Source organism: Pelobates fuscus, chromosome 1 (assembly GCF_036172605.1).
Source record: "Pelobates fuscus isolate aPelFus1 chromosome 1, aPelFus1.pri, whole genome shotgun sequence".
NCBI classification, from domain to species: Eukaryota; Metazoa; Chordata; class Amphibia; order Anura; family Pelobatidae; genus Pelobates; species Pelobates fuscus.
The window spans coordinates 217,535,758-217,607,846 of NC_086317.1; the positions used below are offsets into that span (position 1 = coordinate 217,535,758).

General features: G+C 45.7%; 1 protein-coding gene across 1 annotated transcript; it reads right to left on the reverse strand.

Moving 5' to 3' along the window:
• Positions 1–23,637: 23,637 nt before the first annotated feature.
• Positions 23,638–45,315, reverse strand: ADPRS (ADP-ribosylserine hydrolase). The gene is made up of 6 exons (XM_063454710.1): positions 45,121–45,315; positions 43,076–43,172; positions 37,947–38,154; positions 33,267–33,451; positions 25,268–25,368; positions 23,638–25,078 (listed from the first exon to the last, which is right to left on the reverse strand). Exons 1-6 carry the CDS (start codon positions 45,272–45,274, stop codon positions 24,771–24,773), a joined length of 1,053 nt encoding a protein of 350 aa, XP_063310780.1. The 5' UTR covers positions 45,275–45,315; the 3' UTR covers positions 23,638–24,770.
• Between the last annotated feature and the right edge of the window lie 26,774 nt (positions 45,316–72,089).

The following is a 72,089-nucleotide window of genomic DNA, read 5'->3' on the forward strand; positions in this document are numbered from 1 at the left end:
CACAGAGACACTCACACACAGACACTCACTCACTAACAAACACACACACTGACACAGTCACTGACAGACACACACACACACACACACACATTGACAGTCAAACACTCACTGACACAGACTCAGACATCCAGCCTCCTTACCTCCCTGGGGTCCAGTGTGGGGCAGCTCCTCACTCTTCAAGCGCTGTTTAGTATGCCGGGGCCGGAATGATGTCATATTCCGGCTCCCGGCATCACAGAAGGCGCGCAAGGGAGGAGTAGGAAGCTGCAAGAAGAGCCTTCCTCGCCGCTCACACTACCGCCTGCCTGCCTCCTCTTCTCCGCCGGCTTTCAATAGCAGAAAAGGTACCTGCCATTAGGGTAAGCAGGTGCCTGCTCTGCCATAACGGAAAACAAACAGACAGCTTCGGGGGTGCCCTGGAAGATCGGCCCGGCACTATGGGGAGTGGGGGGGGGGCTCACCCAGCGCTGGGGCTCAGGACAGGGGGAGCGCACCAGGAAATATCCTGGTGGGCGCCCCCCGCAGGGCCGCCCCTGATTCATTGAATTTCTATGAGGAGGTGCTGATTGGCCAAAACAGCCTCCTTGCCGATTTCATAGAAAGCATTGGATTGGCTAAAAAATTGGAAATTCTGATTATGTCACCAAGGAGGCAGATCGGCGGCGGGGACAGCAGTTTTGTAATTTTCTAAGGGGGATAAGGGGGGACAAGCCAACTTAATGGTGGATTAAACACTCTAGGGTCAGGAATAAATTTTTGTGTTCTTGGCCCTAAAGTGTTCCTTTAAGCAAGTGGAATGTAACAGGGAAAATATGCAAGTCTAAGAACCCAGAGGTCCCTCTAGTGGCTGTCTGGTAGACAGTCACTAGATGAGGGCTTAACCCTGCAAGGTAATTATTTATAAAAACTGCAGTAATTACACTTGCAGGGTTACGTGTGATGGGAGTTGGCACCCAGACCACTTCAATGGGCTGAAGTGGACTGGGTTCCTACAGTGTCCCTTTAAGCCCACCAATACATCACAGTACCCTAATATTGAGGGTCTACACTCATTTTAACATGGGAGTTTAACATGTTAAGTGCAGTTATTAATACTTAAACTGCTTCCATTGACTCTCCTCCATTTATGCTTTTCTGTGGTCACCTCTAAAGGAGCACGTAAGGGAAACCAGAGGAAAGCATCAATTGAGGAGAGTCTCACCTCTTTATATAATCTATTGTGTTGGGATAGTTTTCACCCACATTTGCTTAGACGAGGTATACCAGTATACATGTTGCAAAGACAAAGGCTTTCTTAATAAATAGCTTTAAAAGGCTTTCAAAAGAGCATGGGAAATGATCCATGATTCCTTGTTGGAAACCAAGAGATGATAAGAGCTCACGTACCATACAACAGGGCTTGACAAATTTGCTTGGAATCTAAGAGCCAGCAAAAAAAGTTAGGAGCCAGGTTTTTCAATGTCAAAAATACAATTCATAAAGGGACACTATAGTCCCCAGAACCACTTCAGCTTAATGTAGTTGTTCTCATTTTTATAACCTGTACCTACACACTTTTCAATGTAAACCCTGCCTTTTCAGAGAAAAGGCAGTATTTACATTGTTGCCTAGTAACACTTCTAGTGACAGTCACTCAGATCGCCTCTAGAGTGTATGCCGGGTCAATGCTGCACAGTGCGCAGTACTTACATTTAGCGTCTCCACGCCCTAGATGGAGGCGCTGAACGTTCCCCATAGAGACGAAAAAAAGAGATACTCATCGTATAGCAGACCGCTTCCATGCCCAGTCGTTTGTTCAGATGAAGCTGTGATTCCGCATTTGCCGCAAGTCCGCTGTTTTCCTGCCAGCATCAAAGACATTTTTTCCCGAGTGCACCGGGCAGTTCCTGTCTTCTTGGAGGAATCACAGCTTCATCTGAACAAACGACTGGGCATGGAAGCGGTCTGCTATACGATGAGTATCTCTTTTTTTCGTGTAAGAGCATTTATGTAGGGGGGGATTTTATACCAAAATAAATTGTGTTACGGTTTTACACTATATACCGTTTCTGTTTTCCCTTCTATCCAAGGTATTCCCGTATATCTGGACCCCTACTCTCCACTACACATTAGGATTTTGGTGCAGGATTTACATTTCTTTTTATCGTACTTTGGATTTCTGATAGTGGCATTTTTCCACATTTGACTCTGGACTATTATTTGTTGGATTTTAAATTTTATTTTATTTTATTTTTATTTTTATATATTTTTTATTTTTTATATTCTTATTTATTTTTAGTTTTATATATGGTTTACAGTGTTATACAATTTTTTTTCCACTGTTTCTTATTTTAAGACCCTCTTTACAAATAGGGGGATTATCTATAAAGCGCTGAAATTTCATATATGCATTTTTATTAGAAATTGGGATTTTCTTTTGTTTTAGCAGCTTATCTATTTCTGGTATCAGTATCAATTTATATACTGTTTAGATATTTTTTGGTTATTACGCTAGCCATTTAACCATTTAGTACTAGCGCTCTCTTTTTCTTGTATACCATATGGTGTCTGTTGAAATAAACTCAAAAAAGCAAATGTCCATATAGTTTAAAAAAAAGTCCATTTCAATAAGATAAGGGCAGGTTTACAACTCATTGATTGGCATAAACATTGACGATAAATGGAATATTTTCAAGCAAATATTACAAATTTACACTTCTCACTATGCACCATTGGGCAATTAAATAAACAAGCTGTAACCAATGTGCCAGAATTGCAAGGTAAATAAAAAAAATAAAAATAAGAAAAGGGCATTTAAAGCAATTAAATCAGACAAAACATTAAATATAGGATTAAAGGACGCTACTAAAGAATTCAAAAAGGCAATTAGATGGGCAAAAAATAAAAAAATAAAAATAAAATTTAACTACATAAATTAAAAAAACAAAAACTGAAAGTGTAGGTAAACTGAAAACAGAGATGGGTGTGTTATTTGATGAAGTCCATGAAAAGGCAGAAAAATTGTGATTAAATGACTCAAGACAAAGTGCTACAGCAGCCAAAGAAAGTTAATGTAAACAAAGCCATAGGGTCTGGTGGTATTGACCCACGAGAATTTAAGGAGCAAGTGTAGAAATAAGTAAACCTTCGTTCTTAATCTGTCAGAATTCGTTTATTTCAGGAATTGTACTGGAGGATCTGAAAATTATAGACCTGTCAGCTTAAATTCTGTGGCTGGGAATGTATTTTAAGGGTTATTAAGGATACTTTTCAGGAATTCATTGTGAAGAACATTATTATTATGTTATTAGCAATAACCAATGTGATTTTATGAAACACAGTTAATGTCAAAATAACTTCATTGCATTCTACGAAGAAGTAGAAGTATAGATCAAGGTGTTGCAGAAGATGTGATCTACTTGGATTTTGCCAAGACATTTAATACGGTTCCACATAATAAGTTAGTGTTCAAACAAAAAGAAATTGGTATAGATGAATATTCTTGTTCTTGGGTAGAACATTTGCTAAAAGAGAGTACAAAAGGTTTCACTAATTGGGAATTTGTAAGCTGGACAAAAGCGGTAAAGTGGCCCTCTAGGTTCTGTTCTGGGGCCACTTCTATGCAACATATTTATAAATTATCTTGAAATGGGCATTGAAAGTCTTTTTTCGTCGTTTGCAGATGACACAAAACTCTGTAAAGTAATGCAATGTGAGCAGGCTATTACTTTGCTGCAGAATGAGTTAGATAGACTGGGGTACTGAGCACTCAAATAGCAGATGCAATGTATTGTAGATAAATGCAAAGTTATGCACTTTGTGGGTAAAGAATGTACAAGCTAAACAGTAGTAAATTAGGGATAACATACAAGAAGGATTTGGGAATTGTTATTGTGACGGTAGTAGTTTATATCACCGTCCAGTAATTCCTTTTTCCCCATAAAAGAATATTCCCAATAATCCACAGGAATGAATATCTCTGGTAACACGAAATAATCCACACATGAGCCAAAGCTTAATGCTGGAACAAGACTTTACTGGAAGTAACAACAACAGGTATTCAAGCTACAGTTTATTTTATGCCCTGCTCCCATGCAGGGGAGGGACACACACGTTATCTACAGTAGCCAATAAAACAGAGGTTACAGCCCACACAAAATCCTCCCCTCTGCCTGTGATTCAATTATCTTATGCAATAGAAGATGCAATTATCACAGGCAGGAAAAATACAGTTTTTACAGCATATTCATAACTTCTAACTACATCACATTCACATAACAATTATATATTCACAATCAATCCATTCAGGGGAACAACATATCAAAAAATTGCATGAATCAGACCAGGGGTTCAGAAGTTAGTAAAGTATCTTTTGGGGCCTGGCTGGCAGCATGGCTATCTGGCCCAAACCGGTTTTACAGAGCCCTCTATCCTGGAGACAATGGGAAAAATAATCCAATTATATCCAGGGATAGAGGCAGACTCCATTGAGCACATGTTACCAGTAAAACACAAAAGGATACAAAAATACATAACTCCTATCATACTGAATTGAACGGGCCAAATCTCCCAGGGTAAATAGTCACAGGGCAAGAGGCCTCTCCAGGCACAAGTGGCGAAGGGCACTTCGTCACAGTAATAAATCCATGAATAAAGTAGCAGGGCGGGAAGGTACCGAATGAATGGAGGGTGATTCTTCACAGTTATAGACAACAAACAAGGTAACAATGTGCAATGTCAAACAGCAGTTCCTAAGCCAGTAAGGTATTGTTATGTATAAATAGGGAAATTTGTTGCAATGCATTAACTTGGCTCCCCCCAAGTTCAAAGGATAATCTAGGCATGGACCCTGTGCTCACTGTGCCTAGAAGGGTATCAGCTACACCTCACTGACGAGGCCTAAAGAAGGCCAAAACGATCGTCTGGTGTTGCTGCATCTCTCATGCAGAGAGAACTTGCTGGCATTTCGGTTCTGGACTGTTCGTATGGGTGGTATTAGTCTAATTTGTTTCAGATATGTTCTCTCTGTAATGGCACAAGCGAGCAAAAATTATTTTGAGACCTGAGTGGGGATTTACCGAAGGGCAAGCTACTGAGTTTCTCTAAGCTTTTGTCTGTTCTCAGAGTTCTCATATTCTTTGTTTTTTGTTGAAAATATAATCTTGCCTCTTTATAAATCACAACAAATTAAATATGCTGTGCAATTTTGGGCAGCTGTTCAAAATAAGGATATTATAGCACTAGAAAAGGTATTATCATGTGTAACGGTTCCTTTAAATGGTTCACTTCCCAATCTGTCACTTTAATAGTTTAATTGAAGTTCATGGATCCACGTATTTAAACCTTCAACTTCAATGTCTCAGTGTACAATTAATGTGTCTCTGTCCGTGTGCAGTTGACACCTATTTACTCTGCTACAAGTACCTTTTTACCAAGTCCCAGTGACTCTTCCAATTCCCCTCAAAGTTAATTCCCAGTCAGGGCCGCCATCAGGGCATGACAACCATAACAGTTGTCATGGGCCCGGCGGTCCTGGGGGGCCCCGAGCCCCACATACTGCTACAGTAAATAATGGCTGAGCTGGGGAGTTAAACAATCTCCCCAGCCAGCCTGCACTCAGCAAGGGGCCCGCACAGCCGTCCGCGGGCCCCTGCTGCTAAAAATGTTCTCCCTCCGTGCAGGGCATACTGAGGGGCAGCTAAGGGGCCTCCCAAAGACCCCACTAGGCTGCCCCTCAGTGTGCCTGTCTCCAAACACAGCCTCACTGAGCTGCCTGTAACACTGCTCAGGGCAGCTCCGTGAGGCTTGTTTTGCAGGAAGTGACATCACCAGTCACAGTGAGCTATGCGGAGCTGCCCTGAGCAGACTTACAAGAGGACCACCAGAGAGGTAAGGTTTGGGAGGGTTTTGGGAGCCACTACCCCCCCTTGCTCCCACTGCATCCCCTACCCCCCTTGCTCCCACTGCACCCCCTACCCCCACTGCACCCCCTACCCCCCCTTGCTCCCACTGCATCACCTACCCCCCCTTGCTCCCACTGCATCCCCTACCCCCCCTGCTCCCACTGCATCCCCTACCCCCCTTGCTCCCACTGCATCCCCTACCCCCTGCTCCCACTGCATCCCCTACCCCCCTGCTCCCACTGCATCCCCTACCCCCCTGCTCCCACTGCATCCCCTACCCCCCTGCTCCCACTGCATCCCCTACCCCCCTGCTCCCACTGCATCCCCTACCCCCCTGCTCCAACTGCATCCCCTACCCCCTGCTCCCACTGCATCCCCTACCCCCCTGCTCCCACTGCATCCCCCTACCCCCCTGCTCCCATTGCATCCCCTAGCCCCCTGCTCCCACTGCATCCACTACCCCCACTGCTCCCTCTGCAGCCCCCACCCCCCTGCTCCCACTGCATCCCCACCCCCCTGCTCCCACTGCATCCCCTACGCCCCTGATCCCACTGCAGTCCATACCCCTTGCAGCTCCTACCCACTGCAGCCCATACCCCCTACAGCCCCTACCTCCCACCTCCCTCTGCAGCTCCTAACCCTTGCGACCACTGCAGCCCATAACCCCTACAGCCCCTACCTCTCTGCTCCCTCTGCAGCCCCTGCTCCCTCTGCAGCCCCTACCCCCTACTCCCTCTGCAGCCCATACCCCCTACAGCCCCTGCTCCCTCTGCAGCCCCTGCTCCCTCTGCAGCCCCTGCTCCCTCTGCAGCCCCTACCCCCTCTGCAGCCCCTACCCCCTGCTCCCTCTGCAGCCCCTACCCCCTGCTCCCTCTGCAGCCCCTAGCCCCTGCTCCCTCTGCAGCCCCTAGCCCATACCCCCTACAGCTTCTACCTCCCTGCTCCCTCTGCAACCCCTACCTAATTCAGCCCCTACCTCCCTGCTCCATCTGTAGCACCTACCCCTGCTCCCACTGCAGCCCCTACCTCCCTGCTCCCACTGAATCCCCTACCCAACTGCTCCCACTGCAGCTCCTATTACCCTTTGCACCCACTACATCCTGTCCCTCCTCTGCACCCACTACAGCCTCTATTCCCCCCTGTACCCTCTGCAGCCCCTTCCACTCACACCCTTTACAGCCCCTTCCTTTCGGCACCCTCTGCAGTCCCTTCCCCTTTGCACACACAAACATAAAGGGACACTATATAGTTACCAGAACAACTACAGCTTAATTTATATTATACAGCTTAATGTAGTTGTTCTGGTGAGTATAGTCTACCACTGCAGGGTTTTTGCTGCAAAGACTGCCTTTTCAGAGAAAATGCAGTGTTTACATTGCTGCCTAGGAACACCTAGGCGCTTCCTGTGTCAGTGTTGCAAAATGTGCAGCACTGACATTCAACATCTCCATGCTCTGCATGTCGACGCTGAACGCTTGTCATAGAGAAGCACATATATATATATAGAGAGAGCGATTTTCGCACTACACTCACTACACACACTACATTCACTATACACATTGTGCTCTACACACACACACACACACACACACTACATTCACTATACACATTTTGCACTACACACACACACTACATTCACTAAACACACTCTGCACTACATTCACTATACACTCTCTGCACTCACTACAAACACTACATTCACTAAACACACTCTGCACTACACACGCACTACATTCACTAAACACACTTTGTACTACACACACGCACTACATTCACTAAACACACTTTGTACTACACACACACACTACATTCACTAAACACACTTTGCACTACACACACACACACACACTACATTCACTATACACACGTTTCACTCACTACAAACACACTACATTCACTACAAACACACTACATTCACTATACACACTACATCCACTACAAAAACACACACTCTGCATGCACTATACACACACCTACATTCACTACACACACACTCTGCATCTAATGCATGCATACAAACATTACATACATTACACAAAACGTACAATCTGCATCCACTATACACACTGCATCCATGACACACATACTGCATCCACTATACACACTGCATCCATGACACACATACCGCCTCCACTATACACATTCTACATCCACTATACATACCGCATCCACTATACACACACACACACACTTCATCCTTGTGGGCGGACTCGGGGCTGGCCCCGGGGGCCCAGATCTTGAGCTGTGTCAGGGGCCCTAAAATTTCTGATGGCAGCCCTGTTCCCAGTTAAAATTATTTGCTTATTACTGACCCGGATTGGACTACTCTTAGACTCTCCTTACTTTGCTTATTAATTGTTGCCAAACTGGATTGGATTTGACCCTTCTCTTAGATATTCCTATGGACTGATTTACTGTTGCCGAACTGAACTGGATTTTACTCTTCTCCTGGATATTCCTATGGACTGATTTACTGTTGCCAAATCAGATTGGACTTTAACAAACCTTCTGGATTTTCCCTACAATGTTTAAACTAACCGTATTATCACCTAAACGTCGCTCTTAATCCTGGTGATTATCATTTATTCTCCAAGACCAATCTGTCGTACTGGTGAGTAGTCTGTATTTTTAATTTGTTTGACAATTATATTGTTTAAAATATTACATCATGTATAAATAGGGGCATTAATTATCTGACTGAAAATATAATTTTGACTCTTTATAAATCACTGGTACAACCACAAAATGAGTATGCTGTGCAATTTTGGGCACCTGTTCCAAAGAAAGATATTACGGGACTAGAAAAAGTGGAGGGGTAGGCTACAAAATTAATAAAATGATTTGAACATTTTAGTTATGAAGAAAGATTAACAAATTAAAATCTTTTTGGTTTTAAAAAACGGCATCTCAGAGGGGATATGATAGCATTATACAAATAAAGTAGGGGCCAATACAAACCATTGTCTGGAAATGTATGCTTAGGACACAAGGTCATGCATTTAGACTGGAAGAAAAGAGATTTAGTGTTAGGCGAAAGAGAACAGTGAGAACAACAAGGGTGTGGAATTCTCCCTTCAAACAAATGGCCCCATGGTGGGGCATCTATTAAATAGCGGGATGGGGGCCCTAAAAGACAATTGGGGGGAACCTCCACCCATGAGAGGTGGGTGGGGTCCCTAAATAAAAATGGGGGGTAGACACCTATTTTCCTCCCCCCAAGCCCCTACACCCATGAGAGGTAGGGGGGGGGCCCTAAAAGACAATAGGGGGGGAACCTATTGTGTCCCTCCGGCCCCCACCCATGAGCGGCGGGTGGGGGCCCTAAATGAAAATAGGGGGACCTATTCTCCCCCACCCATGTGCGACGGGTGGGGGCCCTAAATGACAATGGGGAGGGACCTATCATCCTCCTCCCCCGGCCCCCACCCATGGGCGAAGGGTGAGGGGTAAATGTAAAACTACCCCCCCAGGTGAGCCTCTAGTCACCTCCCTACCCAAAAATATTTTAAATAAAGCCCTACCTTCCCCCCTCACCCTAAAAATAGTGAGTGGAGAGACAATAAAACTAAATACCTGTATATAAATAAATAAGAAAATACTTACCATTTGACCTAAAAAAGGCCAAATAAAAATCCATAATACCCGTCGAACTTATAAAATAAAAAAATAAGCAGAAAAAAATAATCCATCTTCACCCAGCAAGAGCACCGTGCAGACTGAGCTTCGCAGGGCAGGGAAAGGCTTATAAAGCCTTCCCACGCCCTGCAATTTGACTCTGAGCGCTCTGGTTGGTTGGTTTAAGCCAACCAATAAGAGTGCTCTGAAAGGTAGTGAGCCTTACCTGATTGGTTATCTGTAACCAACCAATCAGATCGTTCTGAGTCAAACTGCACGGCGTGGTAAGGCTTTATAAGCCTTTCCCCACCCTGCGGAGCTCAGTCTGCACAGTGCCTTGCTGGGTAAAGATGGATTATTATTTTTTAGTGTCAGGATTTTTTTTTTTTATTATGGATTTTTATTTGGCCTTTATTGGGGCTGAAAAAATAAGGTTCTAGAAAAAAAAAAGAAGACATAGAATGGTAACCATTTTTTAAAATTTATTTACCGTGTTGTTGTCTCCCCCCTCACTGTTTTTAGGGTAAGGGGGGGTAGGAAGGGCTTTAAATATTTTTTTGGTTGAGGGGAGGTGACTAGGGGCTTGAGGGCTCTTGGTCTTTCAGCCCTTTTAATAGATAGCTCCCTGATACCGTGGAAGTTAGGGAGCTATCTACTAAGCGGCTGCAAGATGCAGCCGCAGCACGGATCGGAATTTCATTCATTTGAATGAAATTTTGAACCGACCTAAAGGTACAGAATGTCATCCTAACATGAATGAACAAACTGTTCTCAGTTTGTCTTCTGTTTTAAAGAAAACTAGAGCAGATAGGAAGAAATAAACAGATCCCGAGAGAGGGAGAGAAGAGGAAGCAATAGTGGAAAGGTAAGTTCGGCATGACAGTGCCGCTTTAATAGCTAACTTGAACATCGACCAGATGATTACAAAAAAAGCAGGAGTACTACTGTACTACCGCCTCTGTGTTTAGCTTTTGAGGTATAAAGGACAACATTGTGCAATAGTAAAATAAATGTACAATTACTTGTAATTATGTCAAGGTGTGCATATTCACCATTCATTAGCAAGCACATATATTGTACATACCTAATAATACCATTTGTCATTCTAGAACAGGGGTGGGGAACCTTTTATCTGCCAAGGCCATTTGGATATTTAAAACATAATTTGCGGGTCATACAAAATGATCAACTTACAAATTAGCCTGTATTTGGTCAAACATTTAATTAACTCACTCCTAATGTAATAGCTGGAACTGCTGATGTTGCTACTCGTAGTGTGTGTGTGAGAGCGGTGTAGTGAGTTTGTGTGTGGGGGGCGGGGGGTGCAGTGTGTGAGAGGGTGCACAGTGTGTTTGTGCAAGGGGTTCTGTGTGTGAGGGGTGTAGCGTGTGTGTAAAAGTTACAGAATGTGTGTGTGTGAAGGATTGTAGTGTTTGTTAGGGGTGATGCGTGTATGTGTGAGGGGGGTGCAGTGTGTTTGTGTGAGGGGTTGTGTGTGTGTGTGACAGATGCTGTGCATGTGAGGGGGTGCAGTATGTGTGTGAGGGGTCTTTATTTGGGGGGAGGTGGGAAATCAGGGAGAAAATGTATCATTTGTTTTACTTAAAAAGAGGAAAATAACTCTTTATACACAACTCCCCAGTCCTCGTCCTCGTCCTCCCCCCCCCATCATTCTTACCTCTAGCCTGGAAGGAGAGGATATATCACTGCAATCCCTTGTGGTCCAGTGGTTTTGCGTGCACTTTAGCCTGCAGCTCCTCCGGCTGCACCCTGACTTCACTATAGTCTTCCCGCGAATACAGCGCGGTCTGAGCATTGTCATGGTAACGTGCGGCAACACTCCGACCTGCATGCTCGCGGAAAGGGTCACAGCCTCCAAGGGCCTCCTCCAGTCCAGCAGGCTCCAGGGTCCTAGCACCTTCCCTCTCCCTTTACAAACTACCCGGATACCGGTGAGGGAGATCTTTGATCTCCCCACCAGCCCAAAAAAGGCAGACAGCAGGGCGGACTCTCCACGGTCCAAATTATTTTGGACCGACGTTCCCCACCCCTGGTGTAAAAGATGAACCTTTGTTGGGGAAGCTTTAACATACCCCCCATGATTATGAAGCTTGTTTTGGACAAATAGCCATATAGAGAGAGTGGAAATTTTCAGCTGAAACACCTGCCTTTTAGTTATGACGTGCAAATAGTGGAATAATCAGAAACTGAGAGCTCCATTATGTTCTCATATTAAATACAACATATGGAAAGGCAACAAAGTATACCGCTGGTTTTGATTTAACCCTTTAGAGTTCTTTAAAGCCTTCTAGCAAAAAAAATTCTATTAGGATGCTGTTCTACATTAAAACACTGACTGAGGGGGGGGCGGGGCCGGACCGCCGACGGGATCAGACGCGTCTGTCTGAGCTCCCGCTTTGGGGTCGGAAAACGGCGCAAACTGAAGGCAAAATCTACCCGCAACAACACCCACCCCGATCCCCAGACCCTGAGGAACGTGGGGATACTCTTAAAGCAGCCTTCTGTAACCCGACTACGACCCGAGACGTGAGGAGCTTGAGCCGGGACGAGACGGCCGCTCTCCCGGGTCTCCGGCCGGGGTCTGGCGTCCCCCCCCCCCCTCTGGACTGGGGGGGTCATCCCGGTCTGCACACACACGCAGCGGCTCATGTCAGGCCACGACACGCAGGGCCAAGAAGCTACTGCCCTGCTACAAGGAACTCTCCGACGGAATCCCCCAAAATGGCCGCCGAATGCCAGCCACATGCGCGCCCCACAGCAGAAGCGTTTTGGAAAGAGCTGGAAGAGAGACTAAACAACTCACAAACTCAGGCTACAATTGCACCCATGGCTCTATCCTGCAGTTCCCATCCAGGCGGCTCGCTCATCCGAACCAGGCGCACTAAAAAATGGCGCCTCAAACGACACGCTCCCCCGCCGGAGAGAACACGGGTGAGGAGACGCACACCAGCAACTACAATCCAGCACAAGGCACAGCACATCCAACCCACAGACCGGCGCCATCGCAGACTTGCCTACCCACGTCAGCAAGGCTCTACCACACACCGTCCCGGCAAAGCAGCTAACCATGAGAGCTGGGAAGAGCCAGCACTCACACCCGCGAAGGACCCACAGTATACCTGGGAACAGGACAGTCCGCCCACACCTCAGCAGGCAGACAGCGATATACATGCAACACGCAGCCCTTAAAACTAAACAAGCTCACAACGTAATATATGACTGCCAATTATTTCTCATGAGCATTGACTTAGCATTTTAGTTTAGAGTGGATGAGTTATATTTAGGCTTTAAGCTAGGCTTTTTCCTGCATCCAGATAGCGCAAAAATACTTGTGTATGCATAACATTGTGTCTAACTACCTAACAGTGCAAGCCTTTACATATACCCTAGACGAGTTAGTTAACCTATGTCTATGCTGGGGGCTCAACAAAGTATGAATTGTAAAATCAGGATAGTGCTAGATTATTTAATCTGAACTTGACTCATGCAACACTTGAACGCTTATCGTTAAGTCTAGAAGTGAGCTTATTAACTAATAAAACTATGATTGTATCTCCATAAACACTATACATGACCTTGATTACATCTATTGTCTCACGTAATATACCTACATACAAGCTATTAGTACTAGAACGAACCACCCATGTTAATATAAAATTGTGCAAGTACTACCATGTACCCCACTGTTATAATTGTCATTGCAAAGTTTGTGGAATGCCGTTGGGGTACCACATACGCGTTGTTATATCTTTATGCACAACAAAAATAAAGAATTAAAAAAAAAAAAAAAAACACTGACTGAGACCTTTGTGAATTAAAACATTGCATAACGTTTGGTGCTAGTTCAATAAACAAATCAATGGTCACTGTTTGGAGATTTGATTGTCCTCATACAAGTTGTATGATTGTAACATTTATTTGTGTGTAGTCCATGAGGAAGTTCCTGATTGTATGTACCTGTATGTATTAACTGCTACTGGATGCGGACCTTGCCAAGATTATTTTTAATAATGGACAGGCTAACAAACAAATTTGGAGGGACAAAAATACAAAAGGCAGGCCTTAATATTTCCAGTACTGTGCTACTAGGCAGGTCTTTAAGTTACATGTCACCTGAAGTCTGGAGGATCCAAAACACATTCCATAAAGTGAATTTTCACTAGCCAATTGCTTGTGTGGTAGTGGAGATTCTGAGTCTTGCAAAAAGCATCACTCTCCTACTCCTTGGAGGTCGGTCTCGGTGTGAGCCGCAACATCTCAGAGGGCCACGCTCAGCACCGACGCAACTCACAGATGTCAAAGCCTGTACGGCTACATGCAACACAGACCATATATTACTATTGTGACTCATTCCACCGAGAAGCACCTTATCTGCTGCACTGTTTATCTACATTACATTGTTTCATTTCATTGTTTTTCATTGTATTGTACTGTTCTATTTTTATGTTGTTTTTCCTGTTCCCCTGAATACAGGGCTGACACGCCCCCCCCCCCCCCCCCCTTTTTCTTTTTTTCACTTAAATGCGACACGGAGCGTCACGAAACAACACCGCATATGCTAAAACATCATCTGTCTACTGATGTATAACATGTAAAACTGTTTGTACTCGGCCCCTGCGCAAGCCACTGTATATTGATATGCCGCACTCCGTGCCGACCCAAAAATAAAGAATTTAAACATTTAAAAAAAAAAAAAGCCTCACTCTCCTAGCAAGAAGTAAAAATTGGGTCTGAGGGACTAAAACACAAGGGGGGTGGGGGAATAAGACACATGGAGGGACTGGAAAAATAAGTTGCGGCGTGGCTTGGACGTCGACCGGGATGGCGGCTTAAACTGAGAGCTCCGCTCCACCGATATCCACAAAGCCCTACTAATCCGCTTTAATCAGCCCTAATGGGACGGAATCGACGGGGGGAAACTACCAGAACCCCCAGGGGACCCCAACTTACTCAGCAGGGCCCGATGGACAGATTCCTCCACAGCCCCGCAGACACACGCAGTGAGGCCTCGGGATCCAATATGGCGCCCGCTCCCTCCACGCCTGAAGCTTCTCAGGCCTCTACCCTGGATGGCATCGGAGAGGAACTCCGCACTATAGCAGCATCTATGGCCACGAAGGCCGACCTCCTGGTGCTCACGACCACTATCCAGGACGCCCTACGGGCCGAAATGGCCGGGATCCGAGCTGAGGTAACTGCGCAGGGACTCAGGGTACAGGAGCTGTAACACTCACACGAGGCCCACAGCACCAGATTGGCGTCTACTGACACAGCAATAGCCAGACAGGGTGACATGCTCCTACAACTCCGAAGGTCAGTTGAAGACCTGGACAACCGGGGGCGACGCTGCAATATAAGGGTGCGCGGCATGCCGGAGGTAGAAGGTGAGGAAGACATCGAAGGCACCCTAACAGCCCTCTTTCACCTTATTACACCCGGTGATAACCCACTAGACATCCGCTACGATAGGGCACACAGAGCCCTGAGGCCACGCTCCATAGAGGAAGGCCCACGGGATATCATATGTTGCCTGCACTCCTTTTCCACGAAAAATGCCATAATGAACGCTGCGAGAGCCAGACCCGCATGGGAATTTCGGGGGGCACACATAACACTATACAATGATCTGTCACCGGTAACGCTGGAAGCCAGGAGAGCCCTGAGACCCGTTACTTCGCTCCTCAGGGAACACAAAGTACCCTATAAATGGGGCTTCCCTTTTGCCCTTTCAGCACGACACCAGAATGGCTGGGTCTCAATCCGCTGGCCGGAGGATGTACCCAGATTCCTGGAAGACATGGGATTGCCACTAGTACAGGTCCCGGACTGGATCTTGGGACCACTAGATGCGGGTCAGAGACCCCAACGGGCACCTCGCCGTTGCAGGGGGAGGTCGCCTCAGGGACCTCAGCTTCACCGCCAGGGTATGTAACTACTGTTATAGATATAGCGCACTGAGGGCACGGACCCGCCTGGATGGGCCTACCCCCCCCCCCCTCTATGACCGACCTCTCGGCCTTGGCCCAGCAGGATTTCCCCTTATGGGCCCTTTGGCCGCCTGGACAGGCCTACATCGCCTTTAACCACTATAGACACAACAGTTGGGAGGAGGCCCCATTGATACTGAGAGAACCATGCTCCTACCCGCATCTGTATTCCCGCTTTTTCAGGTACGCTGAGAGACACCACCAACCCACAATGGAACCACGTCGACAAGAGGCATCAGCCCGGCGCAGCCTTCTTCCCACGGCAGAGTATTGTACTGCAACGCGGACTCACCTCATCTGCCGTTGGGATTACCATCTTTCCCTATGGTGACACTGTGCGGGGACCACGGCAAGCTTCTTGGGTGGGGGGAATAGGGGGGGCAGGAGGATTTGACACTTATCCCAGATTGTCCCGGACTGCTTCAGCCCTCCCTGCACCTCCCATGGATGAGTCTCAAGGGCCTAAGCTACTCACTGCTCACTTCATCAGGACACTGGAACCTGAGACTCTCTCCGGACTGATAAGTATCTTCCATTATCATATACCATCGAGACCACCTACTATGTTATTCTGCACACTGTATTTTACCTGCACAATTGTGTATTATGATGGGGGGCACTCTGGGATTGTACTCAGGGGATATTGGAGAGACAGGGTAAAAAATGTTGCAGGACGAGAGAAAACCGACAGAGACGTAGGGCAGAGCTGGGGTAGACCTGGGGATGTAAATAGGGACTGGAGACGACATAGATATGCAAGACTTATATAGTGCTTAGATGCTCCCCCCTCCCCCCCACACATGCAAAAAAGATGGGAGAGCGACCGAGACCGGATATTGAGCTACACCCACAGCTACTGCAGGGAGGTTCCCCCACCCGAGAGCCACCCAGGAAACAAAGTTGGGAACTAACCCTTACTCGAATTGAGCTATACTGAACAGGCAAGAGACTTAGGGGCCAACTACTCTGATTGGGCACATATAGATCTCTGGGGCACTGTATCGGGGCCTGACGGCTAATATAGGGGGGAAAAAGGATATGCTCCACGGGGACTGGCAGGGAGACGGGGGTGGGAGGGTCGCCCTAGTGGGCTCTGCGTGGAGGAGCGACGAAATTTGCTAAGACCTTTAATTGTTACCAATGTTTGCCATCAACTTATGGTTTTCGATATGTTTGCTTGTTTTTATCATTGCTTGCTTCTACACAGGTTCCATCCCATGGGACTACACACACCTGGGCTGGGATTCGGTTGGAGCGGCACAACCCCTTGTTTACCGTATACTGACATTTACACTGAACCTCTCCCGGTTCCGACTACGACTCTACACTCGCGTGATTTTCTCGGCGGAGCCACAGGCCTGCTTACCCGCTGATCTGGTTATCGGGGTAACACCTGGTCACTCCGACAGAGACGCAAGTAATCCTCCTCTCTAGGAGGCTTCGGAGTACTCACCTTATTCTCCACCCCGCTGGGAATATCACCCAAGGGGGCGGCCTACACGGCACACTCCCCCATTTTAACTAAGAGCGTCACTCGCACTTCCGAACACACTCTCTGAGCCTACCCACGGAAACACATACACCCCCAACCGCACTCATACCTCCTCCCACGGCCACGGTACACGTTCTAACTTGCAACAGATACTGCGGACGATACTCACACTGACATTTGACCATAGCAGGATCCGGACGGGACGTCCCCTACATACGCACGAACCACACGGTGCACCACCTCTGGTACAGAGTTGATCTGTCTGGCCCATGAGGCAGGCTCGGATCCCGTCTCCACACGGTACACCCTTCGCTGCCTCACACCCTTAACCACGTCCAATGGCATACAACCGCGCTCCTCTGTCCGTCTTGACTCTCAATTGCAGAGGACTGAACTATCCGGAACGCCGCTCACATCTATTGAGGGACCTTCACAGCAGACGCATAAAAATAGCAATGCTCCAAGAAACCCATTTCCAAGAAGGTGCTGCCCCCAAACTCCGGAATACCCGCTTCCCGCTGAGTTACTGCAACAACCATCCGTCGGCACGGCGAGCGGGGGTAGCAATCCTGATCGCCGCGGACCTGGGGTTTCGTGAACTAGACCGGGTGACCGATGATCAGGGTCGCTTTCTCTTTTTGAAAGGCATGATCGCAGATAGGATGTACATACTAGTGTCCGTATACGTCTCCAACTCAAATCAGGCACTATTCCTACGGGGGATGTTGAACAAACTGAGAGGATTTTCGGAGGGAGCTCTGATAGTTGGAGGAAACTTCAACGCCCCACTGGACCCCCTCCTGGACTCCTCCACAGGCCACAGCTGCATCCCCCAATACCGCATCCGATCTATCCGATCTATCCGCAAAGCATTGGGTGAACTGTCACTGGTGGACTGTTGGAGGGCACAAAGCTGTTGACTAAGGTGTTGGCTACCAGGCTCCAACGGATCTTACCATTCCCTGTTCACGCTGACCAAACGGGATTTGTCCCGGGCTGGGAGGCCCGAGACAGCACGCTACGCCTTTTTTCCATACAACATCATGCTCGGAAATTTCAGAAACACCTTCTGCTGCTATCCACAGATGCAGAGAAAGCATTTGACCGGGTCAACTGGGAATACATGTTCCAAACGCTCCGGTGGATGGGCTTTGGGCAGAGAGTTATGACTTGGATTACAGCTCTGTACAGCACACCGAAAGCAGCAATCCGTGTTAACGGAGCACTAACCACAAGCTTTGGAATTGCGAACGGAACCAGACTGGGATGTCCTCTATCGCCACTCCTATTTGCGTTGTCCCTAGAACCATTATTACAGGCCATCCGGGACAGCCGTGACATCGGGCTATATGTGGCAGGATACTGAGCATAAGGTAGCCGCGTACGCAGACGACCTCCTGTTCTTTATCTCCCAGCCCCAGACCACCCTACCATGCTTATTGTCCGAGATCGATAGATTTGGTCGACTTTCCGGGTTTAAACTAAACCTAACGAAGTGTGACACGTTGAATGTCACCATTCCTGAAATACGAAGTCCTCGGCCCGCTCTTCCCGTTCCGGTGGTGCACAGGGGCTATGAAATACCTCGGCATATGGATCACCACGAACCCCCAGGACATCTACCAACGTAATTTTGAGCCATTATTACGTAACATTGCGATAGACCTGACGCGGTGGTCCTACCCACACATCACCTGGCATGGCCGCATCGCAGTCCTTAAAATGAATATCCTCCCAAGAGTTCGATACCTGTTTCAGACCATACCAACGGCCCTACCGGCACCATTCTTCTCGACCCTGAAATCAGCAGTCATAAAATATGTCTGGAGAGGGGACCAATCCAGGCTGCGACACGACATATTATGTATGCCTAGACACAGGGGAGGCCTAGCCTTGCCAGATTTTAGGAAATACCACCAAGCTGCGACACTACAACGAGTCCTGGAGTGGCATGAATTGGACACCACCAAACAATGGGTCACACTAGATCGGGAGGGAGACACGGCGAAGTTAAAAGCTGCAGTTTGGGTGTGGCGAACAAGTAGCAGAAGACATGAGGGCGGACCTGTAGCGCAGACGCTACTCTCCTGGGAAAACATCAGGGAACTGCCACAGGTTTCCCCATCCACCTGCCCCCTACTCCCGATCCCGCACAACCCCAATATCGGAGGTGGATTGCCGACGGACGCCTGGGAATTCCTAGGCAAAGCAGAATATATACCGATATACAAGGTTACACGGGATGGCAATCTGAAAACTCTAGAGGCACTGATGGAGGCGCGACCACGATCTTCGATGGCAACCTTTAGATATATGCAATTACGACACTACTACAACTCGCTCCCCCACCGGGAAAAATTACACCTGACGCGGTTCGAGACCCTCTGTCTTCGCGGCTCATCACTCGGAAATACCATCTCACACCTCTATCAATACTTACTAACCGATCCGACCTCGGAAAACGACACCTTCAAGCACCGCTGGGAACGAGCTATGGGCACGACATTCACCTCCACGCAATGGGACAAAGCCCTGATATGGCAACACAAAAGCTCATCTAGCTCCCACTATCAAGAGGTGAACTATAAGCTACTTTCCATGTGGTATAGAACCCCAGCAATGCTCCACCACATATTCCCCGATGCCACACCAACGTGCTGGAGGTGCCAGGTTGACAGAGGACATGCACATCTGGTGGGAATGTTCGCATATCGTCCCATATTGGGACCAAACCAAAACCGACATTCAACAGATTTTGGGGGACGATATAGTCTGGTCGCCAGAATTAATTTTATTACATATCTCTGCACACTCATTGTCCGCCTATAAAAAAAATCCATCCTACGTCATCTATTAAACGCTGCGAAAGCACTCGTGCCGGTATATTGGAAGAAAGTAGATATCCCCACACGGGAGGAATGGATCCACAGGGCAGCTGAAGCCCTGCTAGCTGACCAAGCGAGCAGAGGTACGAAATGTGCGGAACTTTGGGCTCCGTGGTTTACTTTCCGCGCGCGGCGATAGGGGAGTGCCAGGGTGGAGACGGGACTGAGTGACAATACTGACCTCGTGGACTGCATACCACATGAGACACGCCCAACATTAGTCGCCTAGAAGTAACAGGCACGGGCAACACATCCCACACCCCACACTCGCTACATTAAGAGGCAAAAAGAAACTCCTGAACAGGACGCATAGACCAATCTACAGGAATGCTTGAGATACTTACTCGGATGGCGGATGATCTCCACATCAGACTGTGGGAATGCCTTACGCACCCGTACTAGGTAGATAACATACTGCATACCTACACACCATACAAGGGGTTTCTAGACCTCATTACCCCTACAGACCTACAGAGATAGAGCAGACGGATCACGACTGTCCCACTACAGGTAACATTCTGAGGACGACTTGGGGAACGACTTGGGGTCCAACCTAGTACTTACCCCGACCTGACAATAAAGAGCATGTGGCTAACCACTGGACCGACAGCATGCGAGACGTATGCAGAACAGATAACCCAAAGTCTAGTCTATGAGCGTGTACGGTGGCAGTGGGACCCCTCCTCCCCCCCCCCATCCCCTCTCACACACACACAACACCCTCTTTCCCCCCCCCCCCCGGACATCTCATACTCCGAACTACTCCCCACCCAAACTAAAAATAACGGACCATATAATTGCACCTCTTACCCACTAATACAGGCACGATGGTCTATGGCAACACTATTCTGATCTGAGAACGGGACCCTGACAATACACTGCATAATAGTAACGGGAATAAGTCTAACGCTAGAGAAGGGCGCTGACACGCCTCAATCACTCAGAAACTGCCTCCACAAACCATGGGACCCCCAATCCCTCTCTCTCTCTCCTCCCCCACCACCACCAGTTTCGTGCACCACTGGGGTCAAACCACGACACACACACGCTACCCCGAAGGAAGCACCACACAACCCCACACACTACCTGCCACACCCATCATAGGACACTTATAATGGATACGAGTATAGCATCTGTAATTACGCTCTTCAAAGCTTTACACATCCTACCACGACCACGGTCTTATGAATACTAATGGATGTATGTGTCTGTACGGATTCACACAATATTTACACACAGCTCCAACTTGTATGAAACGCATACGATCTTTGTTTACTATCACCAGCTGTAAACTGATACTGAATGGTACTAATGATTGTATACTAATAAGCCCAGCTTACGTATTTGCACTGTGTTTATGTTACTACTGTTTTATATGATTATATTGAGATGGGCCTGCGCGCCCAAAATTTGCTCCAATATCTTGACAAACTCCAAATAAAAAGATTAACAAAAAAAAGAAAAATAAGTCGCAGGAAGGGACTGGGAGAATAAGACGCATGGAAAGACGGGGGGAGGGAGAATAAGACAGGTGGAGGGGCTGGGGGAGAAATTGAGGCACATGGGAGGCTGGGGTAATGAGACACGTGAGGGAGTTGACATGCATGGAAGGGTTGCGGGGGGCACATAGCAGCATAGAGAGGCTGGGGGAAAGAGACCCAAAAATGGGGCTATGAAGAGAAAGAGACACAGAAGGGGCTGGGGGCCACAGAGTGGCTGTGGAAGGGTCAAAAGAGGTAGACTGGGGCTTGGGTTATAGAGACACACCCACAGAGTGGCAAAAGAGAAAGATAGAGGCTTTAACTAAACCCATTAGATTTTAGTTGTGTTAACTAAAATCTACTGGAGATTTAGTCAACTAAAACTAAACCAATACAGATTACAAAAATTTGACTAAAACTAAAATGGATTTAATTTAAAAGACTATGACTAAAACTAAATTGAGATTTGCCGCCAAAATTAACATTTTTTTTATATTAATTGTGGCAAAACCAACTTCGCCACTGTGAACTGGAGAAGCCTGGTTGCTAGCCTCCTGCCCTGCGACTATGGCCCCTGGACATATTGTACTGTAAAAACTATATTTGGGCATGTAATAATGTATATTACGGCTACTGGGCCTTTAAGGGCCATCCGTGGATCTATTGGGACTTTTGGGATATGTGAAATGTCTGTGTGTTATGTGTAAAATGTGACTTTATGTATTCTAAAGTGTTTCATGTCGTTTTGCAACCATGTGGTTAATGGAGTCTGCCTCTAGTCCTGGATAATTGGATTACTTCTCCAATTATCTCCAGGGCAGAAGGGAGGAAGCCGGGATGCATTGTGGGGGATGTTTTACTTCTGTTTGAGCCAGATTGTGCCATGCTGCAAGCCAGGGCCCAAAAGATACTTTTACTAACTTTTGAACCCCTGGTCTGATTCATGCAATTTTTGAGTATGTTGTTCCCCCGAATGGATTGATTGTGAATATGTATTTTTATGCGAATGTGATGTATATTTTGGGAGTTATGAATGTTGTGTAAAAACTGTATTTTCCCTACCTAGGATAATTGTATTTTCCTGTGTGTACAGATAATTAGTTTACAGGTAGAGGGGAGGGCTATGTGTGGGATGTAACTATTTTGTGATTGGTTAATGTACGTTACTGTGTGTGTCCCTCCCCTTCATGGGAGCACCTAATAAAAAGGGCTGCAAGCTAGCAGCCAGGGAGTTCCTGTTTAACCCTCAAAATGAAGTGTCGTCTCGTTCTTGGGGGGAATTGGATTGTAAGCTGACTGCCAGGAGTGTAAGCGGATTGTATGCTTTTCTTGTTCAGCTGTTCCAGTTCGGAGTGTTCGTGTGGTTCCAGTCGGGAGAACGGTGTTTGCAGTAGCTGCCTGTGCATCTGGAAAGGGGGATATCGCCCAAACTGGGTTTTATCCTCTTGTAAGTGAAACGGTCCGTTACATTAATCATTACAAGGCATTTTCTCCTTTCTATTTCTCCTGAAAAAAATAGCAATTTCTAGTACTAATAGCGAATTAGTGGTATAAAGCCTGGCAGATAAAGATATTTAGACTAGGCCTATCAAGAGTAAGTTCTCTCTCCCATATCAAGCAGACTGGAAATGTATCCATAGTGTAGAAAGATCTAATGATAGACAGCTAGTACATTTAGTTAGAGGTGTCTTTAGTTCTCAATACCAATTAAAAAAGACAGTCATCACAGAAAGGTCATTTGAACTCAATTCACTTCTGTAATTTTCTAGATATAAAAAGGAAAAAAATCAAGCATTTGTTTGAAAACAGTCAATTTTTATTAAATCATATTTTAGACAGAAACAGCACAGAACATAAGATCATCGTTTTACCCATAGTCTAAAGTGCGAATGCAGCCATTTGTTTTACTGTTACCACTAGAAAAAGGCTACAATGTTCCAGTTTTCTTAATTCAAGAGAAATATATACTTAATGTGATTGTTATGAGCATATAAAACTCTAAAATTATTTTAATTTCTTTATAAAAAAAAAAACAATCAAATCCCTGCCTTAACATGCTGGTAAATGATAGAATGCCTGAACCCTAATTCTACCAACCCCTTAATCTCCTTTAAAAAAAAAAATGGTAAAATAAAGTTGACAGAGCCGCAAGCAGAGAGAGGACTGGGCATAAAGGGTGTTACCAAAATGTAACATCAGATATGTTTTGTGTAAAACTAAAAAAGTTAAAATAAAAAGGTGGTCCACTGTACATTAAAGGGACACTAAAAAGTCACCTGAACAACTTCAGCCTAATGAAGTTGTTCAGGTGAGAACTATAGCTCCCTCCAGCCTCTCTCATGCAAACACTGTATTTTCTGAGAAAATACAGTGTTTACATTGAAAGCTAGGAACACCTCCAATTGCAGTCACTCAGAGTGAACCAGTCACTCAGAGTGAACATAATATGCCTCCATCAACTCAGATCTGCTGTCAGCAGGGCACAGGGCAGCACTGTGCACAACATCCTGTGATTCAGTATCTCCTCCCTCTGCATGCAGGCACTAAACTTTCCTCATAGAGATTCATTGATTCAATTAATCTCTATGAGGAGATGCTGATTGGCCAGGGCTGTGTTTGGCTTGTGCTGGCTTTGCCCCTGATCTGCCTCTTTGTCAGTCTCAGCCAATCCTTTGGGGAAGCATTGTGATTGGATCAGGCTACCACATGTCAGCAGACTGCTTGTTTTTCGGAGTCTAACAGAATGCAGATTTACAGCTTCAGGCTTGAATATAGTAAGATTTGTATTATTTTTATGGAGGCATAAGGGGCCCAGGGGGGCTAGATGGTGGTTTTAACACTATAGGGTCAGGAATACGTTTGTGTTCCTGACCCTATAGTGATCCTTTAACCCCTTAGGGACCAAACTTCTGGAATAAAAGGGAATCATGACATGTCATGTGTCCTTAAGAGGTTAAGGAAGTTTAATGGAATGCCTTGTAAAGCTCAAATTTCAGAGCAAATCAAACCTTGATTTGAATCAGGAAAAAAAAACAGAAATTAGGGTCAGGAGACTTCAACACTTTGCTCAAGACACTACTCCAAATAGCTAAGCTGACCAATGTGTGAGAAGTTGAATTGAAAGAAGTGTAACACAGGGATATTGCCATCAAGAGTGGGGTTCTACAAGCAAGGTTAATGTCTTCATTTTGTTATTGTTGTGGAGCCCAATAAATGCTCATTCATAAACAAATATCATTTAAATGGTGATGACTTACTTAAAGCATTACTGTATTATTGTCAAAGGCCCATATACATCTGATGTGTTGTTAACAATCGGCAGTCACTGCAATCTATAGTAGAATTTGGACAAGTCGCCACTCTGCAAAAGGCAGGAATGAACACTCCAAAGTGTGACAACGTTATACTTAAGATCCTGAACTCTGCATTCGTGTGCTGTACAGCTGATGTAGCTTTTCTCCCCACAATTCAGCATCTTGATATGCCTCACTGCAGAGCTTCCAGCTGAGTGGAACCTGTTCCTCCCCATAGTATGCTCCAGCAATAGCCCCAGCCATGGTAGCTATAGTGTCTGTATCCCCTCCTAGTGAGATGCAAAAGGCAATAGTGCGTTGTAGGTTGTTATATTCTTGGGGTAGTTCCTCCACAGGATCCATGCATCTCAGGAATGAATAGATAGCAGTGGGGACAGACTCCAGGGCAGCAATTCCATTACCTTTGGGAGAAGAGAATGTATTTTATGTTTTGTGCTAACATTAACATATTTACAGTGTAATTTGTTTGTCAAGATATTGGGATGCCAATTATACCTTATGATAGATTTAGTTTCAGTTTTTCTGTAAACCTTCACATTGCCGGATGCATAACAAGGGAATATACTCTTAGAAAACAACCTAAAACTCACCCAGTTCTTCAACCACATTATCCTGTGACACATTTCCTTTCTCTAAAAACTCCTTAATTTTCTTTAATTTATTACAGAAGGGGAACTCTCCGAGCTCCAGCCTGTGAAAGAAGAAAAAAGGGGGGTAGGGGAGAGCAGAAGATGAGAGATAGATCGGTGACATAATTATTATGTATAAAGCACCAACAAATTTCATAGTGCTGTACAATAGGTGAACCAACAGACATGTATTTGCAACAAGACAAGTTGGATGCACAGGAACAGAGGGTGTTGAGGACCCTGCTCAAATGAGCTTACATTCTAAAGGGAGTGAGGTAAAATGGTAAGAGGTTGGTTTATTGGATGGCACTGATGCAGGAGAGGCAGAAGAAGTTTTGAAGCATCAGAGGTGCGAATACGAAAAGAGAATAAAAACATTTCTTCGGCAAAGAGAGGTGTATTAGTGAGGATAGGAAGGTATGAGCAGCGTTATGTAGACATTTGCAAGCAAACACCAGAATTTTAAAACATGTCGATGCCCAATGGACCATAAACATCGCAGCCCATTGTAATGGTTATGATGCTGCCTCCCAGTTCAGTGTGGCAAACCATTTTAGTAGCCCAATACAAACTTGGGGTTCCCAAAATATAAATGCCATTCACATTTTGACACCATTCATTGGTTGAGAGCATCAACCAATTACTTCACAATATAATTATACCCAATATAAGGGATAGTGACCGGGGCATGCTCGTCCCAACAAATACAGTAGGCAACAATGAACATAATCATAGAAGACTGGAAAAGGAATCATAAATCATAGAAGACTGGAAAAGCGTCATGTGTAAACAAAACCAAGTAGTAAAAGCTCCACTATTAATTAATCCCTTAAGACCGCAGCCAAATGTACAAGTTGTGATAAAAAAAAAAAAATGTAAACAAACCACAGAATTTTACTATGTCTGTTCAACAATAATTTACCTCTTTCATTCTAAGTGCACCCACACTTCTATATCATTTTGTTCAGGGGAAACGGCTTTCATTTCATATCAAACATTCATATATGGAACTATTTTATATGAATAAAATCTAAAAAAATTAAGAAATCTTGTTATTTTTCAATTGCAGCATGGCAATTTAACTGTTAAATGTCAGAATACTGTTCGGTTTTCCTGCAATAAAACATACATATTTGTATTCAGAAATGTCTCACGATTAAAACAATACCCCCCATGTATATGTTTTATGGGGTTTTGGAAAGTTACAGGGTCAAATATACGGCTTGTCCATTATTTTATTTTCTACATAGAAATTTGACAGATTGTTTTGAGTGGCCTAGGTTGCCTTTGAGACCGTATGGCAGCCCAGAAATGAAAATTACCCCCATCATGGCATACCATTTGAAAAAGTAGACATCCCAGGGTATTCAAAATGGGGTATGGCCAGTCTTTTGTAGTAGCCACTTGGACACAAACCCTAGCCAAATTTAGCATTCATTTTTTTGTTTGCATTTTTCATATAAAAACTGTACTTTCACTGATAATATTATTGTTAGTATATACTTTACTGCCCTGAAACACTCCTAGTTCTGTTCAGTGATGTCTCATGAGCGCCAAGATACCGCCTATGTATAGGTTTTATGGGGTTTTGGAGAGTTACAGGGTCATATATACGGCTTATCCATTTATGCTTTTTCACCTTGAAATTTGTCAGATTAGTTTGCAGTGTCCAAGCTGCCTTTGAGACCGTATGGCGGCCACAAAATGAAATTTACCCCCATCATGGCATACCATTTGAAAAAGTAGACATCCCAGGGTATTCAAAATGGGGTATGCCCGGTCTTTTTAGTAGCCACTTGAGCACAAACCCTAGCCAAAGTTAGTGTTTGTGTTTTTTTTTTGTTTTTTTTTAATTCTTTATTTTTGCGGGTATTTGTGGACATCGCGTTACAATGCGTGCATTAATGACAATCAGCAGATGATACAAGTGATAGCAATAAACAGCAACACATGCAAAGTATTCACCCATATTTTTATATGTAAAATATTGTCTAGCGTGGATTCCTCCTGTCTAGGCATTCAGTTAGCTCAAACATGGGTCGGAGGGAGCTGGAAATTAGCTTGTGCTCCCTACTTGTCATCTCGTACAGCTATGTCTGGGGTTGGTGGAGCTTAGGCGCGTGGGCATGGAGTAATGGGCAGTGTTGTGTAATGTGCCCTGATGTTGCCCGTGCGCTTATATGAGGAAGGGGCATGATTAATTAAAGCAAAGTAAGGTGAGGGGGGGTGATTGGCTGGTCTTTGCGTCTGGTTAACGGCTTACGGAGCCAGGTACATGTAACATATGTACATATGTATAATGGAGTCGAAGGCGATGGGGGGGGGTATAGGTTGCCCGTCCCAGATAGTACAATGTGAACTAAGTGCAACAGAAAAACTCATGCAGCATAAAACATAAAATGTAAAGCATAAAACATATAACATAATACAGAGCCTTGCGTGGCAGCATTATCCGCAGGCGTTGTCGGTTTCAGGTAGGGAGAGTGTCTGATCGTGCTCTGATTCCTCGAGGCACGAATGGGGCTAATGGTGGCTACAGTCCATGAGGGGCTGGTGTCCGCCGGGGTCGCAGTTACCGGCAGGCCTAGGGCTCGGAGGAAGGTCGTTGCTTCTGTCTTGTGCGTTAGAATGTGTTGCTTGCCGTCTTTCTCTGCCATCAGCCGTTGCTGCCCCCACTTGTACTTGATGGATTTTTCCCGTAATTGTTGAGTGATCTGTCCCAGTGACCTCCTCCATGTCAGGGTGTGTCTGGATATGTCCCTGAAAAAGGTGAGGTGTGCTCCCTCAAAGGGGACCGTGCGAGCGTCTTTGGTGGCACCCATGAGTGCCCCCCGGTCGGATTCCCGGTTAAATTTAATAAGTACGTCCCTGGGAGCCTCCTGTGGCGCTTTGGGTGCTTTGGGGAGCCGAAAAACGGAATCTATGCCCATCTGCTTTATTTGTTTGGGCAGCAGCAGCGTAGCCAAAAGCAGTCTGCAGTAGTGTGGTAGTTCAGCGTCGGTGACTGTTTCTGGCACACCTCGGGTGCGCACATTCCTTGCTTTTGCCCTGTCCTCCATGTGGGCTAGTTGAGTGGATAGGGCACTGCAATGCCTTTGCAGCGCTCCCAATGCTGCGTCAGTGGCAGTTTGGGCGACCCCTGCACCCTTGAGACCCTCTTCCACCGTTACCACCCAGCTTGTAAGTGTCGAGACCTCCTCCTTAACTTGCACCATATCGGCGTGAAACATCGCTTGTATTTCTTTGGCTAACGCCTTAATGTCGGCTTTCGTGGCGGGAGCTGAGTCTCCGGGTTCCGAGGGTGCCCCTGGCTTGACAGGTACTCTCGGTGGAGGTAAATATGCCGTCGGGTTCTCGTCCTCTGAGGAAGATGAGGTGTAGGCCTCTGTCGGCGCCATCTTGCCGAGGTCAGGCCTCGTGGCCGTGCGCATAAAGTCTCCTATATCTCTGGATCCCGAGCCCGGATCGGTCTTATACTTTTTTGCCTTCTTGCCCATGTTGTTAGGCACTGGTAGGGCGTCGGGTAGCCGGTTGATTTTGCCTTTAACACTGATTTTTGGCGTTTGTATGAGCCGTTACAGCGGAGCTACTGCTGCGTCTCTCTCGCTCGGGTGCTGGCTCCGCCCCGAGTGTTTGTGTTTTTTTGTTGTTGCATTTTTCACATAAAATCTGTACTTTCACTGATAATATTATTGTTAGTATATAGTTTACTGCCCTGAAACACTCCTAGTTCTGTTCAGTGATGTCTCAAAAACGCCGGTTTTATGGGGTTTTGGAAAGTTACAGGGTCAAATATACGCCTGTCCGTTTTTGGTTTTAAACATTGAAAATTGGCAAACGATTTTCTGGGCCTATCTTGCCTTTGAGAGAGCATGGCAGCCTGGGTAATAACATTTCCACTATTATGGCATACCATTTTCAAAAGTAGGCAACCCAGAGTATTTCAAATGGTGCATTTTAAGATGTTTGGTCTAACCACTTTATCAGAAATGAAGGGCCCACATAGCGGTAATAGATTTATTTGTGCTTTTTTCCCACACATGAACTCACTTTTCACAGGACATTTCCTATTCCTGGTATGAGTTATTGCAACAAAGCCTCACTATTTTTTTTTTTTTTTTACATGGTCTCCTGAATATAACAGTACCCCCATGTACCAGATTTTCTGTTTTTGGGGTGGTAGTCACGGGGACAAAATATTAGATTTCAAAGTTGGAAATTTGGCAAAGTGATATTCTGGGCCTATGTGGCTATTCAGAGAGCATGGTAGCCTGGGTAATAACATTTCCACCGTTATGGCATACCATTTTCAAAAGTAGGCAACCCCAGAGTACAACAAAATGCAGACCTTGAGATGTTTGGTCTAGCCATTTTAACAGAAATGCTGGGCCCATGCAGCGAGATCTACTTTTAGTTGTCTTTTTAATCACATAAATTGGATTTTCACTAGAAATGTCATAATCCTGGTATTCGTTAGTGCACTAAAACCTCAGTATTTTGATTTAACACGGTCTTCTGAATAGAACACATGTACAATGTTTCAAGGTTTTTATTATATCAAAGGAATAGAACAGTACCCCCACATACACTTTGATTTGGAGGCAGAGAGAGGCAGAGAGATTTTTGATCTCACATAGAGAGTTACTGTGTGAAAAGCTGAGAAGTTAAGAAAAAACCCTTTCAGTGCTAATCGCAGCATTAACCCTGTGATTAGTTTTTTGCTTTTTTTTTGTGAAGGCACATTTCAAATACTACAATTGTAGTATTTTGAGTTGTTTGGTGTAGCCACTTTAGAATGGCTAGCGTAAAAAGGGACAGGGCAAGGTCAGGGGAATCCAGAAGTTAGAGTAGTCGGTAAAGCAAGCCAATGGGTCGGTACAGGCAGCTAACAAAGCGTAGTAAGGACAAGCCGAGGTCAGTAATCCAGGGAAATCAAGCAAACAAGCTGCCAAACTTCCATACAGAGTGATTTAGAAGTTCAGCTCTGTATGGTAGACTTTGAAACAGTCTGTTAGGCAGAGGCCGGGTTGAGATGGGCAGGTTGGGCAATAATAGAGTCCTATCGGACTCCTTTCTTGTAGCAAACACGGCACTTTTTGGGGGAATTTCTTTTACTGGCGGTGGCAGGGATTCGGAAAGGGAAGTGTTTGCCACAAAGTCTTTGGAGATCTTCTGATCCCAAAGTGGGATTGGGGGGCTGGGTAAATAATAAATGGGACAAAAGGCTGAGTGAAGTCTAGGAAAGGGCAGGGCTTACCTATGACCTCTTTTTTATAGAGGACAAAGGCATTGAAAATTGCAATCTGGGTCACGTAGATTGCAATTTTCTTGTACCAGGTCCTAGATTTCCGGTTCACTAGATAGGGCTGTATGCATTGGCAGCCAAGTCTACTCCCCCCCATAAACTTGCTGTAGTCTACAATGCACTTCGGCTTTTCCAGACGCTCAGTGCTACCTCTCACAGACACTGGCACTGTACTTTCGTCGTGCATTGTAGACAGCATGTATACATCCTTCCTATCTGTGAAACGAAGGGCAAGTAACTCATCCTGGCGGAGGGCTGAAGAGGAACCTCTACTACTTCTGCCTCTTGCCAGAGTTTGGGGGAAACCCCTGCGATTCTTCCTCACTGTGCCACAGGCTAGGGTTTCAAAGTAATATAAATTTTTAAATAACGGTACACTGGTATAATAATTGTCAACCCATAGCCTATATCCCTTATTTAACAAGGGAAGGATTAGATCCCAAACAATCTTTCCACTTGTACCCACAGAATCAGGGCATCCTGGTGGGTCAAGATGGCTATCCTTCCCCTGGTAAATGCGAAACGCCCATGCGTAACCAGTACAAGATTCGCATAATTTATAAAATTTAACGCCATATCGGGACCGCTTAGAGGGAATATATTGCTTAAATAGCAGTCGACCTTTGAATTTCATAGGGGACTCGTCAATTGAAATATCTTTATCGGGGATATAATTTTCAGAAAATCTGTCTGACAGGAGTTGGATAAAGGGCCGAATTTTATAGAGCCTGTCAAACAGTGGGTCATTTCTAGGGGGACACAGTGAGTTGTCATTAAAATGAAGGAATCGCAGCAGTCGCAGATAGCAATCCCTCTGCATAACCGCAGGGAAAAGAGGGGTAGCCAGGATGCGTTGCTTGCTCCAGTAGGACCTGATACTGGGCTTTTTAACTATACCCATCACTAGGGTTAAAGCCCAAAACCGCTTCATCTCTGCGACATCCGTGGGTCTCCACATATTGCTGCGATTATGATGGGCCCACGGATGTGAAGAGAGATACTGCATAGCAAACAAATTTGTTTGCTGAGCCATGAGCTCAAATACATCATCAGACATAAAGAGCTCAAAAAAACGAATTGGCTCGCAGTCGTCCACTGTTACAGTGATGCCAGGTGTAACAGTGAATGGCGGTATTTCTGGTGCCATCATGTTTGAAGGCACCCAGTCTCCCTCTGGCATTGGGAATTCTGAGCGTCCTCTTGTGAGTGGTGGTGGGGCACCATCACTTGAGGTCTCACTCAGAGGCTCAATGTCAGAGGCAGTGATAGTGTCACTGTCTTGCAGAGTGTCACTATCACTGCCTGCCAGAATGGCATACGCGTCCTCGGCTGAGTAGCGACGTGCCATTCTAGGGGGGGAAATTAATTAGGTGAAAGGGGCTAACTAAGGGGTTAATTAATTACCTGCCTAACACGCACTACCAACCCTCAAAAATAAAATAAATGTACTGAATACAGTATAGGCAGCTGCGATCAGTACTGAAAGGGTTATTTTTAAGTTTTGAAAAAAATAATCCTAAAAAAAAAAAAAGTCAGCCTGATCAGAGAGCCCTCTGATCACAGATATAGTACCGTACAGTAGATATACTGTACAGTACAGTGATCACGGCAGCGGGGAAAGGGTAATGGAGATTTGGGTTGCTGCAGCTGACACAAAGGGTAAAAAAAAATGAGAAATTATTTTTTTTTACCCCCAAAAAATTAATAAATATAGTACAAAAGTACTAAATGCCCTAATCAGGTTGATTACAGTAATATGCTGTGATCAGCACTGAAAGGGTTAAATAAAATAAACATTTTAAAACTTTTATAAAGTAATAAAAAAACTTTTTTTTCCTTTTTACAGAAGCTGTAAAACAACGATGTCTCTGCCTATCTCTCTCAGATCGAAGTGAGGTGAGGAGAGGGGCAGAGACAATGTGTCAGCCAGTGATCTGAGGTCATTGGCTGACACATAGTAATAGTGATCACAGTGACTGGCTGTCACTGTGATCACCTCCTGCAGATTGGGTAATTGACCACAGGGGGGAGTGCCTGGGTGGTACAAGCACTCCCCCTACCAATCTACAGGGGGATCATGGCGCCTGTTACATGTATCAGCCATTAGGCTGACACATGTAACACTGATCGCAGTGACAGGCTGTCACTGCGATCAGAGCGCTCTGAGTTTAGAAAGTGCAGATCGCGGTCACTGACCCCAGGGGGACTGCCTGGGGGGCCAGGTAAGTCCCCTGACCACGATCTGCACAGCAGAAAGCCGCCGGCCACGTGTGTCAGCCGACTTGAAAATCGGCTGACACACGGAAAATACTGATCGCAGTGACAGCCTGTCACTGCAATCAGAGACTGCAGATCGCGGTCACCGGCCACAGGGGGGGGTTGCCCGGGGGGGCCAGGCTTCCCCCCCGACCGTGTTCTGCAGCGGGAGATTAGCGCCGCCCACGTGGGCGGCCATTATAGCGAGGGCGTACTATTACGCCCGCCGGCGTTTAGAGCCGGCTCCTGCAGGGCGTAATAGTACGCCCTCCGGATTTAAAGGGTTAAACTGGGGAATGGTTGGTTCTCTGGGACATTGTTAATCCCTTGGGTTTCATTTTTGTTTAAAATCTATTTTCAGCCCATATGTGAATTAATACTGATAACAAATGTACTCACGCTCTGGCATCAGAACAGGATTTTTCATCTGATTCTACCTCCTGCATGTGATCCAGAAGATGCTGCAGAAAAGTGTCCTTACTCTGCTCCCCCTGCAACGCATAATGCACAGCTAGGGCCTGTAAGATGCCTCCATTGTAGCCCAGAGATGAGGCATGAGTCAGCTGGCCACTGAGTTTAGCATACTGCTTGTAGAAAGACAAAAAAAAAAAAAATATACACAAAATTAGTTCATGATACAGACTCAACAGCCACAACATTAAAAATACTAACAGGTGAAGTGAATAACAAGAATTATATAATTGCAATGGCATGTGTCAAGGGGGGATATATTAGAAGTACAAGTAAACAATCCGTTCTTGAATTTCATGTATTGCAAGCAGGAAAAATTGGCAAGCTAAAAGATCTGAGTGACTTTGACAAAGGCCAAATAGTGATGGCTAGACGACTGGGTCAGAGCAACACCTGAAATAGCAAGTCTTGTGAGGTGTTCCCAGTGGTTAGTACGTAGGAAGGTCAACCGGTGGACGAGCATCAAGGTCATGGGCACCCAAGGCTCAATGATGCACGTTGGGAGCAAAACCTATCCTGTCTGGTCCTATCACAGAGAAGAGCTACTGTAGCTCAATTTGCAGAAAAACGTAATCCTGTTCATTATAAAAGGTGTCAGAACACACAATGCATCGTAGTTTGCTGCATAGCAATAGACCAGTCAGAGGGCCCATGAGGACCCTTGACCCTTGTCCGAAAGCACCTTCAATGGGAATGTGAGCATCAGAACTGGACCATATAGCAATGGAAGAAGGTTGCCTTGTCTGATGAATCATTTTCTTTTAGAACAGGTGGATGGCCAGGTGCGTGTGCATTGCTTACGCGGGAAAGAGATGGCAGCAGGATGCACTAATGGAAGAAGGCAGGCCGGCAGAGGCAGTGTTATGCTCTGGGTAATGCTCTGCTGGGAAACCTTGGGTCCTTGCATTCAAGTGGTTATTACTTTGACATTGTTGCAGACCACGTACATACCTTCATGACAATGGTGTTCTCTAATAGCATTAGCCAATAATAATGCACCTTACCACACTACAAAAATTGTTCAGTAATAGTTGACGAACATGACAAAGAGTTTAAAGTGTTGCCTTGGCCTCCAGATCCACAGATCTCAATCCAATTGAGCAGGATTGTAGTGTAACAACAAATGTGATCCATGGAGGCGCCACCTTAAACATCTTAAAGGGTCTGCTGCCAATGTCTTGGTACCCGATACCACAGGATATGTTCAAAGGTCTTATGGAGTCCATGCTTCAACGCATCGGAGCAGTTTTGTCAGCTCAAGGGGGACCTATACGATATTAGTCAGGTGGTTTTAATATTGTGGCTGATCAGTATGTCTAAAGTTTTTATAGATGTACTATTTTATATTATATAGAAATTATTATTTATATAGTGCTTACCTGTACAATAGGTAGACAAGACAATTTACACAAAATGTGTTTGACATATAGGAACAGTAAGTGAAATGGGCAGCATAACATGTTATTGTTTAACCCCTTAAGGACCGAGGACGGCCGCATTGCCGACCGGTGACGGTCCTGAACCGTCCTAACGGTCTTAGTTGCTTACCCGATCGCCGTCGTTCCCCCGGCGGCGATCGGCGGTGCTCCCGGTGTGGGGAGACTGTCTGCAGCCCAGACAGTCTCCCCATGGCGGATTAGGACCCCTGGGGTCCTGTGATTGCTCAACAGAGCGATCACATGGTCACAATAGGTGTCCATGTGTCTGCCTGCGCTGACAGGCAGTCTCCCTGCTAGTGTAAAATCATAAGAAAATAAATAAAGTTAATGTTAATAAAAAAAAAAAAAATTATATATGTGTATATATATATATGATATATAGACATATATTATAACTATATAATATATGTCTATATATCATATATATATATATATATATATAATGTCATGCTAAGTGTATTTTTAAAATAATATATGCATATATTAATATAAAAATATACTTATAATTAAATTACACACGTATATATATCATATATATTGTATAAAATACAAATAATAAGCAATTTAAATTAAAAAATGTAAAAATAATAATAAAAATAAAAAAATAATTATATATCTATATGAAATTTTATTCTAACTGTATTTTGATATTAATATATATTTATATCAAAATACACTTAGAATGAAATTGTATATATATCTATGTATATATCAATAAATAAATAGAATACGAAATATATATATGTCCATATGCAAAATTACATCAATAATTATATAAATATACATGTAGACTTCAAATATATAAATATGCATATATATTAAAATTCTATGTGTGTATTTATGTAATATTTTTACATAATTAAGTAATTTTATTGATTGCAATTTGAGGGACCTGCCTGCAAACCCAGGTCGAAAGTCCAGAGAATTTAATTTGCTAGCACTGTATTTTACCCTGTAACGTTCTACGACACCCTAAAACCTGTTCATGGGGGTTACTGTTTTACTCGGGAGACTTTGCTGAATACAAATATTAGTGATTCAAAACAGTAAAACATATCACAGCGATGATATTGTCAGTGAAAGTGACTTTTTTTGCATTTTTCACACACAAACAGCACTTTTACTGATGATATAATTGTTGTGATACATTTTCCAGTTTTGAAACACTAATATTTGTGTTCAGCAAAGTCTCCTGAGTATAACAGTACCCCCCATGTACAGGTTTTATAGCGTTTTGAAAGTTATAGGGTCAAATATTTTTACATTGAAAATGGCCAGGTTGGTTACGTTGCCTTTGAAAGCGTATGGTAGCCCAGGAATGAGAATTACCCCCATGATGGCATACCATTTGCAAAAGAAGACCCCATTTACAATACCTTGGGTTGTATGTCCAGTCTTTTTTAGTCACCACTTAGTCACAAACACTGGCCAAAATTAGTGTTCAATGTAGTTTTACTTTTTTCACACACAAACAAATATGAACGCTAACTTTGGCCAGTGTTTGCGACTAAGTGGCTACTAAAAAAGTCTGGACATACCCCATATTGAATACCCTGGGTTGTCTACTTTAAAAAAATATGTACATGTGGGGTGTTATTCAGAGATTTATGACAGATAATAGTGTTACAATGTCACTATTGATACATTTTAAAAATTTATGTTTTGAAACCGCAATATCCTACTTGTACTTATAGCCCTATAACATGCAAAAAAATAGCAAAAAGCATGTAAACACTGGGTATTTTTAAACTCAGGACAACATTTTCAATCTATTTAGCAGTTTTTTGTTTTTTTTATTCGCTTTTGTAGATGAGTAAAAGATTTTTCACATAAAAGTCAAAAAACATGTATTTCTTTCAATTTTTCAACATATTTTTTCATTTTTTTTAAAATTAAATTACATGAGATTATATAAATAATGGTATGTAAAGAAAGCCCCTTTTGTCCTGAAAAAAACAATATATAATTTGTATAGGAACAGTAAATGAGAGAGCGGAAAATTACAGCTAAACACAAACACCACAAAAGTGTAAAAAGATGCCTGGTCGCAAATGTACAACATCGCAAAAACAGTCCGGTTCTTAAGGGGTTAAAGAAACATTACAATGTTGATGCACCACCCATAATTATGCTAGGGCTAGACAAATTTGCTTTGAATCTCGGGACTCTCTAATAGGACTCTCTAGTCACAAGAATCACTACAGCTTAATGTAGTGGTTCTGGTGTCTATTGCCTGTTCCTTCAGACATTTCAATGTAAACCCAGCCCTCTCAGAGAAAAGGCAGTGTTTATATTGCTGCCTAGTAAAACATCTAGACACAGTCACTCAGATGGCCACTAGAGGTGCTTCCTAATCTATGCACTGCATGGACGCGCTGAACATTGGCTTTAGACATGCATGGACTCAATGCATATGAGGAAATGCAGACTTCCGCAGTGCTTTGCCTCACAATGTTTTCCTATCGGAAAGCATCGGAAAAGCTGAGATCATCAAGGCTGATTATATCAGCCATGGAGGAGGAGGCAGCAGATGCGAGACCAGCATGGTGTGGGAAAAAAGGTGAATAAAAACGCCTTTCCCATGCGATCGGAGGGGGGGTCTGTCACCTAAACACACACACTCATAGACAGACATACACTCTCTGACTGACACACACTCAAATTATTGTTATTTTGCTGGAGTGGATGCTTTCCCTGGAGTCCAGCGTGGCTTCTCTGAGACGGTCATCTTCTTGCAATGTTCACTCGCTGGTAGTGATGGGGCCGGAGTGACGTCATATCCTGGCATCACTGAAGGGCATTCGAGGGAGCAGAGTAAGATCACAGCACCCTCCCTCGCCGCCTGTCTCTGACGCGCACTTTTGGCAGGCTTCATTCTAGCCGCCTCATAAGAAAAAAAGTGAAAGTCCATTTCTGCAACAACTCTTCCTTTAAAATGTGTTTTGAGAACTCTCAGCCAATCCAGTTCCTTTATAATATATAGATGCTTACCTCAAGTGCTGGAATTGGTCTCATTGGGTGGTATAACTAGTTATTTTCTTAATTATCACAGATTAGAAATTAGAACACCATATTATGGTACTTACTTACAAACACAAAGTTGTATTCAGAAGCATAACTCTAAACATGTGGGGTTTATTTTTTGTTTTGTTTTTTTTTTTAGACAAACCTTTATGGTATCCTGAATGCTGGGGTAGGCCAGTGGGATTCCTACCACTCGCATGGCTGCTCCATTACCGTATGACCCTCTGCCATCAAACTGCTCCTTGGCAGGAATAAACACATTGTTATACTCGCCACTATCAATCTTTTCAAACACATGTACCACTGCCATGCCATATCCACGGTCAGGATCATTCTTGTACTCTTCAGTAAACCTGGAAAATTATGTAAAACATTTCAGGTTGCAAAACAAAGACACTGTCTAAATAGACATACAGAAGAAGTAGATACATTTTCTATAAAAGAAGGCAAGACATTTGGGTTTTAAGTTTTGATGCAGACTTTATAAAGAACAAGGATAGAATAGATTGTGATATAGTAAGAGGCAAGAAACAGGATATAAATGACTACCATACTTGTACAGCACCTCTCAATTCTAGAGGTCTTAGTAGGAAGTGATGTAAACACTGCATTTTCTCTGAAAAAGACTACAAGGACAGGCTATAGGCACCAGAACAACTATATTGTAATCTGTAGTGGTTCTAGTGACTATAGTGTCCATTAAAAATAAACAAACAACTGGCTCCTAACTTTTTTAGATGGCTCCTAGATTCCATACAAATTTGTCAAGCCCTGTGTTACTAACATCACAAAACTTTTCTCAGATTCACTAAACCCTTTTTCTGCAGATCCCATGTTATGACATCACATGACAGCCACTTCATCAGGTAACAAAAAATTACTTGCTATAGGGGTTCAAAATGTATACCACACCCATTTTTTGTAAATGTACTAGACTCATTTGTCTAAGGAAGCATTTCACAATTGGTGTTCCTTGCACTTAGGGCTACCGGATGGTTATTGGTGAACAGGGGCCTGGTCAGGCACAACGGCCCTTTAAGAGGGCGACCGGGCAACTGTAGTATTATTGGATGCTGGGAAGAAGTGACAGCCTGTCACTTCCTCCCAGATACAGAGAGCGCAGCAGCGGATAGAGAGAAGCAGCATCGGGAATGGAGCTGCTGCAGACTCCACACACACCAACCTCAGCTAGCAGCACTCTAAGCAAGCCACCCTCTTGCAGACAAAAGATAAGTTAACAGGAGGGTGGCTGCAAATATAAACATTATGACCTGTGTGTGTGTATAGATATATATGTCGCTGTGTGCATCCGAGTGTGTGTGTATCTGTGTCACAGTGTGTGCATTTGTGTGTCGTGTCTGTGCCAGTTTGTGTCAGCGTATCTGTAAGTCAGTGTGTGTGTGTGTGTGTGTGTGTCGGGTCTGTGCCAGTGTATGAGTGTGTGTGTGTGTGTGTGTGTGTGTGTGTATCTATGGGTCTGTGTATATCTGTGTTGTAGCGGAGCTACCTGTACCGTGACTGGGTACCTTCGCCAAGGACCGCTTCCTAGCTGGAACCGGGGAAAACCTCAGTGTTTCTGCCCCAGTCGGCGTGGCTTAACTGGGGTCCTCCTGGAGCCTCTCCATCCTAGAACAGGTTAGGGGACTAGCTCCATCTCCTCCCAGGCACTGGATGACACACAGTCCTGGGTGCTGTAGTCCTTACAAGGACTTTCCCCGCTGAATTCTCCACGAGCTGGAACATCGTGCTGAGCAATGATTAACCCTTTCCCCTCACAGTACTAGACAACACATAGTTCTTTGAGTACAATTTATTTTAATGAGCCAAACTCTGTCTTTCACGCACAGATCCCAGCATGGGGTCTCCATTGTATTCAACACAAGCCGCTCCCAGGAATCTCTGGGCCTGGGAGATAATTAAAGTTAAAGTTCTGACCGGCCACATACATGGTGCTATGCCTAAAATAGTTCCAGGGCGGTTGGTGCTTTTGTCGGTCAACTTTCGGGAGCTCCTGCGTTTGAAATACAGGGTGTTCTGTCTGGCTCTCAGGTAGTGTTTGTTCCCCTTAGTCTCAGGCACCTTCCCTCCAAAAAGCGCTCTCCTGGCGATGGTTCAAAACCCTGGACCAAGTTGTAGGTCACCTCATACCGAAAACAGTTCCATAACATTCGTGGCTAAGTACCGCTGAGATGACCAGGAACCCACGAAGTCCTCATGCCGAAAGTAGTTCCATAGCGATCGCGGCTAAGTATCGATGGGTTTGTTCATGCGAACGGCCGCCAGGTAGCTAGCATCCAGTTCCATTCGTGAGAAGGGAAAGTGCCAAACCAGCGGCACCCAGGGAAGGCTGCTAATGGCGGCTGGGCAGGGTAACTCCCAAACGGTGTTTCAGACATGGACCAGTAGGTGAGCAGGAGATCAGCTTTCACACTCCTCCAGGAGTCTGTGGCAAACGTTCATGGGAAGGAGCGTTTGTCACACTATGTGCCTAGGGGTTTGTGTATCTGTGTGTCAATGTATCGGTCAATGTGTGTATCTTTGTGCCAGTGTGTGTGTGTATGTATCTGCCAATGTGTATTTGTGTGTGGTATCTGAGTTTGTACGTTTAAGTGTGTGTGTGTGTATCTGTGTGCCAGTGTGTGGTATCTGCGTTTGTGTATGTTTAAGTATTGGCGGAGAACAGTCAGCTGAACAGTCAATGAATGGCACTGGATCGGCTTCCCGCATTTGCAGCAGATGGAAGCATGTCACCAACACAGAAAGGAGCCTCAGAGCTCTGTGTGGACCCAGGTAAGTGGGCATACCAATGCTAAATGTTTTTTACCATTACCGGAGAAGTAGGCCAGGGTATTCCTGATATTATAACCACCAAAGTGGGCTATAGTAGATATGATGCTTTAAGTAACCCTTTAACAGAGTTTGTAAGGGCTGTGAATGGCAATATAGTTTGGATTAAAGTAACTCCTGGGTATATTTTTTCTTTTTTTATATATATTTTCTTTTTATTGTTTTTTTTTTTCTTTTTTGTGCATATCACATCAGATTTCAGTATTACAGTAATACAAAGTTGTCAACATTGCATTACATCAGTGTAGAAGTTACAGTAAAAAACAAAAAAACAGTACTATACATCGCAACAGTACACAATCCTATATATTTTTTACGTCATCAGTAACAGTAGTGTATGCTCAAAGTCATGTTGGTGTTCCTCATAATTATTCAGGTATATAATTAATTTATGTCCCTTGTTTCTCGTGTGTAAAAGGGTTTTATTGTAGCTCGTATGTAAAGTTTTTCTTGGTAATCATTCTGTCCCAAACCTGTTAAGGCATGGTGAGTTAGCCATTGGGGTTAAGAGAGTGGACTTGTGGTCCGGTCCCCATTGTCCGCCCTATCCCCTCTCCTTGCCCCACATCTCTCCTGGGTATATTTTTATCACTCATGTCCCATTTAAGGAACATATTTTTTCCATTTATTTATAAATATTGCTACCCAATGTGAAGTGTGTGTATATATATATATATATATATATATATATAGTCAAAGGTGAAATAGGAGCACTCAAAAGGACTTTTTCGATGAATTTAATGTGGTAGAAAAAGTTTACAACCAAGTGTAACGCATATCAATCGACGTTTCGACCCCTAAGGGTCTTTTTCAAGATCTTGAAAAAGACCCTTAGGGGTCGAAACATCGATTGATATGCGTTACACTTGGTTGTAAACTTTTTCTACCACATTAAATTCATCGAAAAAGTCCTTTTGAGTGCTCCTATTTCACCTTTGACTACATATCTCAGACGCTGGTAGCACCTAAGGCAAGACAACTGAAAGTTTTTTAAGGGTGAGTGCCTAAATTATCGTTATTTTTTATATATATATATATATATATATACCGTATATACTCGAGTATAAGCCGAGTTTTTCAGCACATTTTTTGTGCTGAAAAACCCCAACTCGGCTTATACTCGAGTCAATAGTCTGTAATATGGCAATTTGCATTGCCATAATACAGACTGGGGGCTGTGGGGGCTGCAGAGAGCTGTACTTACCTTTCCTGCAGCTCCTGTCAGCTCTCTCCTCCTCCGCGCCGTCCGTTCAGCACCTCGGTCAGCTCCCAGTGTAAGTCTCGCGAGAGCCGCGGCTCTCGCGAGACTTACACTGGGAGCTGACAGAGGGAGCTGCACAGACCGCGCGGAAGAGGAGAGAGCTGACAGGAGCTGCAGGACAGGTAAGTAACGCTCTCTGCAGCCCCCCTCTCCCCCCACTGAACCACCAATGCTGGACCACCAGGGAGTAAGAGCCCCCCTCCCTGGCCAGCTAGCAAGCAGGGAGGGGGGACGAAAAAAATTATAATAAAAAAAATAATAATAATATTTAAAAATAAATAATAATGAATAAAATTAATAATAGAACAATCAAAATGCCCACCCCCACCAACACATACACACACTGCATCACACACACACACACTTCATTCATATACGCACGCACTGCACTCAGACACGCACTGCACTCAGACACGCACTGCACTCAGACACGCACTGCACTCAGACACGCACTGCACTCAGACACGCACTGCACTCAGACACGCACTGCACTCAGACACGCACTGCACTCAGACACGCACTGCACTCAGACACGCACTGCACTCAGACACGCACTGCACTCAGACACGCACTGCACTCAGACACGCACTGCACTCAGACACGCACTGCACTCAGACACGCACTGCACTCAGACACGCACTGCACTCATTATATACACACACTGTAAATAAATATTCAATTAATATATACACACACAATGCACTCATACACACACACTGCACTCACACTGCATTCATACACACACACTGCATTCATTATATACACACACTGTAAATAAATGTTCAATTAATATAATTTTTTTAGGATCTAATTTTATTTAGAAATTTACCAATAGCTGCTGCATTTCCCACCCTAGTCTTATACTCGAGTCAATAAGTTTTCCCAGTTTGTTGGGGTAAAATTAGGGGCCTCGGCTTATATTCGGGTCGGCTTATACTCGAGTATATACGGTAAATATATATATATATATGTGTATTTTTTAAACTGTGTGGGAGGCTAATCTAGTTTAGATCAGAGAGGAAAGGAAAAAAAAAAAACACACACACACACACACCATGACAATTATACCTACACGTAATCTCTGGTCTTGGCACATAGACAGATGGTTCACAGTGTGCCAGTGCAGTGAACCATCCATCACTGTATTGCAAGCAGATAAATTGTACCTTTCAGCGAGATCGTTTGTATCAAATTGTTTGTTGGCCAGTACTGACTGAATGATCGATCTTGCCATAGCAGTGTCATCTGTGTACATCAGAGGATCTAAAAAAAAAAAAAAGAAAAGGAATAGTTATGTTTTTGCCTTTCCTACCTTAGTTCACCATCTAAATAAAAAAGGATAACATTCAATTTCAACACAATCCAATGAAATCATGAGACAAGGCAATAAATGAAGAATATCTGCAGTTGTCTGCTCACACATGGTGAGGAATGACAAGTGTGAATAACAGAAAATAATGCCCATAGACATCAATAACATTAACCCCTTAAGGACCAAACTTCTGGAATAAAAGGGAATCATGACATGTCACACGTGTCATGTGTTTCCCTTAGGGGTTAAAAAAAAAGTAGTAGATTAAAATCCACAAAAAAGACAACATTGATATTTGTTGTGGGTATTACTTAATATGAAAAAAGGTAAATTATGGATGAACAGACATATAGCTCAAATTCTAGGTTTTGTTTTGATCAGAACTTGTACAATTTCCTCTGTCCTTAATGAAGCAGTTTGGTTGTCTAACTCATGACCCTGCATTCTCACTGTTCAATTTTCTGCCATTTAGGAGTTCAATCACTTTTGTTTCTGTTATGGAGCCCTAGCCACACCTCGCAGCCTCCATGAAAAAAAAACAGTTTCATTTTCAATCAGATGTTAACTTGCTTTAGCAGTTTGTATGCCCTGTCTGCAAATTGACCTTTAATCACACACAGGAGGCTATAGAACACACAAGCTCTAGAAGACTATTAACATATCAGGACATAAATTCTAGATTAAACAGACTGTGCAATACATGAACATAAAATATCTAGATTCCTTTTCAGGAAGTGTTTAGGAAGGCTGTACAAGTCTTATGCAGGGAGCTGTAACTAGGGCTGTATAAACAAAGTGATTTAACTTCTAAATGGCAGAGAATTGAGCAGTGGGACTGCAGAGGCATGATCTATGTACCAAAATTAGGCAAAAGGCTTACTCATACAGTATAGGGCGTTTCTCATATTTAACCGGAAAAATAAAAGAGAAATACGGGATAATGCAATTTTGTTAATATTAATCTATTAAGACGTAAAGACTTTGCCCCTCCGTGCGTCCGCATATCCGGACTACAAACATGTGACCGGAAGTGACGTCCGACGTCGGGACGTAATGACGCATGAACCGTCCAGACGCCAGAACCGGAAGGACAGAAACGGCAAGGAGAGGGAAAAGGGCGCAAACTTCAACCACTTAAAAAGAGATGCCTTGGATATGGATATCACTTCGGATGAAGGCTAACAGCCGAAACGCGTTAAGTGTTTTAAAGAGATTATTTTATTTGGGACTTTTATCTACCTTTGTTTTTATTTACTTTGTTAATGGAAGAATAAAAGTGTTTTTACCTCGAAAAAGTTTGCGTCTTGGAGGATTTAATACTCAAAGGAGAAAAGAAGTTCCCAGGAAAGGTCCAGCTTTACGTATTCAAGGCACCAAGTTTGAGCCAGCTAATAAGTGACTCTGTCTATGTGAGTGTATTGGACACCTATTTTTAAACATTATATCAGGCTATACTACTCTATGTTTTGTCTATTTTGATTTTTTACAGATCATTTGACTTCAGAGTGGGTAGTATTTCCTCATTTTGTGTGCTCTCACCTATTTGGTTTTATTTTATTACTCCAACCAGTTACTCCGCTCACTCACACAGTTGTAGACTACTGGTGGAGGCAAGAACGCTTCAAACAATTTCCCCAGAAATTGTAGCTTTTCTAGTTATTAGTCTTATAACAAAATTTTATTTTAAGCAATAAAAAGGGGGAAGTCAGTTATTGATAATATCTTGAGCTAAAATAGATATGTTAGCTGCTATTACAACTAGTAAAGCACCAATGTTGGGTACTTTCTGTATTACAATGAACTCCCACTCCCACTATGCTCAGCCAGTGTAACAGAATGCTATGTGTATACAGTGAGTGTATAGGACTATAGTCAGACTCAGTGCTGGCTGGCTCTCACCCTTCCCCTCCTTGCTCCGTTTGTCCAGGTGGTCCAGGAACTGGCACACACTCCGTACAGTCGTGTTGAGACCCTCGAACGTGGCTCCGAGGCAGTCTCCCAGCAGTGCCCCCAGCAGGGCTCCCCGGAAGCTGGCCACCTTGCACGCAGCCATGGCTGCTGCCAACAGCGACTGATTGACACTCAGCAGGACAGACAGGCCTTACTGTAAGCACGCAGACCAATCACAGGGCGCGGATTTGGCACCATATACGGCGACCAATCGCCTCTTTACAATGTGGCCAATCAGCGTGCCGAGCGGACAGTGGGCGGGCGCACTGTACACTTAAAAGCTTGCACGTGAGGGCGAGGTGTGGGCACGGTGCGGGGGAGCGAGAGAATAGTGACCTCATGGGAAGAGTAGTCTTCACAGTTGATGTGCCGTTGTTTTTCTTGTTGGCTGTTGCGTACTGCATTCTTCTAGAACAGAAACTCGGGATTTTCAGGAATTCAAAGTGACTAATTTTACACCAAGATAGCTGTCTTTGTAGTTCTGCTGGTTTGACCTAAAGCATGAAATCTAGTTTAAATTCCAATCAAATTGTACTCCAGTGAATAATCCTGCTCTCTGATAGTTAACTAGAAACATCCCTTCCCCCCCTCCACTTTGTTGATGCAACCCAGTCACACCTCCCTCCATGTGACATACACAGTCTTAATAAACTCTCATTTAATGTTTTTATATATTCTTTATTTTTTCCTTCTACTTGATATTTATAGACAGACTGCATTCAGGTTGGTGAAATATGCACTTACAACAAACCTTGTCAGTAACATCCGTATAAGAGCATGTGGAATGTTTTTTAAAAGGTAGGTTTAGAAATAATATAACATAAATAAAATACTAGTGTGTCACTAACAGGTGAGTGCAATAACGTACGGTGGTAGCTCTTAGAGAGTGTGGCAGAAGCAGCCACCAGAGACTCTTAGTTATAATGCCGTTGTACTTAGCTCTATATATCTATGTATATAATGTATGTTGTCCAGCAGGTTAATGTAATCGGTCCCCGAGCCAGATATACTTACCCGGTTCGGGAACCGATTAAAAGTACCGAAATGCCAGACCACCCTGCTGTGGTCGTGTGTCTCCTGTTCAGAGAGACACAATGTTGCACGTATTGTTAACTGGGTCCGTGGGTGGCCGCCGTTCGCCTAATCTCCACGTGGCGGCGGCCATCTTAACTGCCGAACAGCGGTGTTTGGTCGTCGAGCGTCTGGAACTAAAATCGGACGCTCGACTACCCAGACACCGCTCAGACCTCCAGGATCACCAAACCGTATGATCCAAACTACCGAACGGCCCGCCGTTCGGTAGTTTGCATTCCCCAGTCTAGGGGATTCATCCGAACCAAAGATTGGGGTCGGATGGCTGAGCCGTTCGGCACTTTTTATTCAGTGAAGTAGACCGACTACAGGGCCAGGATCTATGGAGCTGTTTTCGGCTACTGTGTCCCTGCAGTCGGTCAAATCTTAAAATCTCTGTAACTCCCGAACCCCTGGTCTGATCTGGGTGAAATTTGAGTATGTTTCTCACCCAGAGCAGACCTACCAGGGGACCCCTCATTTATCCTCGTACCCCCCGTATTTAGGGGACATTCAGAAACTGGGGAAAACTCGGTTCCCTCTAATTAATTTACCTGCTAATCTAAGGGGAGGAGAGGGAGGGGAGGGGATTGTGAGGTGATTGGTTGTTTTGAGTTACCTCCCTTGCATGGGAAAAAGCCATAAAAGAAATTGTGTGAATAAAGCTGACAGTTGACCTCCAAGCTATGTGTCGTCTAGTTCTTGGAGGGAAGGGATTGTAACTACGCTACCCGTTTGATACCTGTATTGGATTGCTGTTCCTGTCTACCAGCGGAGCTACCTTGGATCATACCTCTACTCCGCTACAATTGGTGGCAAGCGACGGGATCGTACTACACAGCAAGAGGCATTCAGCAGGAATTAAAAAGGACTGAATGGAAACAGATTATACCCTCTTGAAACGGGACACGCTAAAAGAGTTACTGGAAGCGAGAGGGAGGATAGCAAGCAACAAAACAAAGGCTATCCTAATCGCCGAACTCATGGAAGGAGACAGAGTCGCAGCTGCTGCAGCACCTCCAAGGGAGGGGGAAGAAACTGAGTTTACCAGAGAATATAGGGCCAGGATGGCTCTATTCTCACCAGCCATGGCAGCACAGAAAGCAGACCAGGTGTACAACGATGTACAGGCTCTCTTTATGCAGCGATCAGCGCAGGGAAGCGCAACAGCGGCCCCCACCCCGCCAGCGAAAGCTAAAATACCGTACCAGGTATTCAAAGCCTTTAATGATACCGAGGGGGACATTGATGGCTATTTACAGAACTTTGAACTTTTGTGCCAGCTGCATGCCATTAGCACTGAAGACCAAGTACGAGTGCTAGCAGGTAACCTATCCGGCCGCGCAGCAGATGCCTACCGAGCTATGCCGGCAGAGGATATCCGAGACTATCAAAAGGTAAAACAAACCTTGCTCGCACGGTATGCCATTACGCCTGAAGCATACCGAACACAGTTCCGGAAATTACCCAAATCAGAAAAAGACTCACATGCAGAATTTGCACACCGCCTACAACGGGCAGCTGACGGGTGGCTGGAGGCAGCCAAAGCCGTCACGGCCCAAGAGATCAAGCAGTTGATGCTGCTGGAACAGTTCTACAAATGTTTGTCTCCGCAGTTACAGATCTGGGTAAGAGACCGCAAGCCCCGTACTCTGCCTGAGGCCGCTCAACTAGCAGATGAGCATCAGGACTCCCGGCGGGAACAGCATTTCTCCAGTAGAGTGCAATCTACGCCAGCTGTCCCCCAGCTTACCCCAGTAAATCCGCCCCGACCAGGGGGGACCTACCAGTCCCAACCCCCCCGGTACAACAACCGGGCATCTGTCCGGTGCCATGCATGTAACCAGCTGGGTCACATGCAACGAGACTGTCCCCAAAACCGGACCAGACCGGCCTGGACCCCTCAACGACCACCAACCACCCCCCGAGCCGCGGTACACTGCTATCAGGGCAGACCCTGGGCTCAACCTTTCACCTCTACCCAAATAGAAGAACCCTTGGGCACCCTCCATGAGGTAAACCCGGTCCAGGCGGCCTCAGACAACCGCCAGGGCCACCGACAAGTGGTCCATGTGGAGGGCAAGCGGCTGGAGGGGTTAAGAGATTCTGGGGCCACCATCACTCTGGTACGGAACCATTTAGTGGCCCCGAACCATCTCACTGGAGATTGCATTGCAGTTCGAGTGGCAGGGGGAGCTATCTACAAGGTACCCACTGCTAAACTACACTTGGACTGGGGAGCGGGGGCAGGACAAATTGAAGTGGGGATGATGCAGGATCTACCTGCCGATGTGATTTTGGGGAACGATTTGGGGGAGCTAACGTCCGCTTTTGTCACCCGGCCTCCTCCACAGGAAGCCTACCCGGTCGTTACCCGTCAACAGGCTCGCACCACGGCACCCCACCTTGACTCTGAGGCTCAGGTAAGCACGAACCCCCCTGATCACACTGTATTACCCTGGGCTGCCCCATTAGAATTTGGTAGCGAGGTCGCCCTGGACCCGTCCCTACAGGTTTACAAGGACAGGATAGATAAAGACCAGACTGGCAGAGAGGGGGAGAAATATGCTTGGGATAAGGGGTTATTATACCGGTATGCAGAAAAGATAGTAGCCGGGTCAATCCCTGTACCCATTAAACAGTTAATTGTGCCTCGAAAATATCGACAAGAGTTAATGCGGATCGCCCACGACATTCCCATGTCCGGACACCTAGGGATCAGCAGAACCAAACATCGGCTGCTCCAGAACTTCTTCTGGCCAGGGATATCACAGGATATTAAACAATACTGTAATACCTGTGATACCTGTCAGAGAGTGGGAAAGCGGGGGGACCGATACAAGGCCAAACTACACACCCTGCCCATTATTGAAGAACCCTTTAGCCGGGTAGCGGTAGACATTATCGGACCGCTGAAACAAAAAAGCCCGTCGGGTAAGAAATACATATTGACCGTGGTAGACTATGCCACTAGATACCCCGAAGCAGTAGCCCTGACGAATGTACACGCAGAGACCATAGTAGACGCCCTCATGCGTATATTTACTCGTATGGGGATTCCCCGGGAGATTATTTCCGATCAGGGTACCCAATTCACGGCCGAGGTCACGCAACAGCTTTGGAAAGTATGCGGAGTCCGAGCTATCCTTAATTCCCCATACCACCCCCAGTCCAATGGCCTCTGCGAACGGTTTAATGGGACCTTAAAACAAATGATCCGCACGTTCGTAGCCACTCAGAAGAACTGGGAGCGGTTCTTACCCCATCTCCTGTTCGCCTACCGAGAGGTGCCCCAAGAGTCCACTGGGTTCTCTCCCTTCGAACTGTTGTTCGGAAGGAGGGTAAGGGGACCACTAGACCTAATAAGGGAACACTGGGAGGGGGGAACGACCATTGACGGCACCCCTATCGTACCGTATGTGTTGGAGTTTCGGAACCGCCTGGAAGAATTGACCCGGGCTGTGCGCCACAACCTCCAGGCGGCCCAGACACGCCAGCGCCAATGGTATGATAAGGGAGCCAGGGACCGCAGCTTTCAGGTCGGCCAGAAGGTACTAGTCCTACGCCCCGTCCCTACTGACAAGCTGCAGGCTTCCTGGCGGGGCCCATTCAAGGTGGTAGAGCAGGTCTGCGATACCACCTATATAATCGGCCCCTGCGCCGGGACCGGGGACAGACGCATGTTCCATGTGAACATGCTGAAGCCCTACCACGAGCGCACGGAAGAAGTATCCGCCATCTGCGCCTCGGCTGCAGAGGACACAGATAACCTACCCCTCCCTGACATGCTGGCCCGAGGAACGCTCCCAGAGGATCTCGCAGCCGTACAGCTAGGAGACCGCTTGAATACCCAGGAAAAAGCTCAGGCCCAAAGTTTAATTAGGGAAAAAGGAGCCACTTTTTCCAACCTCCCGGGATATACCCCGTTAGCTACCCATCGGGTAGAAACCCTAGATCCGATCCCACTCCGTCAACCGCCCTACCGCATTCCCGAAGCAGTGAGGGGAAACATGTACAAAGAACTGAAGGAAATGTTGCAGTTAGGGGTAATTGAGCATTCCGATAGCCCCTGGGCATCCCCCGTAGTACTCGTGCCAAAGCGGGATGGAACTACCCGCTTCTGTGTAGATTACCGGAGGCTCAATGATAAAACCATATCCGATGCCTATCCCATGCCCCGGATAGACGAGCTATTAGACAAAATGGCTAGGGGGAAATACTTAACCACCATTGACCTTTGTAAAGGATATTGGCAAATTCCTCTAGCCGAGGACGCCATTCCCAAGTCGGCCTTCGTCACCCCATTTGGCCTGTACCAATTCCGGGTCATGCCATTTGGGATGAAGAACGCCCCGGCCACCTTCCAGAGGACTATTGGACGGGTTTCAGGAATACGCTTGCGCCTATCTAGACGACATAGCCATCTTTAGCTACTCCTGGGCCGATCATCTAGACCATATCGGAGCGGTACTAGACCGCATCCGGGAAGCCGGACTGACCCTCAAGCCCAGTAAATGCCATATAGGGATGGCCGAGGTCCAATACCTCGGACACCGAGTAGGCAGCGGCCACCAAAAACCCGAACCAGCCAAAATAGAGGCCGTAGCTAAATGGCCAACTCCCCGCACAAAAACCCAGGTACTAGCCTTTTTGGGGACGGCAGGATATTACCGAAAGTTTGTACCTAACTACAGCGCCCTAGCCAAGCCCCTTACCGACTTAACCCGCAAAAACCTTCCCAAATTAGTAGTATGGGCCCCAGAGTGTGAACAGGCCTTCCAACTCCTAAAAAATGCCCTTGTTAATGCCCTTGTGTTGGCTGCTCCCGATCCGACTAAACGCTTTCTCGTCCATACAGACGCTTCAATGTTCGGATTGGGAGCAGTACTGAGCCAGATCGGAGCCGATGGCGGTGAACACCCCGTAGCTTACCTCAGCCGAAAACTTTTACCCAGAGAAGTAAGCTACGCCGCCATCGAAAAGGAATGCCTTGCCGTGGTGTGGGCCCTCAAGAAACTACAGCCCTATTTGTATGGACAAACATTTTCCCTGCTCACAGATCACAACCCGTTGGTCTGGCTGAACCGGGTGTCAGGAGACAATGCCAGACTGCTGCGCTGGAGCTTAGCGCTTCAGCCATTTGATTTCAATATCCAATATCGCCCGGGGAAGCTCAATGGAAATGCTGACGGGTTATCTCGACAAACAGAACTGGACAAGTGATCTGTGGGTACTCCTCCAGACATCCCCAAGCCGATCCGTTGGGATCAGACTGTGTATGCTGGCTTGGTTCTGGGGGAGCATTGTGGCAGAAGCAGCCACCAGAGACTCTTAGTTATAATGCCGTTGTACTTAGCTCTATATATCTATGTATATAATGTATGTTGTCCAGCAGGTTAATGTAATCGGTCCCCGAGCCAGATATACTTACCCGGTTCGGGAACCGATTAAAAGTACCGAAATGCCAGACCACCCTGCTGTGGTCGTGTGTCTCCTGTTCAGAGAGACACAATGTTGCACGTATTGTTAACTGGGTCCGTGGGTGGCCGCCGTTCGCCTAATCTCCACGTGGCGGCGGCCATCTTAACTGCCGAACAGCGGTGTTTGGTCGTCGAGCGTCTGGAACTAAAATCGGACGCTCGACTACCCAGACACCGCTCAGACCTCCAGGATCACCAAACCGTATGATCCAAACTACCGAACGGCCCGCCGTTCGGTAGTTTGCATTCCCCAGTCTAGGGGATTCATCCGAACCAAAGATTGGGGTCGGATGGCTGAGCCGTTCGGCACTTTTTATTCAGTGAAGTAGACCGACTACAGGGCCAGGATCTATGGAGCTGTTTTCGGCTACTGTGTCCCTGCAGTCGGTCAAATCTTAAAATCTCTGTAACTCCCGAACCCCTGGTCTGATCTGGGTGAAATTTGAGTATGTTTCTCACCCAGAGCAGACCTACCAGGGGACCCCTCATTTATCCTCGTACCCCCCGTATTTAGGGGACATTCAGAAACTGGGGAAAACTCGGTTCCCTCTAATTAATTTACCTGCTAATCTAAGGGGAGGAGAGGGAGGGGAGGGGATTGTGAGGTGATTGGTTGTTTTGAGTTACCTCCCTTGCATGGGAAAAAGCCATAAAAGAAATTGTGTGAATAAAGCTGACAGTTGACCTCCAAGCTATGTGTCGTCTAGTTCTTGGAGGGAAGGGATTGTAACTACGCTACCCGTTTGATACCTGTATTGGATTGCTGTTCCTGTCTACCAGCGGAGCTACCTTGGATCATACCTCTACTCCGCTACAGAGAGCGGTACTGAACCCCTGCAGGGATTTATCTCCCTCTTAATACCTCATTTGTGGGCTATGGATTTACTGTAGTGTGTAGTAGAGGGGAGTGAGGTTCCGAGTGAGCTAAGGCAAAATTAACAGTGTAACAGCCTGTTTGTAATGTGCTATTGTGGGCAGAGATTAGTGTATAGGTTGCCTTATTGCACACTTAAACAAAAGGAAATAGTAAAAGTAGAAAAAAATAAGTAAACATATGAAACATATCTTCTTAGTTAAATAAGAAAGAAACTGCGGTGTTGCGACCTGGAGGTCCCTCAGACAACAGGAGAGCTTATGTCGGCCACGGCTCTTCAGGTTTTCCCTGGTAGAAGTGCCGTGCGTGGAGCTGTTCGGGATGTAAACTCCACCACCACGGATGGGTCCAGTCGGGACAGGCTTGTAGATGTTGCTTGAGGAGGCTCAGTAATGCCCAGCTTGCATAGGTGCGACTCCAGGTCTAAAACGTTGCGTGGACAGTAAGTATTGTCCTGGTACTGAAATGTGAGCTATTTTGGTATTCCTTAGTGGTATGGTGCACTCTTGTTACGGAGCTCTATCAATAGTGGTAGCAGAGCCCTGCACCACTTAGTGGTGCCTTTGGTGAGATCTGGGAATAGCATTCGCGTTGACCCCTTAAATTGTAGGGGAGTTTTCCCTTTGACAGCCGTCAACAGGAGGGTCTTTTCCTGTAGCGATTGGAAACGGACTATAGGTCTGTCTGAGCGTCAGTCGGTGAAGTCCTCCTCTTTGGTCATCTGAACAGACCGTCCAGTCTCACCAGCCCCCTTATAAGTATAAAATGTACCTTTTATTTCTAGAGCCATACGGGTCTGCTGAAAAGGCAGTGTTTGCATGAACATGCCTGCAGGGACAGTCTATACTTACCAGAATAAATACAATGAGCTGTAGTTGTTCTGGTGACTATAGTGTCCCTTTAAGGGGTTAAACAACATCAGCAATAAAGGAGGTGTAAACATTGGATGACTGGAAGGGTGGGGAGGGGCAGAATAAGACCTTAACTACCACAATATCGGAGAGTTACTGCGAAGCTCGCAAAGGCCTCCATGGGACAAAATTCAGTTCAGCTGCAGAGTATGCTGGCGGGTCTCCAGGTAAACATCGCAGCAGCCATGACCGGCATTAAAGGGACACTATAGTCACCTGAACAACTTTAGCTTAATGAAGCAGTTTTGGTGTATAGAACATGCCCCTGCAGCCTCACTGCTCAATCCTCTGCCATGTAGGAGTTAAATCCCTTTGTTTATGAACCCTAGTCACACCTCCCTGCATGTGACTTGCACAGCCTTCCATAAACACTTCCTGTAAATAGAGCCTCGCTTGAAGCCACCTTCAAGGAATATCCCTCCCCTCCATGTCACCTTACCCCTTTCATCCATGTCCCCATCCCCCTCTGCTACCTCTTCCATTCATGTCTCTCCCCCTCCCCATAGCCCTACCAGTCATGTCTCCCCCCTACCCTCCATATCCCTTTACCAATTCCATCCATCTCCTCCTCTCCGTGTCTCCCCCTCCCCATATCTATCCCTCTTCTCCATGTCTCCCCCTCCCCTTCATGTCCACTTACCAATGACATATGTTTCCCTTGTCTCCATGTCCCCTTACACATTCTATCCCTGTCCCCTCACCCCATGACACTGATGTGTGTCTCTCTCCTTTCTTCCCTAACTGGCAGGCAGCCTGTTCCCTCACCTAACGATATATGGCCCCCCTCCTTGCTTAACTGTCTAGGCAGGGGAGGGGGGCCTCTCGCTGTTCGGCGCGCCCTGCCTCCTTTACTCTGCGCGCTGGGTAGTCACGTGACTACACTACACTGAGCGCAAGGGGGAGGCGCTCCCCAGCTGTCTTAGTGTGCGTGCAGTTCCCTCATGGAGCCGCACGCTACCTGCAGGTCGAGGGGAGCGCAGAAATCAGTTGTCAGACTAACAACTTATTTCTGTGCTCCTAGTGGCGGCCGGTTTCACAAACTTGTTAAAATTTTTGTAACCGGTTCACTTGAACCGGCTGAATCCCACCACTATCTGTATGTAGTGTTGACATTTGAATGCAGGTGGTATCTTTGTGTGTGGTTATGTATATGTGCATATATGTCATCATTCAGAAACACATGCATTTACAGTAAACCAGATACACAGACACACATATACAGAGACACATGCAAAATAAAGTTTATTTAAAGATCCATCCAGCCTCCCTACTTTTCTTTGGGATTGCTGGAGCGGATCTTTTCACTAGTGACAAGTGGGTTGTATATACCTAATCTACATAGTTACATATATAGTTACATAGTTAGATAGCTGAAAAGAGACTTGCGTCCATCAAGTTCAGCCTTCCTCACACCTGTTTTTTGCTGTTGATCCAAAAGGCAAAAAAAAAAACCCCAGTTTGAAGCACAATTTTGCAACAAGCTAGGACAAAAAATTCCTTCTTGACCCCAGAATGGCAGTCAGATTTATCCTTGAATCAAGCAGTTATTACCCTACATTGAAAGATTATATCCTTGAATATTCTGTCTTTGCAAGTATGCATCTAGTAGCTGTTTGAACATCTGTATGGACTCTGATAAAACCACTTCTTCAGGCAGAGAATTCCACATCCTGATTGTTCTTACAGTAAAAAAACCTTTCCTTTGCCTTAGACGAAATCTTCTTTCTTCCAGTCTAAACGCATGGCCTCGTGTCCTATGTAAAGTCCGGTTTGTGAATAGATTTCCACACAATGGTTTGTATTGGCCCCGAATATATTTGTATAATGTTATCATATCCCCTCTCAGGCGACGTTTTTCTAAACTAAATAGGTTTAAATTTGTTAACCTTTCTTCATAGCTGATATGTTCCATTCCTTTTATTAATTTTGTAGCCCGCCTCTGCACTTTTTCTAGTGCCATGATATCCTTCTTTAGAACAGGTGCCCAAAATTGCACAGCATATTCAATATGTGGTCCTACCAGTGATTTATAGAGAGGCAAAATGATATTCTCGTCCCGAGAATTAATGCCCTTTTTCATGCATGACAATACCTTACTGGCCTTGGCCACTGCTGATTGACATTGCACATTGTTGCATAGTTTGTTGTCTATAACAATTCCCAAGTCCTTTTCGTGTGTTGTTATCCCTAATTCACTTCCATTAAGGGTATACGTTGCTTGTGTATTCTTTACGCCGAAGTGCATAACTTTGCATTTTTCAACATTAAATTTCATCTGCCATTTGAGTGCCCAGTCCTCCAGTCTATCTAAATCCTTCTGCAGCAAAGTAATATCTTGCTCACATTGTATTATTTTACAAAGTTTTGTGTCATCTGCAAACACTGAAACATGACTTTCAATGCCGTCTTCAAGATCATTTATAAAAATGTTAAATAGAAAGGGTCCCAGAACAGACCCCTGAGGGACACCACTTGCCACCTCTGTCCAGCTTGAAAATTTACCATTAACGACAACTCTTTGTATTCTGTTTTTAAGCCAATGTTCTACCCAAGAACAAGCATTTTCATCGAGACCGATTTCCTTGAGTTTGAACACTAATCTTTTGTGTGGAACTGTATCAAATGCCTTGGCAAAATCCAAATAGATCACATCCACTGCAACACCCTGATCTATACTTCTACTTACTTCTTCGTAGAACGCAATCAAGTTAGTTTGACATGACCTGTGCTTCATAAAACCGTGCTGATTTTTGCTGATAACCATATTCTTCTCAAGGAATTCTTGAATATTATCCCTTAATAACCTTTCAAATATTTTACCAGCCACAGAAGTTAAGCTCTACACCTGTGAAGAATGTAACTTGGAACCTTCTCTTCTACTTCTCATTGGATAGCATCTCACAGGTCGTCCCCAGCTTTATACCCATAAACCCATTTAACCCCTTAACCACTTAAGGACACATGACATTTGTGACATGTCCTGATTCCCTTTTATTCCAGAAGTTTGGTCCTTAAGGGGTTAAAACCTATGGCTTCCTTTTGGTGGTTCTTATGTAACAATTCTTGAACTGATGCCCCCTCTATCATTTAAAGCGGCACTGTCATGCCGAATTCCGTTTTTTTTTTAACCCCCCTCCCGCCTCAACTACATCCAATCGACCCCCTAGTCACCCCCAAATGCCCCTATGCCCCCCACATTACCTATTTTTTATTCTTTATTTTCTGCCCCGATCTATATTCAGGGCGCCGCCATCTTTGTGTGGGTAGGTGAAGTCCCTGTGGGACACGTCATTTACCCACACTAGATAGCCCTGAGATTCCCGCACATGCCCAGTGAAACATCTGGACATGCGAACGGGAATTTCACCTATTCATTCATTCATCAGACAGACGAATGAATGAATATTAAAAATCAGACGAACAAACTAACACTGTGTATCAGTGTTCGTTTGTTTGTTCGGTTTATTACAAGGAGGGAGCTACCGGCGTGCAGCTCCCTCCTTGCAATATGTAAAGACAGAAGCGGCAGGGAGCAGCGCTCCCCACCACTTCATAAGCCCCCCAGGTCCCCCCCCTCACTCTATGGGGGTCAATATGACCCCCACAATAGCACAAGGGAGAATAAAATCTCCCCAATGCCCCTACTCGCTATACCGCGAGTAGGGGCATGTCCACTAAACAGTGAGCAGCCTGTGGCTGCTCACTGTAAAAAAAAAAAAAGGGTAAAAAGGGGGGGACGGGGGACCTACTGTCCTCCCCCGCCGGCCCCCACCCCTGGACGGCGGGTGGGGGCCATAATGGGAATGAGGGGGGACCTACTGTCCTCCCCTCAGGCCCCCACCCCTGGGCGGCGGGTGGGGGCCATAATAGTAATAAGGGGGGGGGGGGACCTACTGTCCTCCACCCCCCGGCCCCCACCCCTGGGCGGCGGGTGGGGGCCATAATAGTAATAGGTGGGGGGGGGACCTACTGTCCTCCCCCCCCGGCCCCCACCCCTGGGCGGCGGGTGGGGGCCATAATAGTAATGGGGGGGGACCTACTGTCCTCCCCCCCGGCCCCCACCCCTGGGCGGCGGGTGGGGGCCATAATAGTAATAGGTGGGGGGGACCTACTGTCCTCCCCCCCCCGGCCCCCACCCCTAGGCGGCGGGTGGGGGCCATAATAGTAATGGGGGGGGGGGACCTACTGTCCTCCCCCCCGGCCCCCACCCCTGGGCGGCGGGTGGGGGCCATAATAGTAATAAGGGGGGGGGACCTACTGTCCTCCAGCCCCCGGCCCCCACCCCTGGGAGGCGGGTGGGGGCCCTAATGGTAAAAGGGGGGGGCCTACTGTCCTCCCCCCCGGCCCCCACCCCTGGGCGGCGGGTGGGGGCCATAACGATAATGGGGGGGGGACCTACTGTCCTCCCCCCGCCCCCACCCCTGGGCGGCGGGTGGGGGCACTAAGTAAATTCCCCCCCCCCCATCAAGGTGACTAGGGGTGCCCAAGCCCCTAGTCACCCACCCCCACCCAAATAAAAAATGCCCCTACCTACCCCCCTCACCCTAAAAAATAGTGAGGGGGGAATACAATTGCTAACCTGTAAAGTAAAATTAAACTTACCATTCGACGTCTTCTTTTTTCTAAAATCTTCATTTTCAGCCCCAAAAAAGGCCAAATAAAAAACCATCATAGCCGTCGAACTAAAAATAAAATAAAAAACCCGAGCGCAAAAAAAAAAACCCGACGAAAAAGAAAAAACCCGAGCGCACAAAAAAATAATCCATCTTCACCCATGGAGGGCTCCGCGCAGACTGAGCTCCGCAGGGCGGGGCAAGGCTTATAAAGCCTTGCCCCGCCCTGCAATTAGCCTAAGAACACTCTGATTGGTGGGTTTAAGCCAATCAGAGTGCTCTTTGTCATTTTACAAGGTGGGAAAGTTCTTTGGAATTTTCCCACGCTTGTAAAATGACACAGAGCACTGTGATTGGATGGCTTGAAATCCATCCAATCACAGTGCTCTGTGTCATTTTACAAGCGTGGGAAAGTTCTTTGGAACTTTCCCACGCTTGTAAAATGACACAGAGCACTGTGATTGGATGGATTTCAAGCCATCCAATCGCAGTGCTCTGTGTCATTTTACAAGCGTGGGAAAATTCCAAAGAACTTTCCCACGCTTGTAAAATGACACAGAGCACTGTGATTGGATGGATTTCAAGCCATCCAATCACAGTGCTCTGTGTCATTTTACAAGCGTGGGAAAATTCCAAAGAACTTTCCCACGCTTGTAAAATGACACAGAGCACTGTGATTGGATGGATTTCAAGCCATCCAATCACAGTGCTCTGTGTCATTTTACAAGCGTGGGAAAATTCCAAAGAACTTTCCCACGCTTGTAAAATGACACAGAGCACTGTGATTGGATGGCTTGAAATCCATCCAATCACAGTGCTCTGTGTCATTTTACAAGCGTGGGAAAATTCCAAAGAACTTTCCCACGCTTGTAAAATGACACAGAGCACTGTGATTGGATGGATTTCAAGCCATCCAATCACAGTGCTCTGTGTCATTTTACAAGCGTGGGAAAATTCCAAAGAACTTTCCCACGCTTGTAAAATGACAAAGAGCACTCTGATTGGCTTAAACCCACCAATCAGAGTGTTCTTAGGCTAATTGCAGGGCGGGGCAAGGCTTTATAAGCCTTGCCCCGCCCTGCGGAGCTCAGTCTGCGCGGAGCCCTCCATGGGTGAAGATGGATTATTTTTATGTGCGCTCGGGTTTTTTCTTTTTCGTCGTTTTTTTTTTTTTTTTTTTTTACGCTCGGGTTTTTTATTTTATTTTTAGTTCGACGGCTATGATGGTTTTTTTATTTGGCCTTTTTTGGGGCTGAAAAATGAAGATTTTAGAAAAAAAGAAGACGTCGAATGGTAAGTTTAATTTTACTTTACAGGTTAGCAATTTTATTCCCCCCTCACTAATTTTTAGGGTGAGGGGGGTAGGTAGGGGCATTTTTTTATTTGGGTGGGGGGTGGGTGACTAGGGGCTTGGGCACCCCTAGTCACCTTGATGGGGGGGGGGGGGAATTTACTTAGTGCCCCCACCCGCCGCCCAGGGGTGGGGGCCGGGGGGGGGCAGTAGGCCCCCCCTCCTTATTACTATGATGGCCCCCACCCGCCGCCCAGGGGTGGGGGCCGGGGGGGGGGGGAGGACAGTAGGTCCCCCCCCCCTCTTATTACCATTATGGTCCCCACCCGCCGGCCAGGGGTGGGGGCCGGGGGGGAGGACAGTAGGTCCGTCCCCCCCCCTACTACTATTATGGCCCCCACCCGCCGCCCAGGGGTGGGGGCCGGGGGGGGGAGGACAGTAGGTCCCCCCCCTACTACTATTATGGCCCCCACCCGCCCCCCAGGGGTGGGGGCCGGGGGGGGGAGGACAGTAGGTCCCCCCCCTCTTATTACCATTATGGCCCCCACCCGCCGGCCAGGGGTGGGGGCCGGGGGGGAGGACAGTAGGTCCCCCCCTACTACTATTATGGCCCCCACCCGCCGCCCAGGGGTGGGGGCCGGGGGGGGGGGAGGACAGTAGGTCCCCCCCCTCTTATTACCATTATGGCCCCCACCCGCCGCCCAGGGGTGGGGGCCGGGGGGGGGGGAGGACAGTAGGTCCCCCCCCCTCTTATTACCATTATGGCCCCCACCCGCCGCCCAGGGGTGGGGGCCGGGGGGGGAGGACAGTAGGTCCCCCCCCCTCATTATCTTTATGGCCCCCACCCACCGCTCAGGGGTGGGGGCCGGGGGGGGGGGGACAATAGGTCTCCCTCCCTTATTTTACTTTACAGCCCCCACCCGTCGTTTAGGGGTGGGGGGCAATATTTTTTTTATTTTGTTTTTACGGTGAGCAGCCACAGGCTGCTCACTGCTTACTAGACATGCCCCTACTCGCGGTATAGCGAGTAGGGGCATATTATTTACTAATACCAAGTCATTTTTACTTAGTATTAGTAAAGTTGGCTGAAAGACCAGTTTAGGTCTTTCAGCCTTTTAGTAGATAGCTCCCTGATACCGTGGGAATTAGGGAGTTATCTACTAAGCGGCTGCAAGATGCAGCCACAGCAATGAATAGGATTGGAGTTTCATTCATTAGAATGAAATTCCGATCTGAACAAAGTACCGAATTGCATCCTAACACCAATGGAGAAACAGTGCTCATTCTGTTAGGATGCAATTCGGCAGTTTTGCCGGCGTTCTGTCTAAGTGACAGGACGTTCGGCAATACTGACAGGAAGCATTGTGGGAACTGGGAGGAAAGCTAGGGATCATGGGAAAATTGCTCTGACCAGCGGAAATGAAGCACACTTTGCTCCTCCGCTGGTCAGAGCTGGTCAAGCGGAGGAATCCTCCATAAGACAGAGTCCCTACTTTGTCTTATGATTTTAAAGAAAACTAAAGAAGACAGGAAGAAAAGAATAACAGATCCCGAGAGAGGGGGAGAAGAGGAAGAGATTGAGGAAAGGTAAGTTCGGCATGACAGTGCCGCTTTAAGGGAGTGTTTGTGTGTGGGAGACTATATAAGCACCAAACAATGTTTCACTTAATTAAATGGTTTTGGTGTATAGACCATGCCCCTGCAGCCTAACTGCTCAATTCTCTGCTATTTAGGATTGAAATCAATTTGTTTATGAAACCCTAGTCCGGCCTCCCTGCATGTGACCTACGGTTTTCTTAAACAACCTTTATTGCTCAGTCTACAGAGCCTGCCGTGTGTGATTACAGTTCGATTTACAGAGCAGGAGATTCAAAAATAAAATAAAAAACGAAAGTGAATGCACTATATGCTGATTGAAAATTAACCAAGTTGATATAGGCTGTGTGAGTCACAGCCAGGTAAGGTGTGGCTAGAGCTGCATAAACAAAAGTGATTTAACTCTTTTCATGGCAGAGGATTGAGCAATGAGACTGCTATACACGATGATTTATACACCAAACTCATGATCTGCACACCAACACTCCTCCATTAAAGGAACACTATAGTCACCTAAATTACTTTAGCTAAATAAAGCAGTTTTAGTGTATAGATCATTCCCCTGCAATTTCACTGCTCAATTCACTGTCATTTAGGAGTTAACCCCTTAACGCCGTTACGGCGTTCTATGCCGTCCCGGCTTTAAAGGGCTTTAAAGCCGTTGCGGCGGCATAGAACGCCGTTACGGCTTAAGCCCCCAGAAGGTCCGGCGTACCCACCTCCGCCGCGATCCTCTTCTGGAGGGCTGCCTGACAGCCCAGGCAGACCTCCCACGGCAAATGAGGCCCCCGGGGGCCATGTGATCACTCTCAAAGAGCGATCACATGGCCCCCTATAGCTGGCTGTGGATCTGCCAGCAGGGGAGCTGTCTGAAATGTCAGACAGTCCCCCTGCTGGTAGGTAGTGTAAAAAAAAAAAATTAAACATGTTTAAAAATAAAATAAATAGGGGCGGGGCCGGGCCGCCGACCTGGACGGTCGCAAGTCAGAGCGGCTCCGGCAAAATATAACGAAAAACACGCTAAAACCTCGTATATCTTGCACCAAAAAGCGAACCAACAGCACCGACGCCCAGTGCCGCGGTACAGATGGACCTGGGGAGAGGCTGGCTCGCTGAGCTACAGTCCCCCAGGGGAGAGAAACGCGGTGTCGTAACCCGGGCCTTCTCCGGCGGTGAGCGAGGCAGACGGCCGCTGCCTCGCTATCCTGCACCACTGAGCCCGGCCAAAAGCACTGATCGGCTCAGGCCCGGCTCCGTTCCCCCCCCTATGGACCGGGGGGGTTATCCCGGTCCTCACCCGGTGACCATAAGCGAGATCCTGCATCTGAGGCCGGGGAACCAGATCGCTGCCTCCAAGATGGCGGGCGCCACGTGCGCCGACTGCATGAAGGTAAAACCCCCCTCCTAGTGTCCTCTACTTATAAAACGGCTCCTAAGAGATGATCCCGCTACACAGGGAAGCAGAAATTATCATACTAATCCCAGCAATCATATATGCCACCAACGCAAGCAATAGGAGCTTTGAGGGTGCGGGTAACAGCAGCGGCACCACGGTGATAGGTCACTAAGCGTCGACCATTCCAGTGACACCCCCAGAGCCTGAACATGGCGGACACCAACCTGCAGATGACCGAGAGCGTCAAGCCCTCCCTGCTCAAGCTACACCCCAGAGGACCGCAGTGAACAAGCAAAATAACACTCTGATAAACCCGAATCCTGCTCTGAAGGAAGCTTACATACCACTACACAGACACCACAGAGCAGGTATCGGGGTAAAACTGGACTGCCCATTTATGTAAAGTCTTGGACTCACTGGGATGCCGACTCTCTCCCACGGAGGCAGCTCGGGGAACCCCGAAACACCAGGGTGACAATCACACTTTCTCCAGCTATTACTACAATGCGTAACATGTTTGTAAGCGACAGCCTCACTAGCATGGTTTATCTAACCTAACATGGTCTCATAGCGACTACCTAATCCTAATAATATGAATAATGTTGTTGTCCGAGCTTAACAATTCAATGACACACCACTGCATATATTAATAAACCTAGAAGCACCTAGGAATGTTATATGCATGCCTAGAATGTAACAAAAGTTGCTGTTTCATGTAAAAAAAAAAAATATGTGCTGTATCAAAATGCCACTCAATTGAAATGCCATGAATATGCCTGCAGTTGCTGTCGTGGCCCTGCACGCTTGTCTGTAACTTATATGCACATGCAAAAATAAAGAATTATAAAAAAAAAATATATATATATATAATATATATGTAACGTCATTCAAAGTGTATTTTAATACTAATATAAGTACATATATTGGTATTAAAATACACTTAGAATGACGTTACATATATATAATATGTATATATATTATATATATAATAGATATATACACATATATTATTTGTGTAAGGGGCAAATAGCCGTATATGGAGTAAGGATCCAGCATAAGCGTAGGATAGTATAAAGGGAGCAAGTCGGTTGTGGTGTGCCGAGACCGACGTTACGGTAGGCCTGTAAATAAAGAGGGCCCACCAAGGAGTGAGAAAGTAAAGTAAATGGAAAGAAAAGAGAGTGTTGAAATGAGGAGTGGGTGGGAGGGTCATTCTGATGCTGACCTCAAGCGATATGAGTCAGGTAAGGGATGTCCCTTATATAGGGGAGTGAATTAATTTAAGCCCCTCCCACAAATACAGGCCAAACCTTAATACTTGTGTAAGGGGCAAATAGCAGTATATGGAGTAAGGATCCAGCATAAGCGTAGGATAGTATAAAGGGAGCAAGTCGGTTGTGGTGTGCCGAGACCGACGATACGGCAGGCCTGTAAATAAAGAGGGCAAAAATGAATAATCAAAGATTTAATACAGTCAACAAATATATACAAATTAACCAGACATTTCCTTAAATGCATTACAGTATTTAATTCCTGGAAGGATTTTGAAGGTAGGAATCTAGGACCGAAAGTGGACACCATTTGTTGTGGGTAGGATAGTATGTTATCTCTACTGTTGGTGCGTGTTGACTCGTTTCGGAATGTGGTAGAGCCAATATGTAATGATATATGTGTTTATGTACGTGGGATCGTTGAAGACAATGATCTGTCTGAGTGGTGGTGATGGTATTGGATTCTCTGGCCTGAGAAAGGCATAGAAGGCAATGTGCATGGCTGGTAATGGCCGACTTGGCAGTATAATTGAATGGTTGTAGATCTAATAGGTCCGATATGGATGAAAAGTTGGATGGCTATTGGTAATCTCTGAGAGGAACGTGGGGGAATGGATTCCTGAAAACCTCTGAGTATATTCTTGTCTGGTATGATAGCATGAAGTTATGGCCATAGGTTATCCTGTGTTGTTGAATGCCTGTAAAATATATAATTAATGGTGTGTGAGAGTTTTATTTTTAGGTGGCAAAAAGAAGCAAAACCTAGGAGAAATGTTATGACACAGGTTGAGCTATGTCGTGTTCCAATGAGATTCTTTAAGCCAGGTGAAAAGATGTGTTATGCATTCTACAAGTATGGGACAAAAGTGCTAAGTGGGATAGTGCATGCTATGCTGCATGAGTATGTCTAATCCAAAATTTTGTCTCTGGAACGAAAGAGTGGCTGTGACTGTATGGGCCACTGTAGGAAGCGTATGATGAACATGCCTGGAATATAAATGAGACAATTTGTCGGCAAGGATGTATACCCCCGCCTGGTACATGAAAGTAAAAGAAATGTGATAAGTGGCCAACCAAGTGAGTTCCCCAGAAATATCATGACCTTATGGATGATGAGTGACGTTTGTTGATGATATGACATGTGCTTAGTTGTAACAACGGATTGATGACCCTGACCATGATTTACCCCATGCCACAGCAGCTGCTACAATGGGGTAGATCCCCCAAAGGGGCTGAGGTGGTGGGAAAAATTTCCAAACCTGGATGCCATGGCCAACAGCTCCAAAGCAATCGTTCCCGGTAGATCGCTGCCAAACCCGTGGAGAAGTGTCAGACAATCCTGGAAGGAACATGCTTTTACCATGCCAAGTGGTTAAGAAATTCCCCCCCATGTGCAGGTCTGCTGATGTCTAGGGACATCCTCTGATCGTCATGTTGGAAGTGTGGAAAAAAGGGGAAAGTATTCTGGATGTGAAAGTGTGGTCTTGTGGTATGATTGGCATGGCAAAATTAAGGAACCTGATAGGGATTGTAGTTCCTTGCAGTTGTAAGTACTAAGCAGGAGGTAGTGATTGATGTAGTTGAGAATGTTCCCTATTTGTCTTGTGGTAACTTGCGTGTATTGATGCCGACTCAAGTCGTATGCCCAGTAATGTGATGATAGTGTCTGGGTCTTCTGTTTCTTATGGGGTACTGGGACGCCCAAGTGGTCAACCAGACTAAGCTGCCATGAGGCTTCTAGTGAAAAATATATTATCTTTGATCAACAAGAAGTCTTCTAGATAGTGTATGACTGTAAGGCCTCTGGATATGTTATCATAACCAGCACAGAGTATCTACGAATATCGATAGTAGGCTAATCTGTAGCCCGAAAGTTGAGCAGGGAAGTGAGGGCATGCTATATTCCTTGAAGGTGTATTTATGATACCTGTATGGGAGCCCTTTGAAGCTCCAGAGCTTTAGTAAATCTACTACAAGTCTGGAAGGGTGATGAGTCAGGAGTGTTGAAAATGCATTGGTGTGTACAGATGGTGAGTACGTTATTTGTATTGGGACACATGGTTTGTCATGTGCCCTGAACCATTTGAACATATATGCAACAGTCTATATGCAACGCAACTACTCATATCAATTGTCTCTGGTAGTTCAGAGGTGCTGGTACCTGGAGCCTGAGAGTGCTCGTCCATTTGTTTGGGACAAAATCCCTTCTGTATGGGTACCTGCACAAATAAACATCTCTACATATTCCAAATGCCAACCCAACCAAGGGATGGTCAGTTCCCGATTTACCTGGAATCCCTGGATCTGAACATCACAGATACATAATCATACATATATATGCATTGCTTCCCCAATGTGCTGGAATCATACGTGCAGGGTTAACGTCTTGTGTGTCATAAGAATTGATTGTACCAAGTAACCGAGTTTCGGTTGGTGCTGGCTGTACAGTAGCGTGAGGCCCAGACTTGTGAGGGCTGTGGTGACCGACTCGAGATTGCCAGTCTGTCATACATTTTTTGGCTCATGAGTTTGTGAGTGAGGCTAGCATGGCCTGGGTGTCACCTGAGTTGGTGTAGCTGGGCCTTCCCCTGCCTCCGTGTTGTCCATTGATGTATGGAGGAGTTTGAATAACTCTGCTTTCCTTGCTGTGGCAGGGTAGGGGATTTGTCACCTCCTTAGGTCGGTGGTAATGTGTGGGATCGTCCAGGATCTGATTTCTGCTGGACTAGCAACATCTCCTCTGCTTGCAGGTGTATCAATTCTAGCCGGGGTGCTAGGAAGAAGTGATTCTTCACCATCTTTTTGAGAAATACTTGAATAACAAAGATTGCAATTATTATTTGTACCCAGGGGTCTTGTACTGGCTTGCTAGCTAGGCCGTAAGGCGAAACGATTAGGCTTGGTGTTTTTTTGTGATTGGTGAGGCCCTGCTAAGTGCCAAGTGGCTTGAGAGGCTCTAGTGTGGCCACCGAACGTTGTGGCAGGATGTTGGCCTCTCAGTGACAGTAACCAGAAAATAGGAAGGGGAGTGACAGGTGAGGCCCTCTCTATGATACAATGCGAGGCGGCTAGCTCACGAGTGGCCCGAGGGGTGTATGCCTCCAAGTGTGAAGCGGGGTGTAGGCCTCGCGGGACCACTAACCGAAGCATAATGCAGAGAAAAAAAAGGGGGTAATACCTATGGGCCCTAGAACCCTAATTGCCAGTACACTATTACTATTCCAGGGAAGGTAAGAGATGGATAACTACGTGAGCAGGTGTATGTACCTGGTAGTATGGTATTGAACCTGACAATCCATATAGGTTTTTTAGTAGTAACTGTAACCTGAATGGATAAAACCGTATGGCATAAGGAAATATGGCATAGACCAAGCTTATCTTAATACGTACAGTATATGTGAAAAGTAAAGTGCCGTGATATGTAAATATTCAATCTTAACCCATTAAGTGCCATATGTACAAGTGAAAAAGTGGTCTGTTCCCACCTTGTATGTTGTATGTCCCCTTGCTAGGGGAAAGTCTGTTGTGTGAGCAGCGTGCTGTGAAAAATGTATGTGAACTACTGTGTAATAATATATGTATTTATACCAGATGTTGATATACTACTTGCTATGTGAATTGTTGTATGTCTTATTGAATGGTAGGGGTCAGTGAACACGGTGTTGCAAAATGCAAGTGCACTGGAGATCTGCCGAGCAGGGGTGTATCCTGGTTTTGTGCTGCCCTAGGCAGGACAAAACTCAGGCGCCCCCCTCACCCCCACCCCCCCCCCCGCCACCCCCACCCAACCCTTCCCCCGCCTTCTAAATACACACACACTGACAGATACGCATCCATTAGCTAACTGTTAGCTAATGGATGCGTATCTGTCAGTGTGTGTGTGTGAGTGTATGTGAGTGTATGAGTGTGTCTGTGTGTGAGTGTGTCTGTTAGTGAGTGTGAGTGTGTCTGTTAGTGAGTGTGTCTGTTAGTGAGTGTGTCTGTTAGTGTGTGTGTCAGTGTGTGTGTCTGTTAGTGTGTGTATGTCAGTGTGTGTGAGTGTCTGTTAGTGAGTGTGTGAGTGTGTCTGTTAGCTGCTAACAGACACTCACACACTCACTAACAGACACACTCACACACACTGACATACACACACTAACAGACACACACAGTCAGACACACACACACACTCTAACAGACACACTCTCACACACACACACTCTAACAGACAAACAGACACACTCACACTCACTAACAGACACACACTAACAGACACACTCACACACATTAACAGACACACTCACACACACTAACAGACACACACAGTCAGACACACTCACACACACTCTCACACTCACTAACAGACACACACACACACACACACTAACAGACACACTCACACACACTAACAGACACACTCACACACACTAACAGACACACACAGTCAGACACACACACACACTAACAGACACACACACACACACACTAACAGACACACTCACTAACAGACACACACTAACAGACACACTCACTCACATTAACTCATTTTTTTTTTAATTTACCCCCCCAGCCTCCTTACCTTTGGGAATGCTGGGGGGGTTCTCCCTCTCCCTGGGGTCTAGTGGGGCTGCCGGTCGGGCTGCTGGGCTGGTTGCTGGGCGGGCGGGCGGCTGGCGAGGGAGCACTTCCTCTGAGCTGTCTGCTCAGCTCCCTCGCGCGCCGCAGAGTGAGGCTGGGAGGCGGAGCCGGAATATGACGTCATATTCCGGCTCCCAGCCTCACTCTGCGGCGCGCGAGGGAGCTGAGCAGACAGCTCAGAGGAAGTGCTCCCTCGCCAGCCGCCCGCCCGCCCAGCAACCAGCCCAGCAGCCACCAGCCCAGGATGTCTGTTAGCCGCAAGGCTAACAAGGCATTTGCCCTGGGCGTTTGGGGGTGGCTTTTTTTGCCGCCCCCTGGAAAATGCCGCCCAAGGCAAATGCCTTGTTTGCCTCGCGGCAAATACGCCCCTGCTGCCGAGTGCCCTATAGGTGGCAGTGTAGTTGGATACTGATTGGTATGTGAAATGTTGTTTGTCTATTGACCTATAGGTGTCAGTGTTTTGGTGTTTTTAAAACCCCATGAAAATTGTCAATGTACTGGCAGTGTAGGTGGCAGTGTTGATAGAACCACTGTTGGTCTTGATGTGAAATGTAAATGAAACCATACTGGAGTTTAATTTATAGTTTATGGTTATGTCTAAAACAATCTTATGTGTAATTTATATTGGCTGGTAAATTGTATATGACATGTGAAGACAGTTTTGCTGTTGACCAGTAGGGGTCAGAAATGCTGATTTTATTAAGACACGGAGGCTCCTATTAAGCTGCACTCTTTCTTTATTTCCCTCAGCAGCAAAGAAAAAACTTTATAAATATAACAGTAGTAACATTAACAGTCTTAGGTGTATTCTTCCTAGTAACAGGAACAGCCAATCAGGAACAGCCAATCAGGTTCCACTTCTCCAGCATAATAGGCTCTGTCAGCCAATCCTGTTCCTCTTTCTTTGCTGCTCCCTCAGTTAAGTATACCTGATCCCTCAGCTCCTTAACTGTGGGATTATTATTATCATTATTATTATCATTACTATTATTAATTATTATTATTACTATTCATTATCATTACTACTATTAGTATATACCGTTATTGTATGTTACTGTTATTTTAATTCATTTATTGATTCATTCTCATTTCGCTATATTTTTCTTGCCTTTAATCCTTTCCGCGGTCCAGCCTGTCCCCACAGCCTAATTTAACGAGCGGCTCAGGGACGCCGGCTGGAGCCGCATTCGGCGCTTCGCGCCCCCTTTCATTACTGGCGCCGTGAGCTTTATAGTGATCACACATTCGCCGCGAGCACAACTTACCGGCTAAATCCCTATTCTTTCCATCTCTGCCGCCCGCGGCGGCCATTTTCTTTGCCTTCCCGCGCTCACACACAGCTCCACCCCCAACGTCCGGACCTCGGAGTTGGGTTAAAGCTGTAGTGGCGGTCGGACGGCTCTTTGCTCCCTCCTTGCTATTTTCCTACTTATTACCTGTGAATCTTCAATTTTGGTCAGACAATTACTGCTGTTAGTATAAAGTTTATGTGAGTAATTCATTTTTTGTTCTTAAGGTATATTGTTTTCCTTTGGGTTAATCAACCCACTTTAGTTTCAGCTCAGATATTATTATTACTACCAGTGTCATACTAAGCATGCCTGGTGAGAAAGATTTACCCACCCCTTCTGGGTCCCTTGTCACCAAACCAGGGAGTGTTAAAACACCCACAGGGGTATCTGAAATTGGAGCGGCTAACCCCGCTGATTTTGCTCCCACTGCTGATATGCAGTCTCTGATTGACGACACTATGTCTCATGTTATGACTAAGGCCCTCACATCGGCCATGGGATTGATGTCTGAATCTTTCTCGCAGACTCTTACACAGGCTCTGCTTGAGGCACAGAAATCGGCTCAGCCGACCGTTACCCAGGCCTTGCCAGTAATGGTCCCTTCACAACCTCACACTGGCCGTAAGGCCACTGCAAAAACCAAACACTCTTCAATCTCCCGGATGGACAGCTACAAACCTGTCACAGATGGCGCGCCTAATATACCACCGCGCAAAAGAGCCACTAGCCGGGCAAAATCGGCTAGGTTATGGAAACGGGCAAAAGCCCAACTAGATTCTGAGTCAGATCTCAGCGAGATTGAAGAGGAAACCTGCATGGATACTGAGGATCCATCAGATCCCGAATCCGATGATATGGTCGAGGACCGTGGCCTCAGAGAGCACAATACGCCTCCATCTGAATCGTTTGACATGGAGCTTAAGGTCCCAGACGATGCAAACAAATTAGTTGACCCCTATGGGGAACCCTGTTCGACCCCGATGACCTACGTCATCCAAGGTCAGCAGACTGGTCCCCTTCGGCCCATGTGGCCAAATACGTTGCATCAAGGACTCGCAAGCCTTTAAATAAGGCAACACGCAATAAGCTACGGGCAGAATGCCCACGCCCTACTGTCCCGGACGAGGCCTGCAGAACACCTGCAGTAGACCCAAAAATCGTCCAATTCCTGGGCAAGACTGGCTGGAAGCCTAATAAGGGCCTTGATTTCTCCCTGCGCAATTGCCAGGATAAATTACTGGATATATATATTTTTTTTACTTTAAATTTTTTTTTTTTTCAAAAAAATGTATCACAGTAGACAGTACAGGACAGTACAGGACTTATTTAAAAAAAAAAAAAAAATATAGACAATAAAACAATAAATACGTTTCGACAGTACTAGCCCTCTAAGATACTGAATCTTTTAGTTTATTACCCTTAATTGTCCTCTTAATTATAAATTGGACGACATACCAAATTTAGTATCTTTACTTCAACTTGAGAGAACCTTAAATAGCTATTTACTGTCTATGATAAACCATGTAAGCATAAAAACAAAACAAACATAAAGTCGCACTGTGCCGAGATCTATATATCCTGATAAATAATACCTTACTATGGGGCTTGATATTTCCCCCTTTACTTTTTCCCTTTCTTCTACTTTCTCTTTTTTTTTTCCTTTTTTTTTTTAAAAAGAGAAAAAAAAAATGTACATTATTAATAGCCAAGAAAACGTCTTTATATAGAGATGCAAAATATATAAACATTACAGCCCCAAGACGTATCAACAATGTTAGCTCTGTAACATGAAAAATTATGAAAAAAAAATTCTGATCTGTCTATATTCATACGTCACAGAAAGTTTATCATCTTTTATTCTTTTCAAAATATTATTTTTTTTTTTTTATTGTTCGCTACGTAGTTTTTTAACAGTAGTGTCCAATACTCATACTGTGCTAAAATCAAATAATGGATACCACTATTTTCCTTATGTAGGACTTAACTTTTTTACCCATTCCTCCCATTGTTCTATTCTAGGATTAGTATAATTGTCTTGTCTCAGGATTCCAATCTCCATTTTGCAATGGTTCAGGACCTGAAATGTTATCATGTCCCAAGAGGGGGAATCAGATAATTTCCAATATCTCGCCAATGTTGCTTTAGTCTCCGTTAGAATGTGGATCACTATATCTTTTTTGCTTCTTGAAATTCTAGGCCAGCCTAGATGTAATACAAAGGACTTACAGGTAAAGTCAAGATCTACTTTTATCACCTCTTGACAAAATGTTGCTACTTTGTTCCATAGTTGCCTTAGGTTTGGGCATGACCACCAGATGTGGACATAGTCTGCTCTAGATGAGCCACATCTCCAACACTTATATTGAGAGGATGAGTACATTTTTGCCAGTTTAGTGGGGACATAATGCCATCTATTAATGATCTTATAATGACTTTCAGATGAATTTAAACAATGAATAGCCTTAGTTACGGCATTATTTGCATTTATCCACTCATTTTTTGTAAT

Excerpts from the sequence above, each read along its gene's own strand:
- ADPRS (XM_063454710.1), bottom strand. The coding sequence starts at position 45,274 with ATGGCTGCGTGCAAGGTGGCCAGCTTCCGGGGAGCCCTGCTGGGGGCA. Across the intron at positions 33,452-37,946 it reads GCATTCAGGATACCATAAAG|TATGCTAAACTCAGTGGCCA; the intron begins GTTTGTCTAAAA and ends TTCTACAAGCAG. Across the intron at positions 25,369-33,266 it reads TCCTGTTCTGATGCCAGAGC|GCTGGAGCTCGGAGAGTTCC; the intron begins GTGAGTACATTT and ends CTTCTTTCACAG.